A 70650-nucleotide genomic window follows, 5' to 3' on the forward strand; every position below is an offset into this window, starting at 1 on the left:
ATTGACTAATATTGATGAAAGCACAATTACTGTTTGCCTTAATAGTAGCAGAGAACACCTACAAAATTTCTTTTTTTGTCTGAATCCAAATCACCAATAATGTGGCACTGCTTTCTAAATCAGGTGAGCATAATCAAGCAAGAATGTTTAGACTGGAGGAAGAACAGAAGGGGAGGCAGATGTACAGCTGTCATCTTGTCTTAAAAACAATATGGGAAATAACATCACTTGCATACTATATGAAATAGATGGAAAATACTGGAGAAGGGAACAGAGTTGATCTCTCACATCTGAAGAAACGCACACAGAAACACAGTGGAGAATTTAAAAGCCCAGGCATACAAAAAAGTGGCAAAAAATGTCACTGAGCTTAACATACTGCCTAATACGACCTGTGCTTGCTGACTTAGCTGCTGTGCAAAATTTGCTTGTATATGGATTTTGCCATGTGCCCCAGAGCTGGCTGAAGCATATGTCAGCTCTTAAATTTTGGACATTGTTTCATGGTATTTTTCTCTTCAGACTCCTCCTCTGGGTTTATAGACTCTGTAAGAACTCTGCCTTGCTGGACTGTACTCATGAGAAATGTTGTAGGAGGGAGGTATTTTAAATACTTCTGAAAGTGGAAATAAACAGAACTTTGTGTGGCTAATGTTAAGCATGAAGTGGGAAGAAACCAGTTTTAAGGGTGAGCCTGGTTCAGAGTCTGCCTAAATTATAGTTCCTTTCATGCAGGAATTCAGAACAAAAAACAGCAAATAGCTGGAAGGTAGCTGGAAATGGGAAACAGAGGAAGAAAAACTCCTGGCTAATAAGTTGGGTGGTCTGCAGGTTTGTCCACAGGTGTCCCTTAGCTGTAGTGCAATGGGGCAGGTACTTGTGCATCCTAGAGAGGCATTGAGAAGTGAAATGAGAAATACTGTGAAAACCACTAGTGCTTTAAATCTTAAAATAATCTCTAAAATGTTATTAAATTATTTTCCCCCCAGATTTAACTATCTGTCTGAGCCTGGTCTCTGCAAAACTTGGCACAATTCACTGTCCCAGATCTGACTGATCCTTTACAACAGAAATTAAACTTGCAATTATGTATGTGTTTAAACAACTGCAAAAATGATTAAATGCATTAAAAATTAGCAAAGGCCAGATCACTTCTTTTATTACTTTAGGTAAGGGAAACTGAAACTATGTAGGACTGACTAAAATCAGCTTTACCAGAAAAGAGGTAAACTTTGCAAATGTAGCAGAGCTTGAGGACATGAGTTGATTCACTGAAACTTGTATGTAAATGTACATCAAAGCCAAGTGCATGTTGAACAGGCTAAGATTAGGCTGAACCTTTGTAGTAGGACACTACTTGGATCTCTGTCGACGCGTTAATCATATTTGCTCCATTTATGACATGAGAACTGCATTTTTTTTTCAGCTGTCAGCTGTCTTTGTTCCTGCAAAAGCCTTTCTCTAATTCTACCCCTGGTGACCACTTCCAGGCAGATGACAATGCTCTGGCTGCACTGTTTCCTTCTTGAATTATGCAAGGCAAGAATTTAGACTGGAGAATAGCATTTGCCAGCTGTTTTCCTTTGGGGATGAATACTGGCTCAGAAACTAGTTGTGTAAGTGAACTACTAGTATGTCTTTAGTAGGCACTAGAGAACTGTTCACTTGACTAGTCTTGTCTTTAAGTGCCATATTATTAATAGCAAATATATTGTACGCAAGGTACTATAATTTTGGGCCACATAAAAAACCAAAACATACAGGTAATGTACAGAAAAAAAAATATAAAAGATGCAAATGAGCAGGAAGTCATGCAGACTGTCTGCATTTCAAAAGATGTTCCTAAATGGTAAAACCAAGTTCTTCCAGCTTCTTTGAGGCAGTTGTGACTTAGAGCCACCACAATTTAGTATTTCCTATTTAGTATTTCTTATTTCCTATTCAAATACACCTAATTTTTTTTTGGTTTGTTTTCCTCCAGTAAAAACCTACACATAAGATTTTAAACTCAAGATGAATGTTCTCAGTAACAGAATGAGCTCACTTTGCCCCTTCACTAGCTGTAGATCATCTACAGTTAAAACAGCAAAGCCTTGTCCTAAAGCCTAATGCAGCCTGATAACAGTAGGGTGAAGTGAGAAGGAGCCACAGAACTGAGCAGCCCATGCAGGCTGGAGTTACTTGGATACAGCTCATGTTTTTGCCCGAGGTATGAGATTCTCCAAATTGCATTATAAAGGAGTATCTACTCCTTCTTTTTATGTATGCTCCCTTGCACAGGCTTGCAACATGAAAGCAATATAAACAGACCTATCAGCAGGAGCTCCTGAGTCACCTCACACCTCATATCTAAAATATGTAGGTGTTAAAAAAAAAGTTTATGTAATGGTAAATGCAAACACGTTATGTCACCTTCATAAAAACAAAAAATTGGTAGCTTGCCATTGAGTCTCATAAATCCTCACATGGCACAAAATGCAAAAGCATCTGGAAGAGTTTTATATAAGGCTGCTTTCTTATCTAAAGCCCTTTTTCTAGTCAAAACCTTTAATAATTGTACAAGACAAAACTTTGTAAGGCCCCTTGAGACCTAACCCAAACAATACATAGGTGGTGTCTTTAATGAGGGCTGCAGTTGTAGCTACTGCAACAAGAACCAATCAAGGAAAAGCCAGTGACAGTCTGGACAATGGAGTAAATAAATTTGTTCTTGATTACTTAAGACTGAAAATAGGTCTGCCATGTTCTGAACTTACAGAAAATGTTCCTCCTTAATGCCTGCTGTTCTTCGCTTTCAGTAGGGCAGAATTTATATCATGACCAGAGAAGTGCTGATTTACAAAAAAGATAGCAGGGAATTCTAGTCCTATGTAATCCTCAGTTTGACTTCAATACCTAATTTCTAGCTTCTGCTGAGTAGTAGTGAGCAGAATCAACTTAACATACTCATCTCCAGGCTTTTTGCAGCTTAACTATTTCTAGCTGCCTTCAAAAAGCTACTCGCTACAACTGTGCATGTGGTGGGAGGGTGGTACAGCTCTATTTATTTCAGCCAAAAAGCACACTCAGGCAATTGGATTCAGTCTTTTTTAATAAATTAATGTCATTCAAAATACAGTGCCAGAACATGATGCAGCTGAACATGCTAGTAAGGTTTGTCATGAAGCACCTGTGTTCATGTTAAGTTGGCGGCACCCCGCTACTGCTAGTGGTTCCTGGGATTAATGCCAGAGCAGCACTAGGCATCTGCTCTCCTGCACACACAGCACAGGATATTCCTGAAGTTTGCTTCCCCCCCAAAGTAAAAAACCTGACAGCTAAGGGATATCTATACACAATCACACTACAGTAATGCTTGTTATTAAATTAACAGAAAATAAAGACCTGGTTAATCCACACTAAAACTTCGTTTTACAATGGAAAAATACATCAGCAGCAGGAAGTAATATACATGAGCCAATGTTACTGTAATACAGAATGTGGAGGCATTTACTGATTAAAGCCCCACATAGACCCGCACTATGAGGGCTGGCAATTCCTATCGCAAGCCCAGCAACTTAAGTCCACACCTGGTAATCTACCAGCTGCTTGGAAGACCTGTATTCTAAATAGACAGGTATAAGTTAGTGAAAATAGAATACATGCACCTCATCATACAGCTTGACTGAACCTGCAGTCATTTTGCCCAGCATGTTACCATACAATGGAAGATCTACCCTTCCTACCACAGGTGTAGATCCATGGGATTTGTTTCTTTTTCTTTTAATGGCATTACTATACCAACATAGATATTAGTATTTAGTAAGTGCAGCACAGTCGTTTAATTAGGCCACACTGACAATTATATAACTAGCACTTAAGTAGAATATCCAGAAGTAGTTAAAATGTAACTGGAAGATACTTTCAAAAGAGTTGTGACATCATCCTAGAAACAATAACTACTTTTTTTCTTAAGCTAATTTTCCTGAACTGAGACTTTATAGAACTAGAATTAATTCTTTAGACAAGTCAGATGCTCAAGCTCATGATATACATATATTTTTCTCAATTATCTGATAATAGTATTTGAGATTATGGAAGCATATCTGCTCATTTCACTAATTCATACTGAATGGCGGCAAGTGTTAGGTAGGGCATAAAAATACAACTCATGAAAGACAGCTCTGAGATTTCCGTCCCCAGACCTGTTCTTTCACAGCCATTTATTTCATTTATTATTTTATAACTGAGCACAGACTCAGTTGTGCAGTCTAATTTGGGAGCTATACAGGTGGCAAAGTAACCATCTCCCCATCCAGCTCAAATTCATCAGCTCCGTCTGGTGAGAAGAGATACGTTGGAGGTTTCCACGGGGACTCTTCAAGGCAAGACGGATACAGCTTTCCTACAGTGCACCGGAAGTCTTTCCCCAAGTCCCACAGCACGCGTTCCGATATGTGCTGCCTCAGGAACCAGCGGTCGAGTTCCAGGTCATACTGATAGGTGGCATACTTGGCTCTCTCGTTCATGTGGGTCTCCCGTATAAAGACACACAAGGAATTGGAGATGACGACGGCCCTGACGCACGGGTCGGAATAGCGCTTGGCAGGGATGTTGGCTGCCATCCTCCATTCGTTTTTATTCACGTCGTAGATCTCCACTGTTACAGAGGAGCCATCCACAGTACTGCTGGGGAGCCTTATCCCAGAATTGCTGGCAATATGCAGTCCTCCGATATAGAATATCTTATCACCAAAAGCAGCAGCTGAGGCGAAACATCTGCTCGTTTGTCGCATCGCCATCTCCACCCAGGCATCCGAGCGGGGGAAGTAGCAGTACATCAAGTTGTGTGCCATGACGTAGATGCAGTTGTGAACCGCCACGGCCGTGCTCCACTGCCACGCGCAGGGCAGGGGGCTGACCATGGTCCACTCGTCCTTCTCGGTGTCGTACCGCTCCACAGTCCTCCTGTTGAGCTCCCCGCCGACGCTGTCCCCCCCGATTGCATAGATGTATCCTTCACAGCACACCAGGGACGGCTTGATGCGTACAAACAGCATCGGCGTCTTGGGGAACCAAGTGTTCTGCTGCGCATCAAACCAGTAAAAGCAATTCACAGTTCTGAAGGCAGCCTGGAGTTTGCTGCTTTTACTGTGATTGGTTTTTGTGTTCTTCAGAGGAACTTGCCCACCTGCTATATAAATGTCATTATCGGGAGTTACCAGCGTCCCAACCTTATGCAAGTCAGCGGGAGGGTTGCAGAGTTTGTAAACTTTCTCTGCCTGTGGGCTGTAACAGACAGAAGAGTAAAGACTACCAGGGTTTTCAGCAGCAGCTTCAATGAATATCATCATCTCCTCTTTTGTCATGCCAAGTCTGGGCTTGAAAAATTTGGGCATCGATTTGTACAGTCCTTGCACCACCACTGATTTATCGTTAGGTGGCAAGCCTTGAAACCAGGCTCTCTGTGTTACTTCTGAAAGTGCATCAATCCGGATTTGGCTAAGAACAGAGGACAAATACTGCGAGCGTGATTCCGTGTTGTACTCCAGCCATAACATAGCAGCCTCACGCACCGTCTCCTCCTTTTCCACATTTAAATTGTCACTGCTTAAAATATCTATCAGTAGATCATGTGACAGTTGCATGAAAGCCTCCTGGTGGTACACAGCTGTGAACTTGTGCTCCACCATTCTTTTAGCACTCTGTTTTAACTCTTCACAGCTGAAGAGATCAGCAAAACTTAATAGACGCACACAATTTTCTGCATTAATTTTTTTGATTAAGTATTCTCTACATCGTTGTAACACATCATCTACCTGTAATGCAAAGAAACACACAAAGTATTACACACACAGAGTCTATGCTTTCATGTAGCACCAGCACATAAAGTACCTGCGTCTGGTGTTGAACAACACAGTTCAGGCATGGAATACTATACACACACAAAAACACAGCAGTGACTCACTCAGCTGCTTCATACAGACTAAGTACACAACGTGATTATGTCTGCTGGCAAAACGAATTTTCTAAATGTTAGAAGTACGCGGGTTTACTTCCAGCCTTCCAAAGGGACTGTCATGCAAGGAGGGATGGCTACATGAAGCAAATTTGGCAAGCAACTGCTGTCTCTACAGAGCAAATGGAGCAAAAGTGGTTTGAAATGACTAAAGAGGAAAGATCTTTTAACAAGATAAAGAATAAAGTGGTTCAGAGATCAGGAGCTGTAATTTCCTCCTCTAAACATTCCTACCTGTAAGAAGCAGGCAGTTTCATAGAGCTGCTCTACTGTGCTGTCGCTTATTGCCAGGTTACCCGTGTATGCGTAAGTGATGATGATCTGCAGAGTGGCTGCATCCACATTCCTCAGGTGTACGTGTGTCTGTTTGCTCTCGCTCAGCCCACTCATGAACATTGCTCTGAGGAGAAACACACATATTAAGACAAGGATCAGCAGTGAGTAATCTTAAACAGCCACCTGGAAGCCTTTTGTGATTACGCTCCTGAAGGTGAACAGTCCTTTTGCAGGCCTGTTCACAGGTGTTTACCTTAGGCTGACATCTACTATTTACAATAAAATATTTGGACAGAGCATTCAAAGAGAAACATGAGTGCCTTCTGCAGAAATACTTTATATTCATGCAAACCCTTCTGTGTTAATCAGCAGACAGCACTAATGATTTTGGAGTTTTAATGACACAATTTAAATCTTTTCTATGATGGGTGATAAGAGGGAAGAAACATCCTCCAGAAAACACTGTTAAAACATACACAGCTAGATTTTAGATTCTAAAACAAAAGAAGCAGATTTATGTAATGGACTGAGCTAAGTCATATCAAAAAGGAGGCTCCTCTGGGAGGAGAAGAAATGGAGCAAGGACTAGCACTTTATGAATTATTTCTTTTATACCATTCATCATAACATGCAGTAAACTTCAAATTTGTAGGCAAAAGTCAATAACAGAAAAACCTATCAGATCCAATCTGGGAAAAAAAGAGCAAGTATTTCCATTGCATCTTCCTGAAGAAGACTAGAAAGGCAATTTAAAACATGATTATTGTTTCCTTAATGCTTCACACACTTCTTGCCCATCCTGGTATTTTAACTGTAACAGAGTTAAGAACTAACTGCAATCTGGTGCTATAAACCTTGTACTCGTCAATTTTCTTAAAACAGGGGAGATTGGTTTCAAGAGCTTTATATTGATTGAGGTTTGATATTTATGGTTGTGCTAAAAATTCAGTTCAAGGCTCTTTATATTTATTTGGGCTTTTTTAAATTTTATTTAGGAAACCAGGCCTGAGAGAAGTTAGAAGGGACAGTGAGTGCACCTTTTAATCTTGCTTCTGGCTGCAGAGGTGAAAGGGCCATGGAGATACACTCCCTAAGCAAAGCCATTCCAAAAAGCATCTGATACAAATGCAGTATCCCATCCCCATTTCTCTTCTTCTAAGCTCCTTAACTCAGGGCAACTTGCATTTTAGAAGGGGTCACTGACTAACCGAGTATCAGCTTGCTGAGCAGCTATTTAAAGATAAACAAGAAAGTACAGGAGGGTACAGAGACGCCTCAGAAAGGAAGAGGGAGCTGTTGGAGGCTCTGGCTCTTGCTCACACACCGCTGAGCAGTCTGTGCTGGAGTAGGGCTGCACATCATTCAGACACAAAGATGGAAGGTAAGCTGGCTGCAATCACACACAATGGCTGGATCACACAGAAAGATGCTTCGCTTTTCTTCCGCCTCCTTCGGGGCTATCAATTTTTCATAATAAAGCTAAATTTAGGAAGCTGAACATCTTTTTGTAAACCAAAGTGGAGAAGAGAAACAGAACATGACAAAACCACAAGTTTGATACTTCTTTTAACCAGTGCCAAAACCTCATTCCATAAATAATAAACAAACACATATGAATAAGAGATTTGACTGCACATTCTGATGCAGCACACTGGGTGGACTCATGACAGCTTTCCAACCTTATGATTAACCACCCACATTAAATCTGGCTACATTTTCAGTGGCTGTTACTTTACAAATTGGAACTATGTCATCTGCACAGGGCCAATGGTAATAATTATTATCTAGTGATCACACAATACTTGTTGCTAAAAGTTGGACCAGATTCATCTGAGATGAAAAAATAAACAGAAAAGCCAGAAGGGACAAAACTTTTCTGTAAAAGTAATAAATTAATCCTTCCACAGTTTTCTACAAGAAAGAAGACAAAATACAGAAAACATCTCCGATGTGTTCTGTATAGTGAGCCCGTCTCAGGAAAAGCAAATTTGTAAACTTTCCAGTGATTGAACAGGAAAGAAAAGTTATAATCCCTCCACAATGCATCAGGAAGGTAGAACATGCATGGATGTCACTCAGCCTAGTTTCAAGCTTCAAAATTCCTTCCAGGCAAGCAGATTAATTATATTATGTTGGCAACAAAAATGATTAATCACTCCAGAAAACTGACGGTGCCTCATCATCCAGGTCTTACTATGGAGGCATTTGCAAAAAGTGGTAGCACTTAACATATCTTATTAATAAAAATGTTTTAAAAGACCAAAACCAGGACATTTGGAAAACAAGAGTTGCTGAACTAAAAATTTCAACAGTATCTTGAGGGGACCATGAAACAAAAAAATTAACTCAAACCACACAGAGAAAAACTTCACTTGCATTGCTACAACACTCAAGCACAAGGGAAGAGTTTCCGGCTTTGCTGAGCAGGGAAAACCAGATGATTCAGAAAAGAAACCCATGAACTTGCACAGCAATCCCTGCTTTTAGCAGATGCTTCTACTAAGAAACTGCAGTTAAACATGACAATGGAATTCCTGCAGCCAAGTCTCAAAAATCCCTTGTTATACTACCTTGGGAAATAAAAACATATTAAGTATTTCAAAGACTCAGTGTGAAGAATAAGAAATTTACAAATTATTCAGACTCATTTAACTCCCTAAAGAAAACGAGCCATCCACAGTGTGATTTTTTCCCCTCACACTCATCGTAGGAACTACAACAAATATCTAGAATATGTCCCAGGAAGCCAGTAATTTTATTTTGCTCTGTGTTGGAAAGTAAGGATATTCAAGTTTTGTACTTAAGTTGCTGATCTTTAAGTGTCTCTAAGACATTGTCAATCAATTAGTATTACACTCAAAACCAGGTACCACAGATTTTATAGCATTCAAATACTTACCTGAAATATGAGCTGCACGTTGCAAGAACCATCTTATGGCAGGGAAATTCAGTGCCCTCAACAATCAACACTATGTCAGTTAGCAACTGCTGTTCATAAAAGAATTTTAACTGCTCCAGCAAGGATACAGCATACTCTGTGTTTATCTGCCTCTCGTCCTGGGTAGACATGACTGTATTCCATTAATATTTCCAGGACCAGAGAGAAAAGTCAAGATCTCTTCACCAAAGAAAGGTCAGCTGAGTGTTTCTGAAGTAGCCAGGAAAGAAATGGCAGGAGGTCTGTAGCCTTCAGAAGTGATACTGATAAAAAGGGCAGTGTTATCTTGAACTGCTGAATCAATGTTTCAGACTTTGACCTCCTATTAGGTCATCATGCTTTGACTTGATGTCCCAATCTGTTCAGAGACTTTCAAGAGTGTCTGCAGAGCTCCCGTTGAGGTCTATGACGCAGCAACTGAATGAACAAAAGTGAAGTCTGAGGTAGATTTTGTGGTAACATCTCGTGATCACTGGCTGCGCTTGACTGACTGAAAGCAGGAAAATAAAATTAATTTACACATTAGCACATTTTGGAAAACCTTTCATAGTTAACTCTTAAAAGGAATTGTCTTAGAAATATTTCTAAATTAGTACTTCATTACTTGCAATAAAACCCTTCTAAGAAAAAAAATTTAAACAACAAAGGTGTCTCAGAGAAATGAAGAGCAGAGGAGTTTGTACATTAATTCTCATATGACCTAGACTCACAAAATAAAATTATTTATTTTGTCAACACAGCTCCTAAAGCTGGGGAGTTAAAAAAAGTTTCAGTAAGACTTCATTCCTCCTCAAAGAATTACCCAATTTCCCACTGAGTACACCTGTAAATTTCATTCAACCATTGATAAGGCAGCCACTTCTTTTCCTCATTTCTACATTAAACAGCAAGCTTTTCTGCTTCTTTGTTTTGTTCTACTGAAAGCTTATCTATACCAGGCCACTAAAAATATAAATGCAGTAATTTTAACATTCCATCACTTTCCAGCCAAACTCTCAACATCATTATCAGCCTGTTTATTTCACCTTTGGCATTCTAGTAGAGATGAAGCAGAACTAGTGCTAAGGATCAAAAAAAAAAAAAAACAAGCCCAAAAACAAACAAAACAAAAAAACCCAAAAAGTCTATATTTCCAATGCATATTAAATTCATCTGCTCCATGCAGAAAGGCTATTAATATTTCACATTCCCTTGTTTTTCCTTCTGAGTAATTTCCATACAGCCAGGTAAGTTTCACTGCTGCAGACAGGAGAAAAGAAAAACAAGGAAGTAATAGGAGCAAAGGGATGCTGGAATAGCAAGGCTCAAAACACCTACTCGGGCTACCAACGTCTACTATCTTGTTTGGACATTTCTCCTCTTAAAAATGGGGTCAGGTTTTATTTCATCTTCCACTTGAACACAAAGACCTAATTAAGAAAGGGATAGTTGTGACAGTAAAATTACCATCATAATGGGCACTGGAGTACGACAGCTATCAAATGCTTCCAGATTTATTTAATCTTGCAACGTTTTTCTGCATTCCAAAACTGAGGAATAACCAGGACATCTTTGTCTTGTGTCTAAGATATCGCTATCATTACAGCTCATGATGAACAGAGAATGCAGAAACAACTTGCGTGAAATGACATTCCTCAAACTCCACACAAAAACATAAGATTTAGTGTAAGACCAAGACAGTAGAAATACCTGCAAGCCACACCAAACATCTACTATTTCAACACAGCCCTGCCTGTAATACAATTCAGAAACAGCTGTCTTTCAACATTCACTCACTTGAAACAGATATGCTTAATTAATGCCACTTTAATTACTACTAATTTAGTGTCCCTGATCTTTTTCTTTTTCAGTGATAAATATACACAAACAGGAATCTCAAACTCTTAGTGTTCCCTGGTTGTTTAACTGCAAAACAATCCAACTAGCCAAACCCAATGCTCACTGTTGAGGTGAAGGCAGTTAATTAAGGAAAACAGAAAAGGCTTTGATACTTGGGGGAAGGAGTAGATACTACTGTGTGCTACAATAACAGATACTAGCACAAGTCTTGACTGAAGACCTTCAAGTTTCAGGTAACCTCTGAAGTCACTAAACCATAAATACATTGAGGATATAGAGAAACTGCTCCATCTAAAGCATGACCTTCTGCCTCAGGTCACAGCTTCTTTCCACCAAGACAGCGTGCATCTCATCTCTGCACTACTGCCCACCCTCCTGGTACTCAGGAACAGCTCACCATGCAACCCAATCCATTGACAGATTTTGCACTGAACTTTAAACAGCTACAGAGACACACAGACTCCCTACGTGTCTTAGGCCCACAGAAATAAATAGCTTGTGGCTCTGCTGGTATCCCGAGTCTCTCTACAGCATTGTTTTTCCTGGCTTAGGAGTAAAGTTTCAAGAACAATACAAGCCGGTGGATTAAGCTCTGTTTGGGCAGAGCATCAGTAACACAAAGCTTTAGCAAGAGAACTCATTGATACCATAACTTCCTTTTCTGATGTAACTGTAAAGAACAGAAATATTTTTTCAGAAATAGGAAAAAAAAGAAAATTAATATGTACTGGTTCAGTCATTGGGTACCAGAACAAGTCAAGGATGCCATGGAGAAATTGATATACACCTGCTAGTAAGATTAAAGACATTTTTGGCAGAAAGCTGCTGACAGTCAATAACTCAAAAAGCAGACCTGTTCAGCAGAAGACAAGTTGAAACTGTGAAATTAATTACTATAAATAACTGGAACATTTCAGTACGACCCTCAGTAGCAGAAAAGATTGAGGAGATGACAGGAATCCTGTTGCAGAACATTTATGTGATGTGGATCACCTTTGAACCATGCATTTACAAACCTGGAGCCTTCGGTTTACAGAAAACCATCTGTTGTGTACTCCAGGGAAGTGCACATGGTAGGAACATGCTATGTACACGATTCCTGTTTTCCACATCCATACTGTGTTTTGCTGCCAACAATAACCATTTGCTAAAGAACAAAGTTTTGTATTTGTCACAAAGTCAGGACTCACATCCCATTCCCTTGTAATGGAAATAAATACATCAAGGATCTCTGAATTACTGGTCCAAAATTGCCATAATTTATATTGTCATTTGCTCAAGAGAATTGAATCTGTTCAAAACATTAGGATAAGTGGTAGTAACATCATTTAGCGCCTGGAAGATCATCCAGGATTACCTACCACTCTCACACCTCTTTGGAGAGTTCAAGACAATTTTAAAGGAGATACTCTCCTCACTTTGAGGCCGAAAAACTGAGGCATTGAAATAAAAAGCGGCTTGTCCAAAGCCATGACTTCCGAAGGAGGAAAGCAAGAGGCTTAGCTAGTCCCAACCCAACATCTCTCTCATTGCCCTGTGCCTGGTTGGCATACAGTCATTGGATCTGAGATAAATGAAAAACTGTGGACTTGAGGAAATGTCTACAGATGCACTACTGTCTGCTGGAGTCCCAATAACTATGCAGCAGTGGACATTTCTCATTTATGGATTAAAAGATCTATGGCTAAAGTTAGCTTTATATCCTGGACTGAAAATCTGATAGAATAAAAATAATCCCTGAATACAAGTTCTAGGAATGAGACTTTCCCCTTCAACGATGTCACTGGAGTGACCATTTTGTTCTGGGTGTTTCTTGGAAGCCAGCTATCCAAAACAGGACTGGCAGGTAGCTGCTGGAAGGCCACAGGGTGCTACATTGCAAATGAAACTATGTAATCACCGGGTGATATAAAGTACCTCCCTATCAAGCTGGAGAGCAACATTAAGTAACACGTTGATAAGAGGGTTTGTTTTTAAGTAATTATTCCTTTTTGCTTAAGTAATTTTAATGAGGTGGCTTGTTAACACTTGTTCATGTACTTCAAATCTGAATGGGACCATTCAGAAAATTAGTCATCAAATGTTAATGAGTTATGGGATAGGCTATTAATTGCCTTCCTTGAATCTGTTTATTTTCTGAGGTCAGGCAAAGATTGATAGAGATACATACTGCACTACTTACATGGCAGTAGCACTATACTTCAGTGTGTAACAGAACAGGTATATTGACTATTTCCAATTTGGTAGAGAAACATATAAGATACATAGATAAAATATTCTTCAATTGGACTTATTTTAAAAAATTATTTATTTTCCATCCAAATTATAGGAAGGGCAAAAGATAGATAGGCATCTTTTGCTTGGGGTTTTCTTTAAGAGATTCTGATTCCTTCTGAAAATTCCATTAATTAGTCTGTCAGATTAGATGCCTAACTTCCCATAAATGGTAGGAAACTTGTAAAAGATCTATGAAAGTGTCACTGGTTCCCATCTGTATCTTCAGCCATCACATAACCTCTTGGATTTTAACTTCACTAACTACAATTCACACTTCCAAAAACATACTTCATTTTCCATATGTCTGGAAGAAAATAAAAAAAACCCCAACAAACAACAACCTAAATTCATCTCCCTGGACATTCAATTTATTTAATCTAGTTTTAACTAATTAAAAAAACAACCAAACAAAAACAAAACAAAAACATAAACAACCAAACAAATAAAAAACAAACTTTAAAAACTACTTTTGTGCACTTTTAATCAAAATCCTATTTCCATCCAAGGGCAGCTTCATACAAATCACAAGTAAAAACACATCTAAAGAAGTGAGTCATTCACTATTTTTAACATAATAAAAGGTCAGAATTTAGACCTGAACAACCGTAAGCCAAACTACACAAGCCGTGGTGTGTGGAGACAGCAATCCTCCCAGCTAGCAACATAGCACCCAGCTCAGGCCCTTCAACACTTGGTTGCTACGAGGGATATTCTGAGTTACAAACCAACCAGTTTCAAACTTCACATACCGGCTAAGAGCAAGGGGGAATGTGAGTACGAAAACTGATTAGAATCAATTATGTAAATCGACACACCTAGCCAATAGATCTCAAAGACAGGAAAGAACGAAGAAAAAAGGAGTTGGAAGCTCTAAATTCTTCAGTAATGTATCAAATTTGCATCCTTGGCAGTGAGAAAGAAATAGGTAATTGATGAAGCAGTTCCAGACTTGGAAGTTTTCCTCTCTTCTAAAGCCATCAAAGGTGTCTTTGATAACACAGTAGTCCAGAAAACTGAGGACATCAAGGAGATTCTAATAAGGCAACAATGTGAAATTTCACTAAAAACAAGGAAAGGTTTAATCCTACAATGTTATCTTGAAAATGACTATTGACTACTCTTTTCCATACATATTATGCTTGGGAGGTGAGTTACAACTTTGAGGTAGGTGAGTTTTCTGAAGCTGCACAGAAACTAGAGACTAGAAATGTCAGGCTCCATGTTAACAACATGCTTGGTCACAATGCACTCCTGTTTTTCTGCTCCTAAAGGAAGTTATACACTAAAGGAAATACCTGCTCAGAAAGAAAATTAGCATTTATGACATGATAAACCAACAGCTTAAATTGGCAACTGGACTTCTATGCTGAGCACAGGTAGTTTCCATCCCCAAGGGTGTTTCTGTTTTGTAGAAGACTTGACCTGTTTTGGAAAATTAACCTTTGAAAAAAAGTGGGCCATGGATGTCTCCAGTAAGATCCAGCCACGTATCCTATATATACAAGGTTTCTTTTCTCTGAGCAATAGTACATGAATGAAGCTAGTCTGTTTTATGTGACAATTTAAATTCCAGTTTAAAAGTACATGTAATTTTCTTAAATATTCACTATATGACACTTAACTATAAATTCAAGCATTTCTACATTAAGAAATTAATTAGTCATTAATGTAGCTTAATTAATTGTAAGTTAGTTCCTGAAAGGTTAAGTATTATAATGGATATCATACTCATGCATATAGAATTTATTCTCAAAGCACAACAGTCAGTAAACTAAGAAAGAGAAATTTTAGGGTTTGCACCAATTCTGGTCTGTTTCATAATCACATGACCAAAACAAAAAAGCCTGCTTCAGCAAAAAAAACCCCAAAAAAACAACAACAACCATCTGTCTAAAATAGAGTCAAAAATATTAAATAAGCATCAACATCTTTTCTTCCTCTTTGGACTGTTCCTGAAAGATGCTGCTTATACATCTTTGAGTATAAAGGGCCCTCTACTCGACACACAAAAACAATTTGGAAAAAGGTCTGATCCTGTACTCAAATTGTGAGACTACTTGATGTATACCATTTACTATTTAATGTAATTAAATTAAATGCTAAACACTAAAAATTACTTATTCCTCCAGATAGATTTCTGAGAAACAGAACTATACCCCGTGTGCATTTGAATAATCTCTGAAATACATCATCTGAACAAAATTCATGTAGCTACAGCCCTAGGTGAGCTCACAACAGCACGCAGCCTTTCAGGCCCATTATGATCACTAAGTAGATATATACATGAGGTAGAAAAGCCAAGCTGGGGCTTTGCAATAAAACCTCTAAAAATGCACATGCTAAATACAGCACAAATCCACTTCTAAATCATAAAGTTATTTCAAAAGCAGCAGGTATTTATCCCGTTTCATAGCAGAAATGATGGCGAACGCCGGGAAAATTTGACTAACGTCAAAGCCATACTATGTGTTTATTTAGCCCGGAAAAGCTTACTGAGAATTACGTGCCTCTTTAAAGCTACACACGACCACGGAAGCGCACCCCTGGTCACTGCAGGTACCCACAGCGTACGTAGGCACAACTAGATGGATCAGGAGGGAACGCAGGGACAGCTACAAGGACCGGCAACGCCGCTACACTGCTGTTCTCCTCCAAGATTTCACAGTGCGTGTCCCTCCGAGCGCTGCCAGCGCAAACACCCGGGTTTCGGGCACCCCCCCCTGCTCAGCCCAAGGGGAGCCCCGCTACGCCCCGGCCCCCCAGCACAGCCCCGCGGCCGCAGCCCCCTGCCGCCCGCGGGACGCGGCGATGCTGGACTAGGGGCGAGGAAACACATTCCTTCCCTCTCCCCGATGCTCAGGTGCGCCGTCCCGTCCCTCCACAGCCCTAATCCCTTTCCTGATTCCCCCAGAAGGAAGGGGGCACCTTCCCGCTCCTCCAGCACCGCCGCACTCCGGGCTTAGGAAGGATCCCGACGGCCTCTCCTCCTCTCGGGTCTCCCGGGAGCCGGCCCGGCCCGAGGGCGCGGGGACGGCCCCCGCTGCCACCTCCGGCGGTGCCCGGCGGGCCCGGGGCCGCGGCGGCCGGGCGGGAGCGGCCGCGGTGGGAGGGGGCGGGCGGGAGCCGCGCCCGCCCGGGCGGGGGGAGCGGCTGCCGCAGAGCCCCCGCGGGCGCCCCCGGGACCGAGGCCTCCTCGGGGCGGCCGCTCCCCCCGCGGGGACGGGAAAGGGCCCGGCGGCCGCGGCGCGGCGGGACGCGAGCGCGGGAGCGCCGCCACCAGCGCCATCCTTCCCCCCGCCACCCCTCCGCTCCGGACAAACCTCCGACGGCCGCTTCCTCTCGTGCCTGGCCGTCCCGACCGCGGGCGGCCGCGGGGAAGCGGTGGGGGAGGAAGAGGATGCGGCGGCGGATCCGGTCTCTCTCCCGGGCTGCGGAGGCGGCGGCCCCCGGGCGCGCAGGCGCTGCTGCTGCTGTTGCCGCCGCCCCCCCCCCCCCACCTCTTCCTCCCCCCCCTCCTCCTCCTCCTCACCCGCCCGCCGTTACGGAGCGCCGCGCCCGCCCCGTCTGCGCATGCGAGGCGCGAGGCGCGGCGGCGCGGGGGGGCGGCCGGGCCCGCCCCCGGTTTCCTGTCCCTTCTCCCGCCCGCGAGCGCCCCCTGCCCGCGCGGCCCGGCAGCGGCGCCGCCCGCGGCACGGAGCGGGGCCCCGCGCCCTCTGCCGGGAGCAGCGGCCCGCAGAGCCGCAGCATCCAGCGGCTTGGGAGAGGCCTCCGGGATCATCGGCTGCCACCTGCCACCACGCTGCCAACCCGAGCCTGGCGCTGAGCGACACATCCAGTCTTCCCTTAAACAGCTCCCGGGACGGTGACTCCACCACCCATTCCAAAGTCTAATCACTCCTTCTGTGAAGAAATTCCTCCTGATGTCCAACCTAAACCTCCCCGGCGAAACTTAGTGCCGTTTCCTCTCATCCTGTCGCCGGTGGCCAGGGAGAAGAGCCCGACCCCCGCCTGGCTACACTCTCCATTCAGGGACCTGTAGAGAGCCATAAAGTCCGCCCTGAGCCTCTTTTCCTCCTTTTCTATCAACAGCAGCTCCTCACAGGACTTGCACTCAGACTTGCTGCAACCTGGAGGCCTGTGGGCTTCAGGGTTAACACCCAGCCGGGTCCTCACCCCCTGGGACCTGCCTTTGGTCTCTCAGCCGTCCTGGAATCCTGGACTGTCCTTTGGCCAAGTGTGGGTTTGCTGCCCTATAAGCAAAATTCACCTGTGGGGGAATTTGTGGGACTGGAGCTTTCTCTGGGATGGAAGGAATTGACAGGAGGCTGAAGGGAGGTACGAGAGAAAGGAAAATCCTGAGAATATATACCTTTCTAAAAGCCATCCAGTGTTACTTATTTTCTTTATTTCTTTTTGGGTCCATCCACCAACAGAAAGGCTGGGAAGTGCACTTCAAAGAGGTGAAAGTATGATGGATGCAGAGCAGAGCTGGGGATTTAAAACATACCAGACAAGTCATAGAATGTTAAGGGTTAGAAGGGACTTTAAAGACCATCGAGTTCCAACCCCCCCCAGCCACAGGCGTGGACACCTCTCACTAGGTCAGGTTGCTCAAAGCCCCATCTGACCTGGCCTTGAACACTTCCAGGTATAGGACATTCAACAGTCTCCTTGGGCAGCCTGCTCCAGTGCCTCACCACCCTCACAATCAAGAATTTCTTACTAATATCTAGCCTAAATTTCCCATCTCACTTTGTACCCTTTGCTCACTGTCCTGTCACTACAAGTCATACAAAGTGCAAGAACTGCTGTCAGTGGAAAGGACAAGCTTTGGCTGGGAAGGTCTGCAAGGAATGGATCAGTAACCCTTCCCAAACATTTTATAGTTTGTGTTTTGGTACAAAGGACTTGTTTAATCTGAATGCTATAGAAAGAAAAACCACATCAATTTTGGGAACTTCCCAACACAGGAATACAAGGAATCTCTAAGCATCCATACGCTCTTGTTTTTCCCTAACCACTCACCAGCCTGCATAGCACATGCACTGTGCTTTCCTCTCCTTCCACCTGCCCCTGTACAGTATTCTCTCATTTGGAGATGTACAATTCCAGAGCAGCAATTCCGAGTCTCACCTCCTGTAAAAAGGCAGGGTAGAGTCAAACTGCAGCTTCACATTTCATAAATTCCCATGACACAGGATGGAGTACACTGTATGGGAAGAAGTGCTTCTTCTGTTCATATGGAAACAACATTACATTTGTCAGCCCCCCCCAGCCATGTTAGCATGGAAGAGCATTGCTCCCTTTACTCAGTACTGAACAACTGGTAAACCCTGAAAATAAATATAAACTTGGCCTTGTGTCTTCTGATTCTTTTTTTCCTGAAAGAAGTGTTTTTAACTGCAGTTTAAATCAAAAGATTGATAATGTTTCCTTTTTTCTTTTTTTTTTTCAAAAAAAAAAAGGAATTTCCAACATTATAAAAGGGAAATAGCAGATTTACTTAGAGATGCAGCTTAAACATCTGCAAGACGAGACTGCCAGCTTTCTGTACAACAGCTGAAGGCTTTTACAACTATTCCTATCCTTGTGTTTTGATTTTCCTCCCACACAATGATGGCAAAACGTTCCCTGCATCCCTGTAAATGAGCCTCAGGTGGGAGGGGGAGTGGACAAGTAGCAGCTGCCTGCCATAAAGAGGACGTGGTTGGTTTCTTACTAGGATGTAAGCAGCAGCAGCAGCAGCAGCAGCAGCAGCAGCAGCAGCAGCAGCAGCAGCATTGGACTTTAGGTTTTGGGGCTCTAAGTGGGGAGGAATGGCTTAATTCTTGTAGGGGGTTTTGTTTCGTGGTTTGTTTTGTTTTTGTGGGGTTTTTTTCCCTTCTCTGCCCCACTCTCCTTCTCAAAGGTCAAAGCAGTCCTTTGGCCTCTGAGGGAGTCTGTAGGCTTTTTGGTGCTTTCAAGAGCTGCACAGGCCACCCTCGATGGAAGCTGAAGAGGGCTCCAGTGCTCCTAAAGCATTCTGAAACTCTAGGCTGAACCGTGTGCTAATTTGTAACAGGTCTCAAAGTAATTTTGGTGGGTTTTTTTGTTTTCTTTTTTTGTACCTTTGAAGGGCTTTGAGTCCTCTACAGAGTTAAGCTTCTGGTGTTCTCTGATTTCTCGTAGTCTTGCTTATAAGCTCCATGTGATAGCGTTGTATTGCTTGCAAGTATTAGTTAACTGAGGAGACATCTAAGTGTGGGAGGAAGTTCTGTCTTGTGAATTTTATATGCCTCTGAATGCAAACTTACACATAAGGATTTTGGCGGAGTTGTTTTTGCTACCTATCATTTGGTTTAAGCGTAGGAAGCAGAGTGTCACTGAAATACTTGGTTTACTACATTAGTTAGCTGTCATTCTTAAGTATAGTATAAAGTACAAATCCTGAATTAATAGAGTTCTTATTGTAATGTGTAACAACACATGCATTAGCATTAGGAAGTTTTCTTCATGAAGCATTAAATGTCTGATTGTGTGAAGCTTTTTTTTTCCCCTTTGTGTGTGTGTAGCCTCTTGCTCAAGCTAATTCACGGAAGGCTTTTTTATTTAATTGGCTGGGATACTACTTATAGAGATGTATGCATCTAAGGCTCCTGAAACTTGTTATAAGGTTGCCTTGAAGGACTAATATTGAGAGCTGTGTACAAAAGCTTGCTTAGCAAAGCCCAACTGAAATATTTGACCTTGATAGCATGTCAGTTTGTTACCTTCTGTTTGGAAGACAGCAGCTTCCTTTTGGAAGCATATGTTTTCTTTGGGCAGGGAGAGGAGTGTCTGCTAAATTCTGACAGAGCATAAAAATAATTAAGTCATGCAAAGTGGTTGATAACGATTACTTCTCTCTTTCAGTGTTTAAGGAAAAATGAACACTGCCTCAGCTTCAGAAAGTGGATCATATTCCACAAACCACCCAGGACCCTTTATTTATGCTCAGTCATCAGCTCAACAGCCTTATCCAAATCCATGGTGCCTCAGTTATGCATACAGTCCATACTGCGTACCTGCTCCAGGTAAGGTAAACAGCAGCTCTCTGTGGGATCTTTGCTTACTTAGTTACATGCTTCTTTCCTCCACTCTTGCAGTATCTGTGTTAATGAGCCTCTTGGGAGTTTAACTAATACTTAACAAATCAGGTTTTTGACAACTGTAGCACTACATTAATTCTGCCTTAAATATGTAGCTGGTGTGGTGGAAAGCATCTGCTTCTGGAGAATGGAAGCTAAGCAAAATATTAAGTAATGGTCATACTGCAGACACAGCTCCAGAATATACTTAGCAATTAATATGTGTGGGTATATAGGAATTCCACATGTGCATGCATGACAGGTACAGATAAATGTAAACTTAAGAAAATAAGAAAAATATTGTTAAATACACCTTGTAAGTGCTATACCTATGTGAACTTCTATCTGGAGCTGTCTTTTTTTTTAATCAATGCTATTTCAATAGTCTGTGAAATAGCCAAAAAAAAAGCACAGAAAACAACTTGGTGAATGTTCCAAGGGATGAAATCAAGCTCTGGTTAAAGTGTAGATGTCGAGATAAGCTATTCCCTAATGAAGAACTCTCTCTGTTTTTGTAGTGGATTTGCTTCTAAGCATTGAAAAGTGGCATGTTTTATTTACAGAGGTGTCTGATCTTGTAGCTGTCCCTGTCTATTCAAGTAAATATGATTCAGGATTACTTATGTCAGAAAGATGATATTTGTCTTTTCTTTTCTTGTCCAATGTCTAGGCTTTCGAAGTGGAAATCCATATTTTCCATTTTATTCTGTTGCGCTCCATGAGTACCCTAGATTTTTTGTCCCACAGCATCCAGTGCATGCAAGAATTAACAGAAGGCCTTATTTTAATGCTGCCCCACCTTCCCCTATGTTTTATCATGCAACAAGATTTAGACATTATAATAGCCCTGGGAAGAAAATGGAGACAAAAGAAACACAGACTGATCCTAGACAGCCTGAAAGCAAGCAAAAAAGGCATCAAGATATCCATACAGAAACGAAAGGTTGTGATGCAGGAAATACAGCCTGTGTTTCTCCTGGTATAGGTACAGAGACTGAAAGTACTTCAGAGAAGCAAAATTCGTTTGGCTCTCCTATTGTGGTAGACAGAGAGTTTCATAATAAGAACCCTGCCAGCTCTACACAGTATAGAAATCTTCCTACTGGAAGCTATGCCTTTGAGAAGGAAGAAGTGAGGATAGAATATGGGAATGGATCTCCAGCTATTCAGCTGTGGAAGTCCTTTAAAGAAACAATCCCATTGTACGATGTGGCAAGTGGTAAACCAGTTCCAGAGAACATAGTGCCACATGACTTATTTTCTGTTAGCTCATGTGAAGGCATGATATATGGCCCTCATCAAGGGGAAAATATGCTGCCAGGAGCTTCCTTAGATGAGAGAAAAGCTGTTGTCCCCTCCAAACAGGGTGCTGAAGCTGTGCAAGAGAAAGATGTCCAAAATAATGAAGTGAAGCTGGATGCAGAAAAGATGGCAAAACCCTCCCCAGGTGAAACCATGGCAGTGCAAATCACAGAGCTGGCAAGATCTGTTGGTGTAGATCAACCAGTGGTAATAGCTAAGAAATCCAGCACTAAAAGGTCTGCAGGATCAAAAACTTCTCAAGAAGAGCCCAGCTTTATTCAACAAGCAGGACTGCTTCCATCTAATATGGAGGTAATGAGTGACTTTCAGCAGAAAAAGCTGAATTTAAGCCACAGTGCAACCAATGAGAGTCAGACAGAAAAAGGTATTTGGTGTGACAAATCAATTGAGAAGTTTGCTCCCTCTAGCAGCTGGCTGGCTTGTTTGGACAGTATGGACACAAACTACAATGCTTGTTTGCCACAAAGGAAGCGTCAAAGTGTAATCAGTCTGTCTTCTGATGACATGTCCTCTGGAGAGGAAGGCTCATCAACTGATAATGCCCCAGTGTCTTATTTTGTGCCTGACTATGTGCTTCAGAAAAGCATGTATACTCTTCAGAAAAGTACAGAGGGCTTAGAGCAAACTAAGAGTGGTGGATCCCCAAATGTAGATGAAGTGGTAGGAAAGGAGCAAGTGAACAGCCTGAATGACCAAGACGTCAACTCTTCAAACACAAAGCTCAAAGAGACTTCCAGTAAAGGTAGGAAGTTGGGAGCCCTTTCTAGGTCCTCTAGTAGGAAAGAAGTTGATTCTCCCAACAAAAAAGCAACTAAGAGTTTGTCAGAAGTTGAGGACTCTGAAGAATATTCTGTGAAGGGAGAAGAGGAAGATGAAGATGGAGAGGATGAGTATGAGGAGGATGATGATGACGACATGGATGAAATTGAGTATTTCTTTCAAGAAGCCCCTCCATACGGCATCTTGAGGCCAAGTAAAGGAAACTTCTACCAAGTTGGCCAGAGGGTGCTTTGGAAACCACCCACAAATGCTGTACCAGCACAATTAATTAGCTGGCCTGCTCAAGAGAAAATAAAACCTAGGAGCGGGCTTGTTGAAAACATTGGTGTAATTTACAAGCCAAAGAAGAGAGAACAAGATGAAGCTGTATACAGTGACTATGGGTATTATGGAAGAAAGAGGCCTATGACAAGAAGAGAAGGACTTGAACACCAGCGAATGCTACGGAAATTCTTGAGAGGTGAGCTAATTGCCAAGGACAAAGTGCTGATTAGTAGCATACACAAAGAACACCTAATTGCAGTTCCATATTGTAGCTTAAACTAGTGGGAAGATTAGAGCATGTTGTAGCTTCAAATTTGGCCAAGAGCCAGAAGTCCTGCAGAATACTTTTTCTGAAGCAGAGGGAAGTTTGCTGCAACTTTTTAGCTATTGCATAAGGACTCTGCATTTTTACAGCCAGCAGAGAATAATGCAGAAACTCTCCTTTGTGTTAGATTTTATATACTTAACTGTTTGACACTAGTGGCAATTTATTAATTTGTAAAGCTTAAGGTAATTTAGATTATGTATTTACTGCTGTCTAATATCTCAGAAGCTCTGCATTTAAGTTTATACACTCTGACTCTCCCATCACAGACTAATGCTGGGTGCATTAAACAGAATTAAGTTCATTAGAATCTGGTGGACATACCCTGTGTAACTTTCTTGCAGTAGAGGAGTCAAACAATTTTTTTTTTAAAATTGTAGCTGCTGCTCTCTTAGAAAAAACAGTTTTGTACTTTCAGAAAATTGGTGTGTGTGAAACAGTATTAAATTTGACCTGGGAAAGGACATCTTATTTATTCCAAGGTAGATCCTCCTAGAAATCGGATTAATGTAAACTGAGAATAAGAGGAGTTATCAGTTTGCAACTGGTTATGCAGTCACTTCAGCAGGTGGCTGTTGTTTAGTAGAGTCCTGCATTGTAAAAAACAATGAAAAGAGGGTGATTTACTTCTAATAGCAGGCTTAGTGTTCTTAAACATTATTTTCTTTGTTAAAAATCTGTACACTTAATCTGTCTTGTAATTTTTTAAGTGTAGTCTCCAGAAAACTGTTTCTATTTCAACATACTCCTACAATCAGATCCAGTAGCTGGCTTTGTATTCTGGCTTGTGCAGCAAACAGTACACCAGCATTACCAAGACTAAATACTGACCCTAATTTTTAAAAATAATTTTAATTAGGAAGGCTGTTAAGAGAGAACATGGGGATACCACCTGAAGAGTACTGGATTAGAAGTGGTGCTAAACCCAGATTTACCAGCCTAATATGTGGTAGTGTCTCACCTCCAGCACGGAGCAAAGAACAAGGTACAGCTTTCTCTTTGTGTTTTTGTTACTAAGGAGCACCCAGAAGGATATGATACAAAATAGCAAGCATGTGATAGTTGCATAGGACTTGAAAACAATAAAACTAATCCTTGTTGTTTTGCTATTGATAAAAAGCCTGTCAGTCAGTGTATCTTGGATATATTTATAGCCTTCTCAAACTGAAACAGGGTAATAAGGGTGCATCAGAGATACTTCTAGGGATTTTTTTAAGGTAATTTTATAGGAAATCAAAGCATTAAATGCTTTGATGTGGCCAAAGCAAAGCCTTTATTTGTGTAAAATTGTTACTGCCATAAGCTGTAATATTAATTCTTTTACAGATAATGCTATTCTTGATAGCATATGCAGTGGTAGCTCCTAATTTTAATCATTAAAACATGTCGGGAGTTCTGTGTGGTAGCTTCATATGCCAATGCTCAGAAAAACTAGCATGGACCAACAGTTGCCCTGACACTGCTAAAGAATGATTGAGTGCAAATCATTGTGATCTAGTTAAGGAAAAGATGAAGAAATCAGTTATTTCAATGAGGTAATAGCTTAGATAGTTTCTTAGCTCATGGAGCAGAATGTTTTGCTTTTTCTTATTTATAGTTAATGTCTTACTTGGCGTTCAGATCTGGTTTTGATGCTTTTCAAAGGTGTTTTGAGTGTAGGTGCTGTTGGAACAGCTACAGAATTTGCTGTAGCATTGGTATTGCCGCTTTCCTGGGTCATGTGTTTCAAGTATCTCAGGATCAGCCTATCAAATAATGGGGTGTGAAGCTATCCTCAGAACAGACTGATTTGCTTCTCTTCAGTTCACTAATAATATGCATCAGTTTTCCTATATCAACTACAAAGTAGACAGAGTGTTTTCCTCAGTTCTTTCTCTGCGTTGCTTTCCTGCTTGAATGTATTGGGGTTTAGGATTATTTGCCTCTTGCATTGGAGGCTTTCTATATGCAGACTTCAGTGTGGCAGTTTGTTGTTGTTTTTTTTTTTTAATGCTAGCATGCTCTATAAGAGTTGAAAGCATTTTACTTTAGCACTACTGCTCTTGGCTCCACTACAACAATGTATAAAAATGTGGCAATAGTTCTAAAATAACTGTAAATTACCTTTAACTTTCATCATGTTTCTTCTGCATCTTTGAATTCATAGATGGTGCAGCAAACTGAGGCTGTTTGGTTTATTCCTTGCTTACCCTTTCTCTTTTTCTAGCCCAGGTAGTTTGAAGAAGTCATCACATTCAGTGTTAGGAAGCAGAAACTGGTGTTTTCTGAATGCTGTTTGTGCCAGTGGATGCCTCAGAAGTGCTATTAAAATTACATCCTCTTTAAATATGTTGCCTTGCCTATATTAGTATTTGCTTTTCAAATTAAAGTACCCTGCAAGTAAGGAGGTTTATCTAAATGAGATATATGGCTTTAGCAGTGATAGCAGGCACTAAATTTGTCTGCTTGAGCAGTGTACTTGTAGTGCATAACTTAACAGGTCTGAAGTTTTTTAAAGACAGTGGATGAATTGGGTCACTTGGACAGCACCAACTAGTCTTGAATACTTGAAAAGTGAACTAAGGCAGAATCATCCTAGAATGTACTAGGTTCCTTCTTTACTGCATTAACACCCATCCAAATTATGACCCAAAATACAATGCATCCAGAATTATGGTTAGACAGTGATTCAATGCTGTAGATGTGAAAGACTTGCTTGACATGTGTCAATTTTACCTGCTACTTAAAATGGGTACAAAAAAGGAAGGGAGGAAGAGGAACATGACAGACCAGCTGGTGAAAAGTCATGGTTAAATTTGCCTTGAGACTATGCATTGGAGAAATAACACCATTTGTATCTTGTTTTTTAGTGTGCCCACTTTTGGTTAAACCGAAGAAGAAAAGAATGGTCAAGCCACCTTCAAAACGCAGAGACATGAGACGTGAGGTGGAAGAAGTAGAAATGTGGGAGCTGCCTAAACACAGTGTACACAAAGGTTGGTATACAGTGACAAGCTACAAAAATGACTGTTAAAAGCATTTTTTTCTATCTTGGGGACTAATCTTTCTTGGTTTGAACTGCAGGGATGTTGGATAGTTTGTGAAATATGCAGAAAAGGTGTGTGGGGGGAAGCTAAACTTTGAGTACTTAATCAGCTTTCTATGAATGCCACTGTAGCTTTGACCAGGTTAGGCCTCTTCTTTGTTTAATGTAAGGATGGGGGAGGAAACCCACCACCAAAACCTGCTGTTTTAGTCTACTTGTTCTTCAGACTGCTGTACTGTCTCTTTAAAGCGCTGGGTCCTGTGTCACTTTGCAGAACATGCTTTTATTTAAGCTGCTCATCTGTCTCAGCCCAAATTATTTGTAACTTGATACAACACAAATGCATATAGATAATTCTTAATATCTCCAACTTTATGGATTAGGAACTTCTGGCTATTTTGGAGGAAGACAGGGGAAAAATCAAAAGGAACTTGAGTCAGCAACAATTATGCTTTTGTGCATTTGTGTGAGTCTGAAAAGGTTATACATTGAAAAGGGTCAGTAGATACAAGAAGCTATCTAAAAGATCAGTTTTCTTTCTGGAAAAGAATAAGTTAGCATAGAAAATGAACCCAAATATTCCATCAAGAAATACATGAGTAAAAGATAGTCTCTCTCTCATAAAATAGACAAAGGATTAGACTTTCATCTTGGAAATGTAAGGAAGGCTGGAAACAAACTTAGGCTTAAGCATCTTACCAGTGAAAATTTGCATCAGTCCTGGAGACAGATTGTTTCAACATTGGTCTTAAACCTTTAATTGCTGACCAGCTTTTACTAAAAGCATCCAGGAAACTTGCGTAATCTCAAAATGCTTCTGGGCAAAATACAAGAAATAGCTGATATTTCTTGGATATATTCAACAATGTAGTTATAAGAGCACACTGAGAATGTGATATGAACTTCATATGGAACTCTTATCTGTTATGCTGGGATATTCTGAAGTCCAAAACCACTAATGCACATTTTATACTACCTGGGAAGTTGAGTACATAATTCTAATATCAACCATCAGTGCCTGCAATAGGAAAAGACAATCACTGATATCTAGTCTTTTTTTTAAGAAGAAAATTGACATAGTTTGGAGGTGGAATATATACATACCCTAACTTTCTTCTTTTTTTTTTTCTTTTACCTTTAGGGCATGGAACTAGGAAGTCCCTCTCTAAGAAAAGATAATTGCAAATATTGGGGCAGAAGTGTGGGGGGAGAATAACAAAGTTTTTTTGTATAAATCCGAGATTTGATTATTACTCTCTTGTATATTTTGTAAGTTGCTGTTCACTTTAAAAGGGCAAGAAGTGACACTGAAGACTGAGGACACAATTAAAATGGAATTAAGTATTTAACACCAGTCACCTTTTTATAACTAGCACATCCACTATTTAAATAATAAATTTCATAGAATTGCACTTTGAGACTTCTTGTGTTCCATCTTTACACAGTAGCAAAAAAACTTGAGATGGCCATGTATGTGTACAACTGCTATTACAGCATGACAGTTATTGCTGCCCTGTCCTTAAACTCTGCAGGTCTGTGAAGCCTGTCCATGTTATCTCATAGTCATATGATCTGGACATAAGTACAAGATCCTTTCCTATCAGATGGATTTGTTTTTGTCAAAATGTAAAGGAACATAGTTACAGCTGTATGAAGTCAAGCGCTGTTTTAAACTTTCAAGGCAGTTTCTCAGATCTTACTCTCATGATTGAGGACTAAAACTAAAGCATTGAGTTGATGTGATGCTTTCCTCTCCTCCCCTTTGGAGATTTGAGTCCTTTATAGAAACCCTGAGCTGGAGATATGGATCTGAAAGGTGAAACAGGAGTTTTTAGTACTGTGCCCTGTTTTCTGACTTCTTACTGATGACTTCTATGACTTACAGCTGATACTGTCCCTGGAAGTCTCCTTACAGAGCTAAGGCGATAAAATTAGGTCTGTGCTGAGCTGTCTCAGGAATAATGGTAACAGACTGATCTAGATGAGGTGGATAGCTCAAAAATATGTAATTTTTTTCCATGTCTATGAAGGCTATTATTACTGTGTGAGAAGAATAAATATGATATTGCCAGTCTTGAATGATTTGCAAATAAAGCGATAGTGCCAGTGAAGAAAACAGGGAAACAAAAAAAAACCCCAACAAAACAAACATCTGGTTTTCCTTAGAAAAGGGTGGGGCGAATGGACAGAGAGAACTTGTCTTTTGCCTCTTCTCCCATGTCCTTATTCTGTCTGTGTCCTAGAGTAAGCTACGTGGATAAAAGCAGCATTTCCTGTGACAATTCAGGTTTTGTGCCTACCTATTACTAGTTTGACCTGTAACTGAATTTTTGCTGTTCTCTGTCTTAGTGAGGAGTACTGATATTTCCCTACCCAACTGATCCTATCTCTCTTATTTTTAATACCACCTGGTTAACTGTTAAAGCCCTGCTATAACTACAGCCTTTACCACAAGCTGTTAGAGGAAAGAAGTCATTGTGATGACAAATTTTCAATTCCTTTTTACTTCAAGCAATGAAAGAAAATAAATGCATTAAAAATTCTTATTTGGCTTCTGTGCTGCACAAAATCTCTGCAACAGAACATCAAAGAATAAAATGAGGAATTCAAGCACGGAGCTATTTAACACCCATTTCTGCTAATAGCCTTACCTGTATCTTTTGCTGCTTATCTTATAAAGGAATATTCATGACCTCACAATCAGATGGCATTCTTATTTTTGGGAATGGGTAATACCTGACAGGTACTCCGATTGATCATGTTGGTCATCCTTTCACAGGTCTTGCACTACTCAGTGTGATTTCTACTCATATGCAAGAAACAATTTAGGGCCTGGTGATGCTCCTGAGAGGATGAGACGGAGTAGCAGTAGGAGAATGTACACAGCTTTGTCTGAAAACAAATGCTATTTTAAACTGGTTATATCTTGTACTATACCTGTGCTATGCCAAATACTTAGAAGTAGTATGCTTGACTGCTCCAGTGTTCAAGAAATAATTATTTGATAAGGTTATATGCAGTGTAGTCTATTCTAAAGTACTAGTCCTGTGACCTTAGAACTAAATCTTCTACTCAGCTTTTTTTTCCATTCAGCAGCATGGTCAATTTGTGGATTGCATCTTAACTGGCTTACAGCTGAAACTAATGTTCCAGTGAGTCAAAAGGCCATGCTTCACAAAGGCAGTGAAGTACAAACTACATTTAAAAGGCTGGGAGTTGAAGCCTAGGCTCTTGTTTATTCAGCCAGGTAACTAAGGCACAGTGATATTTAGTTTTGCAGATGCACATACGTGTCAGCTTTTGTTCCCACTGCAGCCAGACTGACTGCCCAGTGACTCACTGCAGAGCTGGCAGTACTGTGAATTTGTAACTGTCGCAGTACTGCATTGCCTTGGAAGTTTTCACATGCTTCCTGCAGCATCTCCTGAAAGGCAGCTGAAGAATCTATTTGCTCCTTGGCGCATCAGCAACAAACCTTAGAGGCCTCTGGGATTGCCATACTGAGAGCATTGTTTGGACAGACTTGCTGTCTGTGGCTCAGGATTTCTAAATCATTATTTGTAGCTAAGTGAAACTGCTGTTACAAAGTGGGTGTGGTGTAATTACTGATGTGGAGCTCTGGGTTCTGTTGGCTTGCCAGGTATTACTTCTGTATTTTAATTTTCAGTTTGGTAGCACCTGGATGGCATAAATTTTTTTCCCTTTTACAATGTCTGGTGTTCTGCCTTATACTGGAAAACATTAACCACAGATCTTTCTATTAAAATCAAACAAAGGCAGAACAGAGCCAATGGCAAAAAAAAACCCCAAACCCCAAAAGCCTATAACACTCATGGCATGCCAACTGAAGGCATACCAAGGAAAAACAAATTCATTCTTTTTTTAGAGTACTTAGTTTCCCCTGACTTGCTGCCACTGACTGTCTCACTCAAAAGACTATAAACCCCACATAATTGAATGGCCAAAGAAATAAGGAAAATATCAGTATTTTACCTGAAATAATCTTTCTTACAAAAATGATGCAGAGTATTAAGATAAAAGACCTGGGAAGCTGTATTGCCTTTGAGGGTTGTTTTAGCTGCATTCAACACTTACTTAGTTTTGTGGGACTATAGAATTGTGTTAGTACTATCACTTGGGCTTCAGCAGAACATTCAAATGGAAATACATATCTAAAAAGAAGGCCAGAAAAAAAATTTTTGAACAAAAACATTAAATGGCTATGATTTTAAAAATAAGGCTAGTCAGTTTTTCAAGACTGTAACTTTCTACCCTGCTTTCTGGGTTTACTTCAACATAGAACTGTTTTTCATTAATCTAAAGGGGTGTTGGTATTTATCTCTAGTCTACATATTTTTAAAAGACTTATCTTAAATGACAGCTTTGGCACTGTTTAAAATGCCAAATGATGATGTGAATCATGCTTCTCAGCACACTGGCCCTGGCTGTTGAAAGAGCTCCTATAAATCTTAAGTCTTTTGGAACTGCTAAATTTTGAAATGCTACTTTTATGAGTTGCAGTGAAGACCTACATGGGATATGATACAGGCTTATAAAACTGGAAATGATATAGGGAGAACAAACAGGAATCAGTTACTCACAAATCCTCCAGTGTAAGATTAAAGGTGTGTGAAATTAAACTAGTACAAAGCAGTGTGAAAGCCAATTGCTATTGATAAATAAATAATGAGGAAGGAAAGGAAATTTCCATTGCTAAGGAAAATGGCAAAGTTTATAAGCAGTGAGTGGATATAAAAGAAAATATATATCCAAGGCCACTAAATACTAAAATCTAACCCATGATTCTAAGTACCTGCACCATAGGTACTCTCAGCAGTGGAGGGTAAGAGAGTATTTCAGTGAAGTAACAGAAATAATAGCAGAATTTGCACTGCTCTGCTGTGGAGGTGTGTTCTATAAACTCTGATTGGAAAGATACTGATATAACAGACCTTTAGTCAGGCATAGAGAAGTTATTTGGAATCTCAAACATTTAAATTAGATTTGATACAAGTTAGAAATGGTCTCCTAATGTATTTTCTTAATTGTTGAAATAATAAACCCTGACTGATACAAAGTGAGAATTCCATTAACAAGGAAGGGGATTGCAAAGGAAAATCTGAATTTGTTTTTAATAAACTAAGCTTCAGAACAATCTTAAATGACAAAAGCTGAAGTAGCTGAAGAGATCTTAAGTTAGCCCTGCTCTAGACAATCCTGAGTAAGAGTTCTCTTGGACTGCATCAGGTCAATATCAGGCTTCTAGCATCTGTTTAATAATCTATAAATGCATTAATCTCAGCCCCAAGTGTGGCAATACAAGAATCCTAGAATGGTTTGAGTTGGAAGGGGCTGTAAAGTTCATCTAGTTTTAACCCTCTGCCACACACAGGACCACCTCCCACTAGACCAGGTTGCTCAGGTCCCTGTCCAACCTGGTCAAGAGAATCAGTTCATTACAGATATCCCCATGCTATTTCAGCTGTTAAATCTTTTTCTGGTGAAAGAATAAGGGCCTTAGGATTTGATGATGCTGCTGACACAGGGAACTACCATGAGTCACCAGTAAATCCCATCACAAGGAGATTTGCTAAATACAAGAGAAAATACAACTCTACCTTCAAGGTCTGGGAATATGATACAGAAACTTCTTGTAAGTAGGCCTTGCTTATCTTGTTTTTCCTCAGACCATATTGTGAATGACTGGCAAGGAATGGGGGGTTATTTTTACTAAACCACTCTAAGACATGTAGGAGGGAGAAAAAACATTTTAATTTATACTTTCCCTTGTCCTCTCTTCCAAAGCTTTGAAGAAAATAAAAGAATATCTTAGCTGCATTGTACTCTATGGTTCTTTAATTTCACTGTTAATGTTCACGCCACTGTATTAGAGCTGTATCATGTGGGGTTTTTTTTCCCAACCTTAGCATACCCACAGAGACTACATTCTATAGAAGTTCTTTCAAAACAAATCTAGTTTTTTCTTTCCTTTCGCACAGTACCAATATCCATCATCTAGTTCCTCAATTCACAGCTCTGTCCTAATGTACCTTGAGGTTTCAAAGAGAGTTGGTTACTGTAATGCTCTTTATACCTATCTCCATCTTCCTGGTTGAGTCTGCAAGATTATTTAAAAGTGTGGTCAGTATGTAAAGTCTCCTAAGTACACAAAATGTTCTCTTCTTCCCGCTTACAAATTCTTTACTATTATTGTGGTTTCACGCACATAGTTGAAAACCATTTTGAGAGCCTTACACATTTATATTCTTGTGGGATGATTCAAAAAAATGTTACCTCATCAAATCTAGTAAACATAAAAAGTGGGAATTTATTACCCCCAAGCCTTTTAAAAAGGAAACCCCCCTCAACTTGTATCAAAACAACTGATACTGCAGAATATGCAGAAATTAATCTTCTTAATTTCTTATGTGGAACCCCTCTTTTTAAATAACTAAACCTACTACCTCTTTACAGTTGCATTGAATATTTAACATCATTACACTTGGCTCCCACTTCTATGGCTTAGATACTGTGGATGTTTCACTTCAGGGGTTTCAGAACTGTGTATTAATGATGCTGATGTTGAGATTTTGTTACACACACACTGAAAAAAAATGAAGTCTTGCTGATGCTGCAATTTTGTCTTAAAGTAAATCCCCTTGATTACCTTTTTTTCCCCTGCAGCAGAACTCTTTATTTCCCTAGCTGCCAATATTAGGACAAGTACACAGAACTTCAGCATGTATGCGCAGAAGAAAATACCGTACAACCTGCTCATTACAAGCACTGGAAGGGAACCCCCAGTGCTCTGCACGGTGCAAACTGCAGTCCTGTTACAACAAGGCTTTGTATATAATAAAATAACTTCATGGAGTACAGACTCTTCAACAGACAGTCTGCTAATGCTACAGGTTTGTCGGTGATCCCTTGGTGGTCGCTGCTTTCTGCTGCTGGTCACAGGCAGCAATGCAGAGGCCCCATCTGACCAAGCTGGATGAGTCTCAGCATGGGTTTTACAGCACAAAGATATGGTTTAATGCAGCTTTCTTCTTTCTGGCTGCAGAGGGGCAGAAGAGGATGCCAGTGTAGGATGCTGTATGCATACACATGTATGTTTCAAGTTTAAAAAAGCCCTTTCTGGTGTTTTCCTCCTCATTCTTTGGATCTTTCCTCGCAGTTAACAAGTAGAGAGGTCAATGAGCATGCAGCAGGTGACTGCTGTCAGTCAGATTCTGACTTGTCATTAGATTTGGATGATTTATGCTTCCTCTTTTTCTTCTTCTTCTTTTCTTTCTTTTTCTTTTCCTTTTTTCTCTTTTTCTTCTTGTGTTTATGTTCTGAGGAAGTGGAGCTGCTGCCATCTTCAGCATCCTCATCACTGTCATCGCTGCTATCAGATTCTGAGGTAGAGTCCTCCAGGAGCTGCTTCAGTTGCTGTATCCTGAGTTTAAAATATGTGAATGAGAATCCTTTCTAGCTTGTCTTTCCCCCCTAGCTTTTGTCTTTCCTTCCTGGCTTGAGGAATGGTTGAGCTGCATGCAAAGGGCAGGGGAACACTTCCTCTTTTGCTTAATTACACTCTCATTACAGATAACATCATGGACTGATAAAAGCAACTCCTTTGAGACAAGCAGATGTTCTGCTTTCAGAGACTTTCCATCCCATTGGATAGGAAAGGCAGACTAGCTTATTAGCTTATTTATGTGTGCAAAATAATAAGGCAACAGCTAACACCAGCCCACCTGGTGATAAGAAGTTCTATGCTTATCCCTACAGAGGCATATTGGGATTAGGATATTATGACATTCATTGTCCTGCTGATACAGAGAAGATGTCAGTGAAGCTGACAGAGTAGGCTCTACTCTGGATGCAGAAGTATTTTTGAAAGGAACTTTCAAGGATTACCAGCGAATAGGGACTAAATGTTTGCTTATTTTATTGTTGTCTTCTGTATCCTCTTCAAGGATTCCTCTCCAAGAGTGCTGCTCTACGGGTTACCTATAGTTTGTTTAGTTATCCCACTGAGGCATTTCAAGCAAGAAAGCAGCAAAAACTGCCACTTTATATACTAAATAATGACTTCACAAAAGTAGCAATATCAGGTGTCTAGAAGTAGCTTTCTAAACCCCTGCTTCATTTCTACTGAAAACATTCTGACAAACCACATTTTAGAAAACATCTCAGTGAAGTCAGTGAAAGAAAAAAAATAAATCAAACTGTTTTTTCAGGCCTAAACCAAAACCACACCTAAGTACCTGAATATTATGGCATAAATGCATACAACTGCTCTTTAAACTTTGTTTTAGGGCAAATATAAAAGCTAAAGAATAGAAGTGACTGGGAGTACTAAAGAGTGATTATTTAGAAAGCAGAAGTGCATTAGTCTATAAACATAAAGAAACTGCCATTAAAAAAATGTTCTGAACTAAAAATAAGCTTCTATAAAAAGGTCACCTATACATTAGTGCCACAACACCAAAATAAAAACTAAATTGAAAATGTTGTTTACTACAGACACACTCACCTCTTTTCTTTTTCATGACGCTTATTTTCCCTTATTATATCATACATTGGATCTTCATGTGCCTTTAAAATGGAAAACAGGAAATGCAATGTTATTACCAATGGTTTTATTTCCTAAAAAATAAACCAAAGAAACCAAATGCAAGAGGCTTTTATCAAAAGACAGAATATGCTTAGCAAGCTCTTAATTCACTGTCAGACTTAGCACTGTCCACCTGACCTGGTGTATTTCCTTTAGGGAAAGGTTATCTAGCTCCATCTCCAAAGAAGGGGACTCTCTTTAGGTATGCATCTCCCTACCTCTCCAATTACAGCCAACTATGAGACTCTCATAGATAATCTGTGGGAATAGCTAGACTTGAGAACACTCAAGTTCAAAATAATGATCTATACCCTTACAGTACATTTAAAAAAATCTGGATATAAGCAAACAGGAATACAGGAGTAAGGAATGTAAGATATGGATAATGAAGTTGGAGCTGTTCTATCATGCTATGCACTACCATTACTCGTTCTAAAATCAAATTAAATGTGTATTGCAGCAAAAGATAGCTGTGAAAGAAGACACCAAATAAACTCTGCAGACATTTAAGGTGGGTTCATGCCATGCAAGAATGCAGAAAAAAGGTGGGATGGACCTGTTGGAAGATTAAGCAAACAAGTCCAATAGAGAGGAGAGATGGCCGATGCTGACCAGAGATGGGAACTGAAATTTCAGGATCAAATGAAAGATGTTGGGAATGCACCATGAAGGGCCGTGGACATACAACAAGAGTTTGATGCAATAAAGAAGCCTGAGAGAAAATGAAGACTAGAGGCAGTCTGGTCACGGGAAAGGGCTAATGATACTCTTTGCAGTTGCATACAATCAGTACAAATCCAGAACTTGGACAGACTAAGCCAAGATTACATTCTTCAAGGACAGAAATGAGGACATAAGACACAAAGTGATGATAGCTTGAAATATGGGTCAATGATGCAGAGCAACAGAAATAGTTAAAGAGATCACACAGGAAGAATCTGCAGAACTGAGATGTAGCTTCATGCAGCAAGAGATCAGACTTGTAGACAATGACTGGATAACAGACCTAGACAACAGCATTCATGATGTGGTTGTTCACAGTGAGAGCAGAAGGCTTGAAGCAGCTGTAATGTGGGCAGCTCAAGCTTGACTAAACATTTTTTGTTATGTTGACATTTTAATCACAAAAAAAAAAAGGTTGAAACAGGTTCTTGAAGATTTCCAATTTATATGTAAAAATTATTAATTTTCCTCTTGAAGAGTAGATTTTCTGCAAAGTAGTCAAACATCCAACCACACCTGTAGCTTTTTCTTTTTTACGAGATTTTCGGCATCTATATTACACTAGAGACAGAGAAAAAGTCCTTAATAAAACATCATCTGACAGGCTTATCTTCAGTTATCTTCAGCTTATCTTCTTATCAGTACTAAAAAATACAAGCAGTAATACTACAATAGTGGTACTCACTACTCTAAATTGTTCCAATTTCTGATTGCCTTTAATAAAGAATGGGCACTCCTTATCTCCTGTTCTGTGTCCATAACGTTTACATCTCCAACCTTTAAAAAAAAAAGCAGCAGTGAATTGCACCTCTGAGACAGATCAAAAGAAGCATAAAAAAGCCAAAACCACATTTCTGCAAAATATTTTCAATCAGTTGGAAGAAAAAGATAAATACAACCACTAGGTTGATAAATGTAATGTCCATAAAATACTAGGCTGTTACAGCCTTCAAGATACTGTTTGCTTTTCTATCAATATGATGTCAATCTACCTGGACTTTATCATCTGTCCATCAGACATTCTGCCCTCCCACAGCGTAAACAGATGACATATGATGGTCTAATGACATCTGGAATATTTTCAGCCTTACACTGCATAACTTTGACTTCTTTTCCCAAAGGCATCCAAAGCCCTTTTGTTGGGGCATGTGCCAGGAATTCTCGTGCGCTTTCATTGCCTGGTACATCAGGTATGCAGTCCTCTGGTTTTGTTTCATTCTCCTACGAAAAAAAAGCAGAAAGGTAAGGACAATAAAATAACTTCCTTTTTTAAACTTTGCTAGAATTAATACTTCAAGTGTACTGACCTTCACTTTACAGGAAACATATTTCCCCCATTACCTTTTTTCCTTGTAAAACAAAAAAGATTTAAAATACTTGACCCTTTCTTTTTTTTCTCACCCTTGAATTTTGCAGTGAGAACTTTGCTGCACAGGAATTTCAATCCTTCCGATACATTTTACTAATTTATTTGAATAAATAATATAAATGAAAACTTAACACAAAGCAGAGACTTTGTTATCCTCTTCCTGCTAGAAAGACATAACAACTACAAGGGAGCCTTTACAACACGGAGCAGTTATTTTTTAGGTTAAAAACATTATTTTATGGCTTAGGTATATAAATTTGGCAAAAGTAGTGATCATGATCAAAGAATTATTTTGGCCTAAGCAATAGAGAAGAATCCTGAAAAGATGTCATTCAAACCAAAAATCTGCTTTCCATAAATGACTCCCCTCTATCCACACTATTAAATACTGCATAAAATATGCTAAGAGATGATGAAAGGCCTGGTCTCCTTCTATCTGACCCTGGGCACTTCACTCTGGAGCACCAAGATAAAGTGGTCAGCTTCTAATGATTCACTGAGTTTTTTCCTGCGAAGCACTTACTTGTCTCTGTAATTTACATAGGTATCACAGACACTTAAACCTAAAGAACATGTTTTCTGAAAATCCCTTATAATCCTAGAAAATTACTGCTATTTACCAACCTTAATTAGCCCAGGGGGAGGTTTCTCATAGCTGAAAAGCAATAGAGATATTGTTACTCTGCAGCTTAGCACAGACAGATAAATTGAAAAAACACTTTTTTTCAGTGGTATAAGCCTTCAGCTCATATTTTTCCTAAAATTTTACCCTATAACTTATAACTGTGAACTACAGCAGAACACAGATAAAGCAAGCTGAGGGACAGCATTTATCATATTAGTACACATATCTCTTGCAAATATCTTTCAGATTCATATTCTTGTGGGAGCACAACTACTTCCTGGGGATATGTGGTCCACTTGATTTAGCATCAGTTACCATATATGCATCATTCTCTCCTCTTTTTCTGCCACACCCCTCCCCAAGGTCTCCAAACTTCTTTACTCCAGCACTGCTGCATCACAGCCATAGCCAGCTGAAACTGTCAAGTCAGACAGTTCCTTACATCTAGCTTTGCCAGCCAAACCTAATACATAATAATTTCATCATCTTCTGTGCATTAAACCTAAAGACAGAGCCCTACTGACCAAAGTACCATATTTTCTGCAGCATTTCTTTGGGGTTAACAGTCGATAAAACATTTGTTAAAATCCAGGCAGCAAACAGGTACAGCATAGAGCACACAGCAACTAAGAAAATGCATGTGCTAAGGAGTTAAATGCCAAGGCAATACAAAATGGTCCTGGAGATAAAGAATACACATCACTTAGAAAGATGCATGTCTGTGAATTTGTATTGGGTATTTTCCCCCCTCAGATCCCATCTACATTTAAACAGATACACTGTTTTCTGTAAACTGCTGCCTTAGTGAAAATGTAGAGTGATCTTATAAGAGAACTGAGATTTTTTCTGGGATTGTTTTTCAATGAAACAAGAAGAACGGCACTGTGCAGCCTAAAGTCCCGAAATCTTCTGCATTATGGCAGCTTCTTTTTAACAGGACTCTCCAGACATTATCCACATATTAACTCAGCAAGACAGCTGTGCATCATTTTAGGCCATAAGTTTGATGGCATAGGCAATATTTCATTGGCTTAGCTGTGCACACACAGACACCCCTACATACCTATAGGATTGCTAGGCACAGTCACACTAATACCATAAGAACAGCAGGGTAAAGGCGGTTAAAGTATGTTCATCCCATCTTTATAACAATAACTTTGGAGTGCTTTTTGGTGCATTTAATAACAAACTGATTTTCACTTGCACGTGGAAAAGAAAAAACCAAAATCATGTTCTTGTATATCTTCTGACCTTTTTATTTCATTGAAACAGTAATTCCTTTTCAGTGAAATAACATAAACCTTTTACAGCACCTTTTAATCCCAATTTCTTTTTCTTTCTTTCTTTCTATCTTTTTTTTTTTTTAGTCCATTCTTTTGGAACAACCTTTGCTATGCTGCATCTGTCAGACTTGGAGGAACCCGGGAGAGCCCCTTCTGTGCCCCAAAAAACCCTTCATAAATCACCAAGCAACTCTGCAAGTGGCCCCAAACCCCTTCTGGGGCTCACCTCTAAGGAGACAGGGGAAGAATAATCACCACCCCCCAAAAAAACCCCAAACCCTGCACTCGAAACGAGCCCCAAATGCCGGCGGGGCGTGCTCAGGGCAGAGCCGGGGCGGGAGCCGCGGGCAGCCTCCCCTCCTCCGCTCCTTACAAAGACTCCAAGTGCTGGATCTTCTGGAGCTGCTGCGCCTCCTGCCTCTTCCGCTTCCTCTCATGCCGGTCCTGGGTCCTGCCGCCGCTCGCCGCGGGCTCCGCATGGCTCCTGGCCCGCGCCTGGCTGCCCCTCGCCGCCGCCTCCTCCTCCGCTCCCTCCTCCTCGTCCTGCCCCTGCCCCCTGGGCGCCCGCTGGGCCATGGGCGCGGCGGCCACAGCCGCGGCGGACGGCGGGGCCCCGGCGACGCCCCCTCCCCGCCCTCCGCATCCCGGTTTCCGGCCGAGCGGCGACTTCCTCTGGCGCCGGCAGCCCCGGCACCCCGCCCCTCACGGAGCCGGCCGGGCGCGGGGCTGCCCCCGCCGCAGCCTCAGGCACCCCCGGCCGCTTACCGGGGGTCAGGAATAACGTGCGGAGTGTTGTGCCTTCCAAACACCGGTTTTAATAAAAAAACCCAGCCAAACTAACAAAAACCCAAACCAAACCAACTACAAAAACCACACAAACAAACAAACAAACAAAAAACTGAAAAAAACAAACCAAACCCCCCCCCCCCCCCCAAAAAAAAGTACATAAAAAACCAACGTCCCGGTCATTCCTCCCGTGTGGGAGGGCCGCCACTCCGGTCCGTTGAGACCAGAGCACCTGCAGTGCTGCATCCTGCCCTGGGATCCCCAGCAGAGGAAGGATATAAAACTGTCGGAACAAGTTCAGAAGAGGCCACCAAGTTAGAGGGATGGAGCAGGTTTCCTGTGAGGAAAGGCTTGGAGAATTTGGATTGTTCAGCCTGGAGAAGGCTCTGGGATGACCCAGCTGTGGTCTTCAGAACCTGAAGGGAGCTACGAGAAAGCTGGAGAGGAACTTTACACAAGGGTGTGTAGTGACAGGACAAGGGGGAGCGGATTAAAACTGAAACAGAGTAAATTCAGATTAGATTATGGGAAGAAATTCTTTACTGTGAGGGTGGTGAGGCATTTGCGCAGGTTGCCCAGAGAAATTGTGTCTGCCCGGCAGCCTTCAAGGCCGGGTTTGTGCAACCCAGAGCAATCTTGCCTAGTGGAAGGTGTCCCTGCCCGTGTAAGGTGATCTTTTAAGGTCACTTCCAACTCAAAGCCTTCTGTGATTCACAAACCAGGACTGAGAGGTGCATGGATACGCATGGAGGAACATGGCAGTGGGCTGGCTATGAGGTGTCTCCAGGGTGGAGGGAAGGCTGAGGGGGTTGCTTCCCTCTGCAAGTTGAAGATGCAGCTGAGGGGCCTCTGAAGTTGGGGAAGGGGACTGGGTATGCCAGGAGGGCCCCATCATGGTGCTCACTGTGCATCCTTTACTGTGAGGGTGGTGAGGTACTGGAACAGGTTGCCCAGGGAAATTGTGAATGCCCCATTCCTAGAAGTGCCCAAAGCCAGGCTGGATGGAGCACTGAGCAACCTGGTGTAGTGAAAGGTGTCACTGCCTGTGGCGAGGGAGTTGGAACTAGATGATCTTAAAGGACCTGTCCAACCAAAACCATTCTATGGTTCTATGATTCTATGCTTGCCAGTGACCAAAATACGTGTGGGTGGAGGGTGAAGAAGGTCAGCATGCAAGCCAAAACCCAGAGCTGGGTTTGGTTTTTCTTTCTTTTATTTTTTTTAAGGGGTGGGTTGCTGTTTTGGAAGGTACATGTTGGTTACAGGGCAAGGTTCTAATGCCAAAAAGTCTCTAAACAGAGACTTTATTTTGGAAGCAAATCCAGCCAGGTTTGGCTAGGGCCATGCTGCTGTGGTGGGACCTAGTTGACAAGCAAAGGGCCACCTGCTCTTCAGTGTATGAGCACCACTGGAGAGGCCAATCTACCCCCAGCCTTTGCAGTTTCCTGCCTTGGCTGTGATCTCTCTATTGGAGGATGAGCAGCAGAGGTAGGTTGGTATTGGGAAGGCAAAGTTAAAATTTATACTTTTGTTTCATGCCGAAATTCAAGGGCACATGAGATTTTGGGAATTACTCAAGAGCTGAGTGAAACATGAAAAATATATCTTAGAATTCCAGGAATTGAAGGTGTTTTTAACTGTGATCATTGTGGTGCTTCAAAAGTGCACGTCAAAGGCAAAGGATGGTAATTGCTGTTGCAGCACCCTGTTGTTCTGAAGTGCAGTAAGACAAACATGGTCCTGAGAATGCCTGTCTTTTACAAGGTAAAAATCAATCTTACACATTATTTAACAATGTAATTTTGTTAATAAAGCACTACTTTAATATTACTTTAGCTTTTACTTGGTAAAACCTTACCTGGGATGAACATTCATATGTCATGTTTCTCACTTGCATTCAGCTGTCTGGTTGCCATTGTAACTTCAGATCCCAGGAAGCTATTTTTGTCCAATTAATTGTCACAGTCCTTTTCAAGGCAAAAAGTGCTTATTTTAATGTTTAAACAAAATAATCTTGTTTTTGCAAGACATGACACTAATATACACTATCGATAAAGATTTTTTATTACATGCACCAAATTTTGTAGGTTTACTGGCCCTGGAAAGAATGCAGTGGCCGTTCTTGCCCAGAACAACACTCAGCAGCAAAGCAACACAACCTTGCAGATACACTTATCAAAAAAACCCAACTCCTGCTCCACATAAACTAACTCCAATCTGTCCATCTGGCAGAGATGTCATAAGATGGTGCATGAGTTTTGAGTAAACCATTTTCATTCATCCCATGGGTTTGTAGACAGCTTGTGTATTTTCCTTAGCAGTGTGCTTTTGGGAGTAGCCTTTCCTTGGGCCTAAACTCAGAACAGGCTGAATTGCTGGCATGTCTTGAAAAGGCAGATCACAGCAGCTGACTCGAGGTGCAAAACCCCATTAAGACCTCTTGTCTAAAGGCTTAGAGGCAAAATCAGTTTATTTGCTAATCTGAGTTAAATATCTGTGTATGAGGCAAATGCAAGGTGATATGATCCACTGTGAAGCAGGTTAAGTAGATGATTTGGTGCTTGCTGGAGGCTAAGAGTTTTGCTGCTGTGACACTCCTAGCATGTGGGAACATGTCAAATTGCAATCGCTCCTTTACATGACCACGTATCTTCAAGCAACAAGTGAAGTAGGAGAAATATTTTTAGGTGTTGCAATTACATTTTTAATGTCTGAAAGAACTTAGGTGAGACACATTATCAAAATGTCACTCTATTTAGAGAAATGACAATAGTTACTAACTATTACCAATAGTTAGGGACGAGCTGGACTGATGCCTACTAAATAGAGACTTTATGTTGGAAGCAAACCGAAGTGATATAATAGAGGTTTTTTGGCCCCCCTTTCAGGCTGGTGTTGCTATTTTCAAGTTCTTTTTACTTCACTTTTTCAAACCAACAGAGTAGTCAGACTCTGAAACATCTTTCCAGTGTGATAGGACAGTGACAGAAAACCTAATATGATTCCAAGATGTGGTGTTTCCAGTTCATGAACAGTATTCTGTGTGAGAGGTGTGTGCAGCAGAAAAAGAGACAGGAGCTCTCTAGAAACCCTGCCAGTCTCGCTTTCATACGCTCTTGAATGTCCTCACTTGGCTGAAGTAAGAAGACTTCTGCCAGTTTGGAGAAGGTAAGGGCCTGGCTTACATGACCTCAGATCCAATGACTTCAGCCTTGACAGAATAATTGGCACAAATTCAGGAATGAAGTGCATGGTCTCAACAGAAGTATGGGGTTCCAATGGAGGCAGAAGGACAGATCACAGTGTGTATAATCCCCTTCTTACCATTAAGTCAGTGGGATCTTGGCTGTGTTCTTTGTGTCTCATTGGCTTGGACACCCAGGCTGTAATTTCTGATCAGATCAGAACATTTGGATGTCATCTTTACTGCAATAACTTAATGGGGAGCACAGGAGGTAAAATTCGATAGATACATAAACCTGCCCAGACACAGTGGTTTAAATGTCTTCTTCAGTTTGGTACAAATAATTTTCAGTGCATTTTCTCATCTGTCTTGGAAATGAACTTTATCACTTTAAAACCTGTCTTAGAAGTACCAAGGTCAGGCTTTTTTAGTAAGAGGAGATTATTTAAAACTGTAGGCAGTTCCGAAGTTTCTTTTTTTCCTCCTTTGCTGAGAAGACACCCTGGATTCCTGTGTTGCACACTTACCCAAGAAGGCAGTTACTTTCATGTCAGTCCTTAGGAAAGATCCAAACAAAATGAATTGTGAACAGGAGGGAATGAAAAAAAATGTTACCTTAATTTCTATTTATTCTGAAGCAAAGGTGCTCAGTGTCTGTAAATTGCTTAAATCTGTTCTATTTAAAGGGTTTATATTAACTGAGGATCTGGTTTGTGGTACTTAGAAGGGTATTTATTTGAAGTTGTGGAATGGGGTTTTTTTCCTTTATATGAATGCAGTGCTTCCGACATTTCAAGAAGTTAATTTTTTGGGGAAATGTTGTCTTACAACTGGTGTCATGGCACTGTAATTCCAGCTTCATCCAAACATCTAAGCAGAACTATTAATTACATCTAAGTCGAACCATTAATTGCTGTTGCAATGTGAAGCATCCGAAAAGCCATTATTTTTCATGGTATCCACTACAACTTTATAATGTTTCAGCTACAAGCGATAATACTGGGATCAATTTAATTTACATCTATGTCATCCCATGGGCATCAGTATTCCTGAGAGAGTGTAGCCCTGGCAAAATGTCAGCCAGTCTGCTTCTCTCCATTTTTGGCTGGCTAGAGCTTTGGGCCAGGATCTGTTTCTGATTATGTGTCAGATATTACGCATGAGAGAGGAATCCAGAACCCGTGTTAGGCTTCGTGGGAAGTTAAGCACCTCCTAATGGGATCCAGAAGAAGCAGATCTGAGCAGGCTGAGCAGAGCACAGTCCAAATCCAGCATGGCCAGCCCATGGCTGCCTGAAGCTGGATGGAGACATTCAGAACAGAGTCTTAAGCTCTGGACCACTTCTGACCACAGGAAGGCTGCCTCAGAACAGCAGTGGCCCTTTAACCACCTGGGAACCTCGGCTATTAAGAGAGGTGCTGACATGCTTTCTTACAGAGAAAAGTTTTGTCTGAAGTGGGAATGTTGGCAGTTTCTTTTCGTACTAGTTTAGCAATCAGAAAATTTGGTTCCCTCCTTGGTCTGGGTATTCAGTGATGGGAGGTTCTGTGTCACTGGGATAAAATACCCCGTAAGCATCAGGCTAACAGTTGCATCAATGGAGGCCATCCACCTTTTATATTGCACTTTTTGGAAGCAGTAGAGAAAAACATTAGAGATTCAGGGGGCCAGAAAGACAAATGTGTTTGAATTTGGCTGTGAGTACACTAAGAGGAGTTGCCCATTCAACAATGGACACTGCACTTCTTTCTGTGAGATACAAAATCAATACTCTAAGCAGGGACCAGAGCCCTGTTCTTCCCTGTTTAGCACCATTGCACCAGGTGACAATGTTGTGCTCCTAGTTCCTGCTTCTCAGATTAATCTCATATTGACAACGATACTGCCCAGCAGTGAAGTGTTCCTACACACTTGAACCTTTACTGTGGTGTTTGCTGCCATATGTCATCACATAACAGGAATGAGTGCGTGCTATGACCCAGTTATTGAGAGATGCCTCACCAGAATGTACTAACCAGCCTTACCTCCGTTAGGCTTGAAATTAGCACCTTCCTGTTGCAAATTCTTTTCTTGCATATTTCAAGTTCCTGATGTGGTGGTTTATCTTGTAGCAAGTTCCTTCTGAGGCCTTGACAGTGTTTGAGACAGGCAGTTGTGATCTTTATGCCTTTTACAGGCAGCAGATGTCTGAAAGAACATGATGGCCACAGCTGCATTTTGTACAGTGCTGATACTGTTGGTATTGGATATTATCTGTACATATCCACAGGGATAAGCCTTTTAGGAAAATTGGGCAGAAGAACATCAAACTTCTATCAAAGCTGAATTCAAACCAAGCACAGGTGTGAACTAAGCATTGAATTGTTTATTTCTATAAAGACTACATTACTATGTAGTTTACTCAAAAACGTGCACTTGCAGGGAAGTTTTATAGCTAAGCAATGAAGCATATGGAAATTTGTTGAGCAAAGTGATTTGAACTGCAGTTTTAGTTTGGAGTCCCTTGAACAGCTACATCCCATTTTAAGCACTCAAATATTTTTATTGGATCTATCCTGAAGTCTGATAAGCTGGAACTTAAAAGAGGAATATCTGTATTTCTTTTTGTAAATTCTGTCCTCCAAAGCTTTGGTAGGTGACTGCATCAACAAACTCCATCCTTCTGTGGAGATACCATCTTATTTATCACTTGGAGTTTGTAAAGTCACCTGCTCCATCAGAAGTGAAATGCATACTGTCTCTTCAAGCCATCACTCAGTGAAAATAATCTTTCTTTAATCTTTCTTCATTACTTTAATTCACTTAAATCTTTAAAGGCATGGAATCATTGAATAACTCACACTTTTCAATGGTTTTTGCCTTTTCTCCCCCATCTTTATAAATAAATACAAATAATTGTATGTAGTCCCAGACATTTTGCTTTGTGCCATTTGCATTTTTTTTCAGGAAGATAAGAACTGTTGTATTTGATGAGTGTATATTTGTGTGGTACACTCTTGATATAGCATAGTACCTCTGTGTATACACTGACATTGAATCATGGAATCATTAAGGTTGGAAAGACCTCCAATATTATTGAGTCCAACCTTAGACTGATCATGGCCTTTTCAGCCAGACCAGAGGACTAAGTGTCATGTCCAGTTATTTCTTGTATACCTCCTGGGATGGTGACTCCACCACCTGCCTGAGCAGCCTGGTCCAATGCCTGACCTCCCTTCCAGTGAAGAAATTCTTCCTGATATCCAAGTAGAAACTCCCCTGGCACAGCTTGAGGCTGTGTCCTCTCATACCATCACTTATTGCCCCGGAGAAGAGACATATCCCCACCTTGCTCCAACCTTCTTTCAGGTACTTGTGGAGAGCAACATGTTGCCTCTTCTGCTAATGGAGAGCCCCAAGTACATCATTAGAGAGGCAAAGTTTTATTTACCTTCAAGGGACTTTACCTGAGTAAGAACTGATCCCATTTGGGAGCTGTGTGAGCAATAGGAGCACTCAGACACTAACGGCACATTATATAACAGTAGGGAAGAGAGATTTTGGCTGACAACCCTCAGGCAGTCTCCCAATGTCTTACAAAACGTATCATCCTTTGTGAGATCACTTGCGCCCAAGCTTAGTGGCCTGGACTTTGGTTGCAGAAGAAACAGCCAAATGCAATGAAATCCATAATTATTTATCTGTTTTTTTACAGATGAGAGTTTGAGTCAGGATTGCTGTAATTTGAACCCCATATTAGGCAGATGATAATTATTCCAGATTGAGTGTTTCTCTTCTATTGAATATAAATACATACCTATATATATACACGCACACACTGCTTCTTAACCCCTAATGGTTACAGTCTTACTGTCATCAAAGTTGGCAGGAGTTTTGCTACTGACTAAGTGAGAATCAAGGCTAGCTTTTTTGCCTGGTAGCCAGTTGGTTTTTGGTTTTTTCACAGCTGCAGGAAATTCCTCCTTCTGAGCTTTGGCTATATTTTCAAATCAGTGATTGGTTTACAAGAGCTTTTTCCTTGCAAAAGCAGATTCCTTTCCTGAATTTTGTCTCTGTAATATGGTGACTGATAAAACAGTTCCCGTTTAAACGATGCCCAGTGTATCAAGTGAAATAGGCATCTTCAGTGCCAGCATCTGTCCTTGGTATGTTCCCTCTGAGCTGCCAACTTTCCAGTGGAACCTAAAAAGGCTCCAGTGTTTACTAATGGGTCAAAGAAACTGCAGAAATAAAGTGATGAAAAATACAATCTAAAAAGTTGAAGGCAAAGATTCTTGGTTCTGCTTGCCACCTCTATTAAATGGGAAGATTACTTTCTCTTGTTAAAGTAGCTGATCTGTTGGTTCCATGCAAAACAGCTATTTGTACTTAACCATACTTTTTTCCAAAACTATCCAAAATTCACAGCTCTTTAGCTTAACATACTTCCCATATGTCCACTCACCAACAGCTTTCTAGCTAACTGAAATGAAAGGAATGGAAACTCACAGTCCTAGACCTTCTTCTTTCCCTGCACATCTTGAGGGTAATACTGAAAGAGTGATGTAGCACTGGTACAGCAATGAAGCAAGGATTAGTTAAGCAAGTTGACCTAGTAGTGTCTCTGACAGGAATGAGAAAAGAATTCTCCTATGGGACAGTTGAAACTCATGCCAAAACCACAGATATAATGTTTTCCAATGGTGGGCTAGAAATCTCAATGTTTCCATTCCATTATGTTAGTTTTGCTATGAATGACATCCAGGAACACTCCCTCATAGTTACTTTTGCTTGAAAGTTACTGTCATGTGTAGTTATATAGATATAGAAATGGATAGATATAGATAATCTATATTTCTCTATCTGTATTATAGATAGAGAAAACCACATTTTTTCCTAGTCCACTCTGTATCTAGGCAGCTTTGTGCACGGCCTATGCTTCTATTTGTCATTTGTGAAGTGTGCAAAAAAAAAAATCAATTTAGCATCCTCTTACAGGGCTTGCTTCTGCCAGCCTTGCATGACGCTTTTTGGTCATGCTTGAATAAACTAAGAAATGAGAGGTGTTCTGCCCAGTTATAAAGTAATTTTAATAAAGTACCAGTGTTCTTGCCAAGACATGTAGATGTTGGCTACAGGTGGTTAGGCTGTGTTCACAAAGCATTAGTTAATCTATCTGGAAGCCACAGCTTGAAGGCTGTAGATTAAAAAAACAGGGTGTTTTGGGCCTCCCAAAATGCAAGTACAAGATAAGAAAATTCAAGCACAGGATGGTAACAGGACCATGACACAAACCACAGGCTGTCAACCACAGATGACTAAAGAAATGAAGCCTTAGAAGTTGAGTCAATAGATTTTGGGGTTTACCCGCAATATAGGTAAAACCTATAACCTGCAGTAAAGTGGGGTGTAACACTGAACTGTGAGCCAACAAGGAAGGAGCAAGTTGACAGACTGGTAGTGAACATGAAAAATGACCCCCCACAGACCTTGAGAGAGGAGGGGAAAATGCTCAACATCATTCTCCTGGCAAAGAGGAAGAAGAAATCATTAATATTACCACTGTAATCAAGGCAAAGAACTTAGGATGCTGACAGCTTACTACAACCAGCCCTTGCTTTTCCTAAAGCCTGATTTTATTGACTTTTGGAGCCTGTGGGAAGGGGAGCATGAGACCAGAGAAAGGCATAGGTAATATTAACTCTGTGCATAGTAGTTCTAACTGCGTCATTATTGAATTAGCCTCAATTATTAGCTGATCTGGACAACGAATCTTAGCATGATTGTAGCCAGACTAATAATACCATCTCTTTCATTTGCTAAGACTTTAATTCTTGGCTTTATGATTATGAAGTGTTTCATTAGTCCACTTAGATTCCATGGGATGTTTGGTCTGAACCATAAGGACACCCAGATAAAACTTGGCTGGAACAATTAGTTGAGAAGGCAGGCAGCAAAGCCTGTGACATGTGCTTCAACAGCCCAGCAAACCAGGAATAGGTTCAGAACATGCCCAGCACTCAGAATGATCTTACCAGCTCTATGCAAACACCTAACGATTGCTGTGTAATGTAAAAGTTCCCAATTTTGTGAGCCTGGGCTGAAAACTCTTCTTTAGTACACAGATCAGATGGCTGGAAAAGTTATTGGAATACCACTCTGAAATTGCTCTACAGATGGACTCTTCTGTTAAAGACAAGCTCACAGATGCAGTAAATATCCAATAATTCTGTATGAATCTGCTTTCAAAAGAATGCTGACATTTCTAGTAAAAGTGAAGTGTTAGGAGTTGATGTCTGGATACATGATTCTTTATCTCTTGAGATGCAAAGTGTTAATAAAAATTCACACGAGAGTCAATAAATGCTTACTAATTAGGAGAGGAGATTGCTGCAATCTTCTTGCACTGGACTCCTGGTAAGCACCTGCTTTAATGCTTTACACACACACTAATAAGAACCAGTGAGCACTATTTTGTAACACCTACGAACTTCAGGCAGATCCCAGGGGATTCACACGTGAATATTAATGAAGGAGGGGAAAAATAACAAGGTGTCCTGTTTCCAGTTTGTTTAAGCACTGGCCTCTGGCAGCTACAGCCCTGGTATGCAGAGAAGAGACTGACCTTACTTGCCTCTTTTCCAATCACTTCTGCAAATAATCGTTTTACCCAAGACATGCAAAGTGAGCTTTGTGGTGTGCTCATTTCAAAATTCAAGCAGGCTGTACCCCTGGTGGAACAGATACCTTTACATTTCAGGAAAGTTTGCATAGTTTGTTTTGTGCCAAGTTGTTTGCAGAGGAACCATTTTCTCTTCTTCTTCCAACACATGCAGCTTTCAGAAGGCATTTTATATGGAAAATGCTATAGGCAGGGGATGGGTGGATGTGGGGGTGGGGGTTAGACTGGAGCTTGCATAAAGAGTTCTGTCTTTCTGAGCAGCAGTCATAGTCCACACCTAATTTGCAAACCAACTTTATTAAGGCAGCTTTGTTTAAAAGAATGTTGGAACAAAACATTATGGGTTTTTTTTTAATTATAGAGCCATAACAGTTCTAGCAGACAGAGTACAGATCAGGCATGAAAATTTATGCATGATACAAGCAATTGTGACCATTTGCTTAGTGTCCATTTTGCTTCTTGAAAAGCTTTTTAGTCTTCAAATAAGTACAAAAAGGCTTTTGCCTTCCCTTTTGACCGAGTGAACACCCTTTATAATAGGCAAACTATCAGTAATTGTTTGATTGTTTTTAATGCATTTAAGGGAACCAGCGTGACGCTTGTTGCAGGAACCACCTCTTTCTGCACAGTTTGAGCAACACAATTCTGAGGTTGTTCATGCTGCATGTGAAGGTTCAGTGAGACTCACTGTTTTGCATTTTGTATGGCAGAAGGCTGCAGTTTAGCTGGTTTTGTTTGTTTGTTTGTTTGTTTGTTTGTTTTTGGTTTTGGTTTTGGTGTGCAGTCTCCTAGATCATTTCCATTGCAGATGCAAATTCCCATTCATTGGGAATTTAGGCCAGTGGACATAAGCTTCCTTGCCACTTCTGCATGACACTGTAGCAATCCAGAGACCAAAAACCTGTTGTTTAACTACATGTATCCTTTAGGAATAGGAATCTATTGTATCCATCAGGAATATCCAAGTCTTTCTGCAGTTTAGAATAAGGGTGTTTCAAAACCATTCCCCGACTTTGTGGGTACCTGCAATATATTTAGAATATGCTTCAGTTTAGGTGAGTTTTACACATTTCTCATTTTGTCTTCAGCTACTTATGTTACATTTGGTATGTCCCTTATAACCAGATTTTTAAAATTTTAGCCCCTCCATAGATTAAGTTTTCTGAAAATCTGGTAACTGATTTTCATACTTACTTTGAAATGGTGAGTTTTAACATCTGTGGTCTCTACTTTCAAGGGTATTTAGTTCTGAAAACCCCCTTTCTTTTTTGTGAGATGAGGGTGAAGGCATTTTGTTGGAAATACACATATATTTACCTTGCCTGCTAAATGCATGAACATTGAATGGAAATCGGTAATGTTTAAATATATGTAGTTGTGAGAAAGGGTGGGACAAGCCGGATGCATAGGCAATTTTTCTGCAGTTTTACACTGGCATGTCTGCACTGAGGCCAACACCAGTGCTCTAGGGTAATTAGAAAATAGTTTTGCACGGAGTTGGCTTGCTACAGTTATTTGTTTGTTTCTAGTAGAGCGCAAACACAAAAGAAGGCGTGACTGATGCCTCGGAAGTGTGCGATCCGGGCCTATGCTTTTGACAGCCGTTTGCCTTACAAACAATAGCAGTGTTGGTGGAAGACAGCAGTCAACTGTAATTTATCCTCGTGTTTGGCTCTTGGGAGCCACTGCCTCATCTCTGGTGGCAGCAGCCTTTTGTGAGTGCTGTCCAGCTGGTTTCCGCCAAAGTGAGCCAGACTTGCTAAATCACTCGGATACTAATTTAGCGTGGCACATTTGGAATGACGGTGGATTCATAAGCACTAATTAGGACAGCTCTGTTGGTGTATCTCATTGTGCTGTGATATCCAGCAAAGGAATTGCTCAGTACCTATGGCAAGTGAGACCCTCCTGGCAGGGTAGGGTTGGAACAGAGCGCTGGTTCACAGCGTTACCTTCTGTTTGTTTCACTTTCCTTAGAACATCCATAGTTGGTGGAGTGGAGATAAACTGAAGATGGATTTGAGCAAGTGAAGTGTATCTCGGTATCAGAAATTTAAAGTATATCCATTTCTCTGATGCTCTCTTCTTTATGCTCACTGCTAAACCACTACCAGTAATAAATCAGATAAAAGCTGGGTGTTAAATAGCCTGTGGAGGTGGCTGAATTGTCCAGCATGACTGTCTGTGAAGAGTGAAGAGCTCCATGTCACAGTATTTCTCATGAATCACCAAGGAAGAAAGAAGCCCAAGTCACCTGGATCAGTTGGTCACCAAAGGCATTGAGGGTCATGTCAGTCCCTTGTGACCCACACCACTGACTATAAATTACATGAAATTGAATCACGTGTGACTGAATTTATATTACAATATTTTGGGTGCAAAGAGGTATTTCAGGTTCCAGATGCTCTGGAATAATCACGTAGCTGTATAAAATAGAAATAATATTTCTTCAAAATCCTGTTTACTAAGATCGATACTTACTAAGAATGTTTTGTGGTTATAGTTTAGCCATATTTCATAGTTAAAACTAGTGTTTCCATTGTTGTTTCAAAATATGTGAAGAGTTCTACAATCTTAGATCTTTAGAAGCAGATGCTTTTAAATTACAAGTGGCTTTTTTTTTCCTTTCTTGAACTACAGTTCAGCAGTGAGAGCACAATGTTTTTTTCACATTAGTTGTAACCCAAAACTATTCTCTAAGAAGCTCCTTAGGATTTTGAAAGAGAGTACATGCTGAGGTGAACAGCTGTGAAAAACTGCAGAAGATAAAAATAATTCAGAGTCCCTTGCTACAGTCCCCCTGTAGATTAGACAACCAAAACCAGCAGCGTATTTTGAACTTTATTAATATTACCTATCTGTTAAAAGCAGATACATGTTTGTTAAAACTGGATTTCGTATCATTTCAAGCTATGATTTCCATTCTTCTCTTTTTTTTTTTTTACTTCTAGTATCTTAATTATCTCTGAATTTGCCTGCCATGATTTCAAGGTATCTGCAAGCTGCAGCATTTGACATATTCTTTCTAGGAAAAAAAGGACTACCTCTGTTTTTCTTGATCTATAATTTATAGAGTATTTAGAAAACGTTGCAAATTCTCTCTGTGTTTTTCTGTCTCAGTATGTTATCTTTTTAGAAAACCTCTGGATCAAAGCACAATGCAGACATACATGAGGGCATCCAGGGACTGAATCTTCAGGCCTGTAATCATAGCTGTGAGAGGGGTAATTGACAACAGTCAGTGGTTAAGTAGTGAGTAAGTCCAACAGCTACACAGCAAAATGTTTCACTAGTCACAACTCCTCCTGTGTTTATGTGCCCAAATGTGTTGTAAACATTTTCATTTATATTAGGTCCACCATCTCATGACTGCCTGGTGCTTGGCTTCAAGCACATTCCGAGGAGTAGGGCAGCATCTCAAGTTACAAACCAGTGGTATCTTGCCTACCTCAGACTCAAGCTGAGGCTTTCTTTTCCCAAGTTACCATAAATTAATCTTTAATTGAAGTGACTCATCAGCACGCTCCTCAGCTTTCTTCAGTCCTTCTGAGACATGATTTGTATCAAGTACTGTATGAAGGAATTTGCTTATCTACCTTCTTGGAGTTTGAACTTTTGGATTTCTCCTCTGTGTGATGCACCTAATGGTAATGCTGGTGTGATACAAGGGGTTACGAGAGCCGACATTTTACTTCCAAAAGATTTGGGAACAGCATCAAATCTCTTTTAGATTGATAGCTCAAACCCATGAGAACTGCAGACCCTTGGACACTGCATGAGGCACATAGTGTACTCCAAAGGGAGATGCAATGAATCCCTGCTCTTTAATGTCATTTAATGTCTGACCAATGACTTTCCTGAAAGCTAATTTTCAAAGGGAGGCTGAACCTCAGCTGTGCTATGTTGTAAAGTTTGGAAAGGATGACCCTCCTTCCAGGACCAGCTTTTCTAGGAGGTTCAGGCATGTCTGTGCTTTTCTCTCACCCTTCTCACACTGTGTTACCCACTGCTGTGTGTCAGGAGGACTGAAGAACAGGTCTGATAGAGAGCAGCATCTCCAAAATGCTTCCAGCATCTCCAAAATGCTTGCTTGGGTTAGTGTTCAAACAAACTGACATATAAATAAGAATTTGTGTGTGCTTGCCTGCCTGTGTGCTTTGAAAAGACAGCAGAATGTTTAAATTGACATTTCTAAGGAAAATACACATTTGCACATTTGCTGTGAACAAAACTTGGGGGACAAAAGGGAATGCACCTTCCTGGCTGACAGCTGTCTTGAGCTCTGTAAGAGCTTACGGAAAGGCACATGAGCCATGGGGCAAATGGAACTGAGGCATCAAACGAGCAGGTTTGGTGACACAGAAGGGCTCATTTGGCTCTTTTACGAATTAATAAAACTGGAAACACTTAGAGCAGTGTTGAGGCAATGGTAATTACATCAGAAGTGGAGAACTGTTATTGACACAGGTGAAGAATATTGGATTGAAGAATATTTATGCAAATCTGCATAAATATTAAGAGTCCAAGGAATTATTTTGAAAACACAGAACTTCTTAAATAAACATGCAGAAATAAAGATTGTGTCACTGCCTGGCAATAAGAAGTACTGAATTCAGGGTAAGCTTTATCTTTATGTTGGTTGTATCAACATACTCCAATGGTGAACTATGAGTTCTCCTTGAAAAAATAAATTGTGTCCACATAAACCAACATCAAAAAAAAGCTATTTAATTCTAGGCAACTGCCAGACAATTTACATTGCTTGTTTAACAGACTGATTTGAAATGTGCAGTGTGACTGGTTTTGGAAGGAGGATGTGATTTGTAACCGCAAATCTTGTTATCTTTAAATAACTGCCCAATTTGCTAACTTTTTTGACTGGTTAGGTCATTGAGCAGCACACTTTTCCTAGCAATACATCAGTATTATACAAGAGAATTTTTGAATTCACTTAAAAAACCTTTGATTTGACTGAATCCCTTCTGTTGCTGGGTTGGTACAGCTGGGTGGTAGATGCACAAAAAGTGGGGAACTAGGCTTGTGAGCTGTCGGCTCCTCAGCTACAATGCTCAGGCACACCCTCTTCCCTGGTTTTCCAAGGGTTTGCAACCACCCAAGAATACACTGTGCTTGTCTAATAATTTGTCAGTAACAAAATCTTATCATTGGTGTTTTCTACATGATATTCCTAGGATGCCTGCATTTCCAACTTGTTGTCCAAATCCTTCTATCATAAATTGCTCTGCTTTTCAAAAATATTGTGCCATTTTACTTAATCTTACTTGAGGTTGGTGCTTCACATGCAGATGCTTAGCTTTCCCACCCTTGTTCACTGAAACCAGTTACAATAACAGAGAAAAAACCCTAAGTTCCTCCTCATCAGTGTGTTCAAGATCAAAAAGAGAGGGGAAGGGGATTGCTGGCACACTGGGGTGGTGATTCCTTTCGGATGCTGTTTCTTACTGGGTGCTTGTCAGGTCAGGTTCATGACCACATGAAGAACCTGAATGTACATCAGTGTATGGGGCCTGATGAGATGCATCCCAGAATACCGAGGGAATTGCCTGATGTAGTTGCCAAGCCCCTCTCCAGGATATTTGAAAAGTCATGGCAGCTCATGAAGTCCCAAGTGACCTCTTTAAAAAGGGTAGAAAGGAGGACCTTGAGAACTACAGACCTGTCAGCCTCACCTCTGTGCCTGGAAGAGCATGGAATAGATCCTCCTAGAAGCTGCACTGGGGCATGTGGATGACAGGGAGATGATTCAGGATAGCCAGCACTGCACTGCTTCACCAGGGGCGAGTCTTGCCTGACCAACCCAGTGGCCTCCTGTGATGGAGTGACTACAGCAGTGGAATGGTGAGGGCTATGGATATTGTTTATGTGGACTGCTTTGTAAAGCCTTTGACATGGCTCCTCACATCATCATTCTCTCTAAAGAGGAGAGAGATGATAGATTAGTAAGTAGTTGGATGGGTCCCATCTGGTCAATGGCTCGGAGTCCCAATGGACATCAGTGACAAGTGGTGTCCCTCTGAGGTCTGTACTGCGACCAAGTGCTGTTTAATATCTTCATTAAGGACATTGGTGGAGGGATCAAGTGCACCCTCAGCAAATTTGCAGATGACACCAAGCTGAGTGGTTTGGTTCACCCACTCAAAGGACAGGATGCCATCCAGAGGAACCTAGACAGGCTGGAGAAGTGGGCCCATGGAATCTCATGAGTTTTAACAAGCCCAAGTGCAAGGTGCTGCACCTGGTATCAGCACAGGCTGGGGGATGAACTGATAGAGAACAGCCCTGGGGAGAAGGACTTTGAGGAGCTCATGGATAAGAGGCTGGACATGACCCAGCAATGTGCATTTGCAGCCTAGAAAGCCAAATGTGTCCTGGGCTGCATCCGAAGCAGTGTGGCCAGCACAGTGAGGGAGGGAATGCCGCCCCTCTGCTCTGCTCTGCTCTGCTCTGCTCTGGTGAGACCAAACCTGCATTGCTGCATCCAGCTCTGGGGTCCCAGCACAGGAAGGACATGGACCTGTTGCAGCAAGTCCAGAGGAGGTCACCAAGACAATTAGAGAGATGGAGCAGCTCTTGGTGAGGAAAGGCTGAGGGAATTGGGATTGTTCAGCTGGGAAAAGAGAAGGCTTCAGGGTGACCTAATTGCAGCATTCCAGTATCTGAAGAGAACCTATAAGAAAGATGGAGAACTATTTGCAAGGGGGAATGGATTCAAACTGAGAGAGAGTAGGTTTAGATTAGATATTAGAAAGAATTTCTTTACTGTGAAGGTGATGAGGCACTGGCACAGGTTGCCCAGAGAAGTTGTGGATGCCTCATCCCTGAAAATATTCAAGACCAGGTTTGATGGGCCTGGTCTACTGAAATATATCCCTGCTTATGTCAGGGGATTGGAACGAGATGATCTTTGAAGTCCCTTCCAACCCAAATCGTTCTGTGATTGTCTTTTCTCTGTGTCTTTTGGAAAGGTCCCCCGCCAGAGTGCAAATCCCTGTGACAGCACTGGTGTGCATCAATATGCATTTGCTAGCACAGCCTAGTGTCTTTGAGAGTTTGATCTAAAATGGAACATTTGCGATCGGACTTGAAGCTTGCAAGTACTCGAAGTCGTGCAGGAGCACGTATGCAAGTAGAGTGACAAGACTCCTTTCGCAGGGGGTCAGTAGGGGGTCAGTTGCCGTGGTTTCGGTCCCTCCGAGGGTCCAGCAGCTCCGCTCCCAAGAGCTGCGAGAAATCTGCGGGAAATGGCGGGGCTGTGTCTGCGTGTTTACGACTCTCGGGGTCCGCCCGTCTCCCGTGCTACCTTCTGGAGCGGAGGAGCGCCGGGAGGGCGGCCGGGGGCAGCGCCACGTCGCACCTCCGGCCCGGGGAGGGAGCGGGCGCGGCGGGGCGGGGGCGGCGGTGCCACCGCTGCGCTCTGGACTGCGCAGCCCCGCGGCGGGCGGGGGGAGCCGGCGCCGGGGCCGCTCCTCCCCCGTCCCGGGTGGGAGCGCTTCATCCACGTTTGCAAGTTTGCGGCGGTGGGAGGAGGAGGAGGAGCGGGCGGGCCGGGGCGGGCGGCTTTTTACCCTTCCCTCTTTTCCTTCCCTCCATTCCCTCCCTTCCCTCCATCCTCCCTTCCTCCCCTCCCCGCCGAGAGCGCCCTGCGGCTGCCCCGCTCGCTGCGCTCCATGGCGGGGCCGGCGGCCGTGCGGCGGCGGGGCCCGGGCTGCGGGTCGCTGCTGCTGCTGCTGCCGGCGCTGCTGGAGAGCTGGGCGGCCTGCCAGGCGCCGCCGGTGCCCGCCGCCGAAATCCCTCCGGACAGCACCGAGCTCGGCGTCGAGCGGCGCTTCGTGCCCGAGAGCTGCCCGCGGGCCGTGCGCCCCGGAGACTTCGTGCGCTACCACTACCTCGGCTCCTTCCCCGACGGCACCCGCTTCGACTCCAGGTCTGGCACAAGCCCCCCTTTGGTTGGGCACTGTGAGAGGCAGAGGAGGCGAGCGAGAGGTGCTGTCCCCCACGAGGGCGACTTTTTGTGGATGTGCAGAGATTGTGGCCCTGGGTGGAGGTTCGGGTCGGGTTCCCCTGCTTATCCCAGCAGTGCCCCGCGGGCGCTTTTGGGGTAACCAGCTGGAAGCAGGTCAGCGGCAGGATGGGCAGTGTCGTACATGCGGGACCTACAGATCACCATGGGAAGATGCCTTTGAAATAGGAAGGGCAGAGAGCGGGGGTGTGACCGCTGGGGACGTGGGACAAGACCTCTGTTAGTGGCTGGGTCCAGTCCGCAGTAGTTTGCTTGCCCTCATGGATTCCTACCACGTTCTTTCAGCTGCTTCTCCAAGGCGCTGAATGGAGCTTTTCTGCTCCAAGAGTGAAGACCATAAGGTTATTCAGCTAGCCTTAGCCCAGTAAACAGGAGTGTATATGGTATCACAGTCTCTTGCTGTAGTGATTTCCTACTGTGATTTCCCGTTTCATTCTGTACATTTCCTATGTCTTCTCCAGGCTCAAACCTACTCGAATACGATTGGTTCTGAATTCTTATCCTTGCCGGAAATATAGGAATTATCAGGCTGTACTTACAAAGAATTTTTTGGATACTTTATCCTTGAGTAAATGTGACCTATGTACAGTGAAGTGCCTGGCTGCTTTCCTGCTGTTATTTTGGGATCAGGAAGCCTAAATAGTGGGATCAGGAGATTGTGAAGGATGCTGCTACTGCTGCCAGCTTGTTTATTTTTTCTTACTTCATTCATTGCCACTGAGCAAAGTATTATTTTGAAAGATAAAGCAAAACGTGTTTTCAGTAATCCTGGTAGTCTCCCTTGTGCTTCAAGGAAAATCTACAGCCTTAGGGAAATAACTGTCCTTCAAAGCTCAGTTCTCCCTCTGGAGCTGTCTGTAGTTAGTATCCCAGTAGTGCCATACAGCCAGCACTTCTCTGACTAAAGTGTGGGATGTGATAGCTGGCACTTCAGCTGGTGTTGGTGGAGTGTCAGTGAAAAGGCACAGTTGCAGACAGTGAATCCATTGGCAACTGACGGGCTTGGAGCATAAGTCTTAGCTGTGGATGTGAAGACACACAAAAGCAGCATCCTCGTGGCTTATTTTAAAATAAAATATATTATAAATATGTGACAATGGGAAAACTGGCCACGTGTTCAGAAGCGTGTTTCTGATTGCTGCTTGTGCATTGAGGCAGGGCACCTGGAGGGGCTGCCCAGGTGCTGGCTCTCATTTTAGTTCCTTGTCATTTCATTCTGAATTACTTGGGGCAGGAACAGATTGTGCAGAACTGTACAGCATTTATTTCTTTGGATCCTCTAAATATTAATAAATAAGTAGTAATGGTGATAGTCGAGTACAACTTGAATATTTTTGTGGCTGCCTTCATTTCAAATGGGTGCAAAATATCAGGTTTGTTCAGTTTGGGTTTTTCTAGATGGCAGCTCATGTTGATGTACACTTTTGTTATTCACTACGATCTTTTTTAAGACTGATGACAGTGTTTAATCATGTTCAGACATAGAAAAATAGAAGGGTTTTGTCTTCTATGGGTTAATGCAAGAAATATTCTGGAGTGTTTATTCTAAAATCTTTGGTGTTCCCTGCCTATAAGTGAAAGATATTTAGTCAATTGATATAAAAAATCCCTTTTTCTTACCTGTTTTTTGTTTGTTTGCTTGCTTTTTTTTTTTTTTTAAAGTTTATGAGCATGCTTAGCAGCATCAGTTTAATTGAACACTACTATGAAATCAGTCTAGGAAATACTCTAGATGTTGACCTAAGGGCAGTTTCGCTTTGTTCCTTATTCAGCTCTTGAAAATATTGTTGAGTTTTAAAATTAATTTTTTGTATTTCCAAGGAGCAGGTAGCAATACTGCTCCTGATATTATCAGGCTGCTGACAAGGTCTTAGTAATCATGACTGTGTAACGTAAATTAGCATATTATTGTCATTAGCTGTTTATATAATTTTTTGCATCAGCATTTGCATTTTTTATTTCAATTGCCATAAAATGAATTGCCATAAAATGATTTGATTTAGAAGTCTGAATTTAATTGCCTAGTCATCTACTATTAATCTGGTCAATTCCACTAATAGAAACAAATTTTGCTTAGTTTTAAGGAATCTGCAAAGTCAGTCCTGCAAAGCTGCATGTTCTGGCCAGTGCTTTGTTCAGTTCTCGGCTTTGCACCGATGTTCTCTTAATTGTACATTTATTTTACTAAAAAGAAAGCTCTTCTGTTCTAAGTTCATCCCAGATGTATTGCCAAGCTTTGTCAATAGCTACAAAATACCATTTTGGAGGGTTTCTTAGAACCTATTATATTGCTAGTCTTAACATCTAAATTACGGTTTTGTGTGTATAATAGAATTTGTCAGGGCCTAATTTAAATATTTTCCATCCTTTACTGGGAGTGGGAATATTGCTGCAACTGAAAGTGAATGCTCAGTAATAGAGGGTTGTCTACTTTAGGGGAAATGTTTGTCAGAAGGAAAAAAAAAAAGACGGAGCAAACAGAGAGTTCACTCAGTAAAATATTTGAGAGATTCGAGGCTGTGGGACTGTTAGGAGGCTCAGTATGTTGTGGAAGTGATGTGTACAGTCTTGGAAGGAAAGTTTGACATCATTTCCCTAGGGATGTCTAGCTACTGGCTGCTTTCCAGAATTTTAGCATGCAAAAGGCAAAAGGCGCAAGCCTTTTTTTTTTTTTTTTTTTTTTTCCTGCCCCTAGGTCTGACTTTTTAATACCTATATATCTAAATGTGAAAAAAAAAAGTCCTTGAAATTATAAAAGGAATTGGGGAAATGGAAGTGGTAAAAGTTCAAAAATAGGCATGAAGCTTTTGAGATGCTTGTTGACATGTGTTTATATATTGCTTCATAAAGCTCAATAGAAGTAATTCAGGCACATCAAAGTGGGGCCATTGTGCAGATTTAAGGTGGCTCAGTGAACCGTGTTCTGCTGTGGTAACACTGCTGTTCTCCATCCTCTCTGGAAAATGGAGTGATTTAGGCATAATTTCTTTCACCTTTTGAATATTCATGTATTATCACAGAGGAGAATAATTTGTTTATTGATTCTTGGTCTGGCAAACCTGTCATTTAAAACATGTCTCTGTGCTTTAAATGAGCGCTGTGAAAATCGAGGAGAAAATAAACAGCCTGTTGTCAAACTCCACATTTACTGCTTAAAAGGCATCTTTTCCCTCTCCCCTTCTCCCACAGATATTGGAAGTGTGATGTCTCACATTGTAAAGCTTTAGGTCTTTATGTAACATTTTTGTGATGTTACTGACTGAGATCAATATGCCGAGATCCTACTGTGGGAGCAGTTATCCTTTCATATCTCATAACAGTGTTTATTTTTTCCTTTTCTTCCTTAATTTTCCAGTGCTGTTAGTGTGTCATTTAGCTGTTTGTGGTTCTGGCCCTCATGGTAGTACCCACTGCAGTCTGCTAGAATGTGTTTCGGATAGGTGATGAGCAGTGAGCAGAAGGAGAACTGTGTTGATGTCTCAGGAACACCATGGTTTGGCCCTTCCTTTAGGAGCTGATCCTTTAGGAATGATAAAGTTTGGCTAATGGGGCAAGAGGGAGACAAGGTGCAGTTAACTCTCTCTCTTCCAAAAAAATTAAAAACAGTGGAAGGGGGTATAAATGAACCACTAACACTTTTGCCTGCTTTTCCCCCTTCAGCTATGACAGGGGATCCACATTCAACGTGTTTGTGGGCAAAGGTCAGCTTATTGCTGGGATGGACCAAGCTCTGGTGGGCATGTGTGTGAACGAGCGCCGGTTTGTGAAAATTCCCCCTAAGCTTGCCTACGGAAGTGAAGGCGTCTGTAAGTACGGCACCGGGCCAGCTGCTGGGGTGAGGGATTCAACAGAGCAGGCAGGGAACGGAGCCACAGAAGAGAAGGGTAGGAAATGCAAGTAGTGGATTTCTGGGAGATTACCCCTGTTCTTCAGAGGTGTTTGTTAAGCCTATAGCCTAAAGGAATCTCTTCAGACTCCCTCTGCATGCTGAAGGAAGAGCAGTTTGCTGCAGAAGACTTTCAAGTCCTTCCCTTTTGCTATGAAAGTTGGCTATTTATTTATATCTACCTCCCTGTTAAATACTTAATTAAACCAAAATTGTGGTTTGGTGTTGCGGTGCTGCTCAAGGTCTTGTCAGTTCCAAATGTATCTTTGTTCTACAGCCTCAGAGAGGCAACAAATGCTAACTCAAGATAGTTTGCCTGATGGATAGTTTGCCAGCTGTAATAAGAGTTCATCTTGCCAGATTTCCCTCCCCCATAAATAGCTGCAGCAATGGCAAGGGGCCAAGGAGTTGTAAGCACAACAGGAAATAAGGTGTGCGTTATGCAGCTTTTTCAGGGTATGCACGGATTGGTTCCTTTTTGCTGGTACCTTGTATAAAAAGGGAAAGAAAACTGTGTGTGTTGTTTTGCTTTTGCAGCTGGTGTGATACCCCCCAATGCTGTGCTCCATTTCGACGTGCTCCTGATAGATCTGTGGAACTCGGAGGACGAAGTGCAGGTTCAGACTTACTTCAAACCTGAGAAGTGTCCTCGGACAGTCCAGGTGTCTGACTTTGTACGGTACCATTACAATGGAACATTCTTAGATGGAACCCTGTTTGATTCAAGGTATGCAGCTGGGTTGTGTGTCTTTGTGTAGTTTAATAGGTATCTCACCATCATTTGCACCCCTTTTACCTGTGTTACAATTAATGCTTACTGCCCAGAAACACAGGAAATGACATCTGGCATTGGATGTGTGTTAGTAATTTATTCAGGGATTATTTATTCAGGGATTTGAGTCAGCAGTACTGACTCAAAGCAATGAAACTGTGCATTATTTTTTCGTAGGCATTGCCAATCCGGATGCTTTTTTAAATTTTAAATTTCATTCCCTAAATGTATATTACTATTTATTGAAGTCAGGTAAAAGTCTCTATAACCAGTATAGCTGTTCAGGTTGGATTACAAGTTTTGTAAACTTAGCAGGGTTTGTAATGAAAGTGAGCCACTAACACTTTCTTACTGAGATTTTAAGTGTACAGCATCTGTGCTTCATTAGAACCTGGTGGAAAATGATGCTTTAGTAACAGCTGCCTGAAAGGCACTTTCCAGAGCCTCTGTGAAGTTCCTGACATAGCTAAACACTCTGGAAAACTTCCCAGCCAGCCCTTGGCAAATGAAGGACTAATACTTTTGGACTAGCAAGTTGTGAGCTACACCGTGGATTTAAAGGTTAATATTGTTCTTTCCTCTGTCTGTCTTACTTTTGGTTGTGATTTTTTTTTTCCTTCTCATGTTTAGCCATAATCGGATGCGAACTTATGATACCTATGTGGGGATTGGATGGCTGATTCCTGGTATGGACCAGGGTCTCCTGGGAATGTGCGTGGGGGAGAAGCGCATTATCACAATACCCCCTTTCCTGGCGTACGGAGAAGATGGAGATGGTAAAAGTTATTCCTTTAGTTGTTCCTCTTTTTGTTTCAATCCCAAGTCATGCATATTTTAAAATAAATTTTCTGTATTTTAAATTTATGGGCAGCATTATTACCCTGTTCATAGAGACACTACTTAACAGACATACTGTTGATACAACTGTAATATTTATATACAGTCAGGGAGTATAATCTGTGATTAATGTCTAGTGGCACCAAAAACTTGAAGACAGGTGACTATATAATCCTTTCAGACTGCCACAGAAAGCAGAAAAATTTTAAGAAAAAATATGTTAAATGTATTTTTAATTCCAGATGGGTTTTTTTTTTAACCAATGCTCTAGTGATAACTACAAAATAGATTGTCTTCTGAGACTGTGCAGCCTGCAGATCATACATAGACATCCCCATGTTAAATAATGGGGCAGTTAGGTGTAGTTTGTGACTTTTCTTTATATTCTTTCTCTGCTCTGGTGTTTAAGGATGTGTCTGTGATGTACAAGGTTTCATACCCCTTCTATGGTTTCATCATCATTAACTGTGAGGCTGAAGAGGCCTTTGTTTTCAGTGAGGCAGTGCCATCACTGTGGGAATAGAAGGAAATTATTCAGTTGGAGAATTCAGTTTAAAAAGAAAACTGAACTAAAAAATGACTGACTAGAAGCAAATTTGCAGAGAGACCTGGATAAATTAGAGGACTGGGCAATTACCAGATATATGAAATTAAGCAAACTGGATTCTGCACCTGGGATAGGGCAACCCTGGCTGTGTGCACGGGCTGGGGAATGAGAGGCTGAAGAGCAGCGCCATGGGAAGGAACCTGAGGCTCCTGGTCAATGGCAAGTTCAACATGAGTCAGCAGTGCCCTGGCAGCCAGGAGGGCCAAGCGTGTCCTGGAGGGCATCAGGGACAGCATTGCCAGCTGGGCAAGGGAGGGGTTGTCCTGCTCTGCTCTGCTCTGCACTGGGGTGGCCTCACCATGAACTGGGGGCAGTTCTGGGTGCTAAAATATAAGAAAGACATGAAGCTATTGGAGAGAGTCCCAAGGTGAAAGGGCTTGAGGGGAAGCTGTGAAAGAAGCAGCTGAGGTCACTTGGTCTGTTCAGCCTGGAAAAGACAGAGGGGAGACCTCACTGCAGTCTGCACCTTCCCCATGAAGGGAAGAGGAGGGGTAGGCACTGATCTCTGGTGTCAAGTGACAGGACCTCTGAAGTTGTGTCAGAGGAGATTTAGATTGGATATTAGGAAGAGATTCCTCACTCAGAGAGTGGCTGGGCACTGGAACAGGCTCCCCAGGGAAGTGGTCACAGCACTGAGCCTGACAGAATTCAAGAAGTGTTTCGACAATGCTGTGAGGCCCATGGTGTTACTCTTGGGGTGCCCTGTGCAGGGCCAGGAGTTGGACTGATAACCGTAGTGAGTCCCTTCCAACTCAAATCATTTATGATTCTAATTTATTTTGGGAGGGGAGGTGCTTGATATTTGGCAGTACGTTACTTTTCTTCAACAAACGTGTTTAAGCTTCTCCTAGAACACCTGCTGTTTCTTACCAGTTTTCTGCTCTAACACTTTTGTAGGTAAGGAGATCCCTGGCCAAGCTTCCCTTGTCTTTGATGTGGTTTTGCTGGATCTGCATAACCCCAAGGATGGTATTGCTATTGAGAACCAGCTCGTGCCTGAATCTTGTGAGCGGAGAAGCCAGACAGGAGACTTTCTCCGGTACCATTACAATGGCACACTTTTGGATGGCACATTATTTGATTCCAGGTAACCAAAACATTCAACTCTGCAGACTGCATTTCCAGTTTGACTGTTCTGTCATGTTCATAATATACTCAAACACAGTTCTTTGCTCTTCCTTTCTTTTTGAAAAATTTGAGTGGACTTGGAGTCCTTTTTAAAGACTAATTTTTTTTCCATGTGGGAAGGAAGAGCTGTTTTGTATCATGTCATTGTCACAGACGCCATCTAGGGGTAGTGGCCCACCCAGTGAAGCCAAGTGCTTTAGGCACACAAGCCTGAAGACTCTTTGCTCCCTAAGGTTTATCTGCCAAATAGGTAATACCACTGAAGAGAGAGAAAATAAATATGATTCCATTTTATGTCCCGAGAATTGCGAGTCAGTGTGCTAGTGGCTAGTGTGAGGTTAATCATATTTATACTTGGAAATTGTTTGCATTTTGAAGGCTGATGTCTTTCAAGACTGAATTATGGGATTGCAGAATTCAATTAGAGGGGTTTTCTGTGATAAAGGAAGAGGATTACTGTGGCAGCAAATTCAAAGCACTATGGGAACATGAGCCTCATGTACAGAGTCATATGAATAATATCCTTGTAGATTTCTGTGAGTTTGGCTGCTTTTAGTGGAGCAGTGCTTTACTATCCCACTCCAGCTTTCAGAACAGATGGTTAAAAGGAGGTGAGAGTAAGCCAATGTAAAACGTTTTACAAAATAAGCTCAGAGAAAAATGTTTAGCACTACTGCAGCAGCCTTCTCTGTAGACCTTGATTTACAATTTGTGAAAGCTTCTAAGCTAACAACTCAAAACTTATCCACAGTGTACCTATTTCTCTTTTTTGAGATATGAGCATCTTCCATAGTAACTAATCAAATTTTGAAAATAGCGGTAGTATTTATATGGGGGTTGCTGTCAAGAAATAGTAATAAATGCTTTGTAGACAGCAGCCTCTACATCATTCTGAAGTGCTGAGAGTTGTTAGAGGGCTTGTTCATTAAAACATGGTATCCTGAGCTCCTGCAGAATTCATAAATAAAGAAATAGAGCAGCTAGCAATAGGGATTGAAAGCCCTGGAGCTATCCAGGACAAAGTTTCTCACTAGTACAGGGAGCATGCTAAAAGCTCTCGGGATGGCTGGGGTTGAGACCTCTAATAATATTTTCCTTCGCCTTTTTACTCTGAACTATTTGGCTGCAGAACTGCCCTGGGCAGCTCAGCCAAGGCTGTCTGGACTTAGAGCAATTGAAGAAACCTCTGAATTACATCAGGGCCTGGTCTTGTACTGGTTTAATTCTTTCCTAGAGCTACCTTGTAAAGATGAAATAAAACCTTTCTGCCTTCTCCTTGTTGGGCTGTGCCTTTGTGTAACACTCTTTGAGGAAAGGCAGAAGACAGTTGTGCCCACATAAGAAACATCATTTGTTGTTGTAGCCTTGTGTTATTCTATCATGAGGTGTTGAAGCAGGTCCTTCAACCTGAGTGTTAAGTGGCTGGCTTAAGTGTTGATATGGTTTTGTTGTCATGACTCATTTGAATGTTGAGCATCCCAGGAGAGCCTGGTTATCCCACCTGCTCCTTCTGGTAGTTGAACTACATAGCTGTGGTTGCAAAATGAGGTCGTCTGCAGGGTGTCTCATTAAAAGGAAGCACTTATCAACCATAGCTAGTTGATAAGTGCTTATTAAAGTAGTGTCAGAGCAGAGGAAATTCTAAAGGAGTAAACCTTTTTTTTCAGTTACTTGTCCTGTGTTGTGTTTCATTTAAAATACATAAATAAGTGTGATTTTTCTTTCTAGATACAGTGGAAATGAATTTGCAAATCTGCTGGCTGTTCACTAGCCAGGGTCCCACTGCTGGCTAATCAGTGACCCATGTGTCACTGACTGATGAAACTGGTGGCCTGGATTCATGGAACATAGTTCCTTTGTGCCTCCCTGGTGCTGGTTAATGACTGTGTGTTTGATTTTAACTGGTTTAAGAATTGTGTTGCAGAGCTGTTGCAAGAGCCCATGTTTTCTTGAGTACACCTGACACTGCTGAAATGCAAATATTTTCCATAGTTACTCCCGAAACCGTACATATGACACCTACGTTGGGAAAGGTTATGTGATTGCTGGAATGGATGAAGGTTTGCTAGGTGTATGCACTGGTGAAAAAAGAAGAATAATAATCCCCCCTCATCTTGGATATGGAGAAGAAGGGAGAGGTGAGCTTGGCTTTGCGTTCAGGTCTTCTGTAGTTAAACCTTAATTGCTTAGTTAATCTGCATGCATTTTCATTTTTCTGGCATTTGAAAGGTTTGTGAATTAGTTCATTATTTCATTAGTGGACATCAAACTGACAAGACCACATCCAGAATTTGAAGGACTATTTTGATTAGCTGAATAGGTAGGACAATACAGAAATACAGAACAATCTCGCATGTAACTGGTAGCCTGAGCTCATTTGGGTAATTGGTGTTTCAGGCAGACTGGTACTTGGATGCCCGGAGCTCTGCAGTGTGAGATTTCCTTCCTGCATGTCTTAAACTCTCTATCCTGAGGGAGTTCAGCAAAGTTTTCTTATCTATTCCTTCCACAGCCACAGGTTTTGTGGACTTCTAAGCCACCTCTGTAAATGGTGGATGCATGTAACAGCAGTGAAGTAACCATGTATATGTAACATATAATTAAAATTTCTTTGGAAAAACTCATTGCTATCTAAACAGATTGCTGGGAGAGGCTGAATGTGATAATCCTTCTTGCTGATCACAGCGTTGTGGCTGGTGTTTCAGAAAGTGCTTCCTGGGATGTTACTTGGATAAGTGATTTAGAAAAAAAAAGCTTTTCTTCTGGGAATGCAAGTTCCATGCTGCTGATTTGAAATTAGACTCCTTTATTGACAAACCCCAATCCTAGGCCTGGATGTGCCTTGTTAGTCCTGGTAATGCACATAATCCTGGGAAGAGGGGGAAGAAGTTGCCTGCTTTTAGGGTATTTTAAGGAACTGTAACTTTTTACATGTAATGACATTCCTTGAAGCATGAGAAATTCTTGAGAATTTTGATGATCAATATTGAATTGGTAGCTGAAACACAAATGAGTTATTTAGGATAGTCACAGGAAATACATGGTTATTGCTTCATTTGTGCATAATTTTAAAATTCAGGCTAACAAAAGTTTTTCCTTCACCATTGAACTGAGTGCATGCTTAGTGCTTTCCCACTGGTTGTCTTTCCTACATTGGATGCAGCTTGCATCTGTCTCCTTAATTCTGTCCTTTAATTCTGAATGAGAAGAGCAAAGTGACTCAGTAGCAGGCACAGCAGAATGCATATTCCTACAGGGTGTAGTACCTGGACATCATCTGCCTGTTTGGATGCCATTTCTTTCTCTATTTGTCTAATGTGCTTGCTGTTTAGGAAACATTCCAGGATCTGCTGTGCTGGTCTTTGACATCCACGTGGTGGACTTCCACAACCCCTCGGATTCGGTCAGCATTACTGTCCACTACAAACCTTCCAACTGCACTGTACTGAGCAAGAAGGGGGATTACCTGAAATACCACTACAATGCTTCGCTCCTGGATGGAACCTTGCTGGACTCCACGTAGGTATTTGAGTCACCTGGTGAGGAGAGTACTCCCAGCAGCAGTGAAGGCAAGAATGAATTCTCTGCAAAGCAAGCTAGCAGGGAATAAAGAATTTATTTATTTATTTGAGTGTTTACGTCAAATGTATTTTTCTCTTTATGGCTGCCTGCCAAAGGTACATAGGAGGAGGAGAATTTAAAGACAATCTGTCATAGCATAATGAGAGAGCCAAGAACAAAAAGGATGTAGGAGTGTGTTGGAGAAGAACGTAAACAGTATGTGTGGAGTGATGAAACTTGTTGCATGGCATTCTGTTTAAATGGGCCAGTTCAAGTGTCTGGGCAGGTCATGCCAGGACTACACAGGCCTCACTATGAATGAACTGTCCAGATTTATTCAGTTTCTTGGGTAGGATTTGTGCTCTGTACTGATTCAGTGCTCCTGAGAGAGCTCTGGTAGGGCTACTTGTTGTGGTCTTGTTAAAGACACCTTGAGTGTGGCTTATAGCATGGTCACCTGTCATGTCTGTAGCACACATTGCTGCTCAGGTATTGTAGTGTGGCTTTAAGTGTCAGCATGGAGAAACTGTCAGAGGGCTTGATTGTAACTGTGAGGATAATATGCCTCTTTCTCCTCTGTCTTGGCTGTAGATTTATGAGGGAAGCAAAAGATTGCTCCAGTCTGTCTCAGGTAGCACTGAAGTGAGCCTGGCACACAGCTACAAGAGTATTTCTGTTAGCTTGCTTTTCTTTTTGCCTTAATCTTTTGAATAGTGCAAGTCATCCAAACAATATTTTATTTTTTTTGGAAGGGAAGTTGGGAGAAGCTATTTTTAACAGGTTATAATGAATGCAGGAAGTAGCTCATAAGTTTATTAGTGTACACAATAGCTTGCAGAGCTGAAAAGCTGCCCTAATTTGGAGCATGTGGTGCGATGCTGTAGGCAAGGACGCATACAAGTGACATGTTTGGATTCAAAGCAGTTTATATGTCAGGAATGCTCAATTTCCATTTTTCGGCAGGAACCAAGGGATGTTGAGACCATCTTACTCACAGCAGTTTTTAGAGAATGAAAGATCGTGAATCATGTGCACCTAATTTTAAGGATGACCTCTTAGCCACTGAACTGTTTTCTTTCCAAATAATACTCTGTTGTACAAGCATGTCCTGCAGAGGCACAGCCAAGCCAAATAACCAAAGAAAGTCAACCAGTAGAATAAAGAGCCTTAATGCTGCACACTGCCTTTGAAATCACATTATGTGTTTTACTTTTGGGCTTTTAACTGGTGGTGTTTTCTAATTTTAGAAATGAGCCACGGGTGGCAAGGTATAATTCAAAATTTAATATGGTTAAATAGCAGTAGTAGTAGTTATTTGTGTTAATAGCTACTACATTATAGTGACTGATTTCATTAAAGTGACACCTGATCCATGAGAAGGCATTCAGATCTCTGTGGAGTTGGTGGTCCTGGGACGAATGTACATCTGGAATTCTTACATCTGCTGAAAAGTCCAATTACAACAGTTAAAAATATGTGAAAGGCAAAAGCCCTTATTTCAAGATAAAATATCTCGGGGTTGTAATTGGCTTGATTAATGATTTTAATTTGATTTCATGCAAGAAGCCTGTAATTTTAATGCCAGAGGACATGTCAGCAGCAGAGACTTGTCTGTTTGGTACTGGCTGTAACTTGAGAACAACTTTAGGTAACTGTTTGGTAGAGCAGAGCATTGGGTATTAAGTTAATTTTTGGCAATGACAGGACACTACTAGAAACTGCTACTTCTGTGGTAATTTTGAACAACAGAAATTTTCTATTTTATGTTGATTTTTTTTTTTCATTTTTTCCTTCCTTTCCAGACACAGCCTTGGCAAGACCTACAACATAGTTCTGGGATCTGGTCAGGTGGTGTTGGGGATGGACATGGGCCTTCAGGACATGTGTGTTGGGGAACGACGGACAGTCGTTATCCCACCTCACCTCGGTTATGGAGAAGATGGAGTTGGTGAGTGCACATCCACTTAGCATCTCTAGAGTGACTGAAACACAGGCATGCATGCTTTATTAGCTGCTTGAATGGGGTTTTTTAAGAGGTTTTTCATGTCCTTATTTTAGACACTCCCCTTCCTCCATGTTCCCCAGTGGACATGCTGTCCGTGTTGCATTTCAAGTCATGCTCTTGCTGTGGCCAACAGAAAGACCATCAGAGTACAAAAGGGAGCATGTGCCCCCAGTAATGTTGCTTTGTCAGAACAGAAAGCTCCAGGCAGTCTGGTGTTGCAGAGGGATGCAAACACTGTTTTCCATGATAGGCAGTTGGGTGCTTGTGTTTGGACATGTTATTCAGGAGACAGAGCCGGAGGGGACTGGTCAGCCCTAATATGTTAGGAAATTCAGAAGATACATAAACTGAGTGTAAGATGTGAAACAGTGTATTGGTGCAGTTAAAACTCCAACACAAATACATTTTGAGGCAGCTTTAGGGCAT

At 41.4% G+C, this 70650-nt stretch overlaps 4 protein-coding genes across 7 annotated transcripts in view; 2 read left to right on the plus strand and 2 right to left on the minus strand.

Annotated features, from left to right (window-relative positions):
* Nucleotides 1–3073: 3073 nt before the first annotated feature.
* Nucleotides 3074–16895, minus strand: KBTBD2 (kelch repeat and BTB domain containing 2). 2 transcript variants are annotated; one of them, XM_038127095.1, is made up of 4 exons: nt 16649–16895; nt 9174–9702; nt 6233–6398; nt 3074–5798 (listed from the first exon to the last, which is right to left on the minus strand). In XM_038127095.1, the coding sequence occupies exons 2-4, from the start codon at nt 9341–9343 to the stop codon at nt 4263–4265; spliced, it is 1872 nt and encodes a 623-aa protein (XP_037983023.1). In that variant the 5' UTR covers nt 9344–9702; nt 16649–16895; the 3' UTR covers nt 3074–4262. The 2 variants fall into 2 exon arrangements, with proteins under 2 accessions (XP_037983023.1, XP_037983024.1); XM_038127096.1 differs by lacking the exon at nt 16649–16895 and adding an exon at nt 16254–16607.
* Nucleotides 16896–20232: 3337 nt separating this feature from the next.
* On the plus strand, nt 20233–32153 carry LOC119696940. The gene is made up of 5 exons (XM_038126899.1): nt 20233–20380; nt 21105–22997; nt 23986–24111; nt 25976–26101; nt 27293–32153. The coding sequence occupies exons 1-5, from the start codon at nt 20233–20235 to the stop codon at nt 27328–27330; spliced, it is 2331 nt and encodes a 776-aa protein (XP_037982827.1). The 3' UTR covers nt 27331–32153.
* RP9 (RP9 pre-mRNA splicing factor) lies at nt 31905–39394 on the minus strand. Its single transcript, XM_038129350.1, has 6 exons — nt 39130–39394; nt 37473–37503; nt 36571–36700; nt 36165–36256; nt 34676–34737; nt 31905–33592 (listed from the first exon to the last, which is right to left on the minus strand). The coding sequence occupies exons 1-6, from the start codon at nt 39330–39332 to the stop codon at nt 33373–33375; spliced, it is 738 nt and encodes a 245-aa protein (XP_037985278.1). The 5' UTR covers nt 39333–39394; the 3' UTR covers nt 31905–33372.
* A 17498-nt stretch (nt 39395–56892) lies between these two features.
* FKBP9 (FKBP prolyl isomerase 9) overlaps nt 56893–70650 on the plus strand; it is an 18049-nt gene continuing 4291 nt past the window's right edge. Inside the window, exons 1-8 of one of the 3 annotated variants that reach the window (XM_038164729.1) lie at nt 56893–57332; nt 61089–61234; nt 61852–62041; nt 62717–62862; nt 64428–64617; nt 66651–66796; nt 67991–68177; nt 70022–70167. In XM_038164729.1, the coding sequence (XP_038020657.1) occupies nt 57076–57332; nt 61089–61234; nt 61852–62041; nt 62717–62862; nt 64428–64617; nt 66651–66796; nt 67991–68177; nt 70022–70167 (1408 nt within the window). In that variant the 5' untranslated portion in view covers nt 56893–57075. The remainder of the gene's footprint in view (nt 57333–61088; nt 61235–61851; nt 62042–62716; nt 62863–64427; nt 64618–66650; nt 66797–67990; nt 68178–70021; nt 70168–70650) is intronic. The other 2 variants (XM_038164719.1, XM_038164709.1) reach the window with 2 other exon arrangements.

The sequence above is a fragment of the Motacilla alba genome, chromosome 2, assembly GCF_015832195.1.
Source record: "Motacilla alba alba isolate MOTALB_02 chromosome 2, Motacilla_alba_V1.0_pri, whole genome shotgun sequence".
In the NCBI taxonomy this organism is placed as follows: domain Eukaryota; kingdom Metazoa; phylum Chordata; class Aves; order Passeriformes; family Motacillidae; genus Motacilla; species Motacilla alba.

Excerpts from the sequence above, each read along its gene's own strand:
- LOC119696940 (XM_038126899.1), top strand. The coding sequence starts at position 20,233 with ATGAACACTGCCTCAGCTTCAGAAAGTGGATCATATTCCACAAACCAC. Across the intron at positions 20,381-21,104 it reads ATACTGCGTACCTGCTCCAG|GCTTTCGAAGTGGAAATCCA; the intron begins GTAAGGTAAACA and ends TCCAATGTCTAG. Across the intron at positions 22,998-23,985 it reads GCTACGGAAATTCTTGAGAG|GAAGGCTGTTAAGAGAGAAC; the intron begins GTGAGCTAATTG and ends AATTTTAATTAG.
- RP9 (XM_038129350.1), bottom strand. The coding sequence starts at position 39,332 with ATGGCCCAGCGGGCGCCCAGGGGGCAGGGGCAGGACGAGGAGGAGGGA. Across the intron at positions 37,504-39,129 it reads ATCCAGCACTTGGAGTCTTT|CTATGAGAAACCTCCCCCTG; the intron begins GTAAGGAGCGGA and ends ATTGCTTTTCAG. Across the intron at positions 34,738-36,164 it reads AATTGGAACAATTTAGAGTA|GCACATGAAGATCCAATGTA; the intron begins GTGAGTACCACT and ends TCCATTTTAAAG.
- KBTBD2 (XM_038127095.1), bottom strand. The coding sequence starts at position 9,343 with ATGTCTACCCAGGACGAGAGGCAGATAAACACAGAGTATGCTGTATCC. Across the intron at positions 6,399-9,173 it reads ACGTGCAGCTCATATTTCAG|AGCAATGTTCATGAGTGGGC; the intron begins GTAAGTATTTGA and ends GTTTCTCCTCAG. Across the intron at positions 5,799-6,232 it reads AAACTGCCTGCTTCTTACAG|GTAGATGATGTGTTACAACG; the intron begins GTAGGAATGTTT and ends TTTGCATTACAG.